The following is a 72,089-nucleotide window of genomic DNA, read 5'->3' on the forward strand; positions in this document are numbered from 1 at the left end:
TTTTACTCAATATGACAGTAATGTTCTTAAAATCCTGAGATAATGCGAAAAAAGCAATAAAAATGTATTCAATCATAATTTCTAAACTAAACAAGCAAAATGTGTAAAAATGCCTGTATTATTGAATCCATGTGAGTTTAACTAGAATCAGTTGTTTTGTGAAGTTTGCAAAAAAAAAAAAAAAAAGGTTTTACTCTTTATGAAAGTAACTGTCACACTCAATTGACAGTTTTTTAATCATAACTCCTAAACTACTCATGCAAAATGGCTAATAATGTTTGAAATAATGGATTCTTGGGAGTTTTCCTCGAAACATATGCTTTCTTAAGCCTTGCAAACACAAAAAGTATTTTTTTTACTCAATATGACAGTAATGTTCTTAAAATCCTGAGATAATGCGAAAAAAGCCATAAAAATGTATTCAATCATAATTTCTAAACTAAACATGCAAAATGTGTAAAAATGGCTGCATTATTGAATCCTTGTGAGTTTTACTAGAATCAGTTGTTTTGTGAAGTTTGCAAAAAAAAAAAAAAAGGTTTTACTCTTTATGAAAGTAAACTGTCACACTCAATATGACAGTTTTTTAATCATAACTACTAAACTACTCATGCAAAATGGCTAATAATGTTTGAAATAATGGATCCTTGGGAGTTTTCCTCGAAACATATGCTTCTTAAGGCTTGCAAACACAAAAAGTATTTTTTTACTCAATATGACAGTAATGTTCTTAAAATTCTGAGATAATGCAAAAAAAGCAATAAATGTATTCCAACATAATTCCTAAACCAACAATGCAAAATGTCTAAACATTTCTGTAATATTATATCCATGTGAGTTTTACTAGAATCAGTTGTTTTAGTAAGGTTTGCAAAAACAAAAATTAGGTTTTACTCTTTAGGAAAGTAAACTGTCACACTCAATATGACAGTTTTTTAATCATAACTCCTACACTACTCATGCAAAATGGCTAATAATGTTTGAAATAATGGATCCTTGGGAGTTTTCCTTGAAACATATGCTTTCTTAAGGCTTGCAAACACAAAAAGTATTTTTTTTACTCAATATGACAGTAATGTTCTTAAAATTCTGAGATAATGCGAAAAAAGCAATAAAAATGTATTTCAACATAATTCCTAAACCAACAATGCAAAATGTCTAAAAATGCCAGTAATATTAAATCCATGTGAGTTTCACTAGAATCAGTTGTTTTAGTAATGTTTGCAAAAGCAAAAATTAGGTTTTACTCTTTATGAAAGTAAACTGTCACACTCAATATGACAATTTTTAAATCATAGCTCCTAAACCACTCATGCAAAATGGCTAATAATGTTTGAAATAATGGATTCTTGGGAGTTTTCCTCGAAACATATGCTTTCTTAAGGCTTGCAAACACAAAAAGTATTTTTTTACTCAATATGACAGTAATGTTCTTAAAATCCTGAGATAATGCGAAAAAAGCAATAAAAATGTATTCAATCATAATTTCTAAACTAAACATGCAAAATGTGTAAAAATGCCTGTAATATTGAAACCATGTGAGTTTTACTAGATTAGGTTGTGTTTGAAATTTTTGCAAATACAAAAATTAGGGGTTTTTTTCACGATGACGATGTACACTCAATATGACAGTAAATTAAACATAACTCCTAAACTACACTTAAAAATTAGCTAATGTTGCCTGAAATAATGCATTCTTGTGAGTTTTACTCGAAACATATGTTTTTTTAAGGCTTGCAAACACAAATTGTAGTTTTTTACTCAATATGACAGTAATGTTCTTAAAATTCTGAGATCATGCGAAAAAAGCAATAAAAATGTATTCCAACATAAATCCTAAACCAACAATGCAAAATGTCTAAAAATGCCTGTAATACTAAATCCATGTAAGTTTTATTAGAATCAGTTGTTTTGTGAAGTTTGCAAAAAAAAAAGAAAAGGTTTTACTCTTTATGAAAGTAAACTGTCACACTCAATATGACAGTTTTTTAATCATAACTACTAAACTACTCATGCAAAATGGCTAATAATGTTTGAAATAATGGATTCTTGGGAGTTTTCCTCGAAACATATGCTTTCTTAAGGCTTGCAAACACAAAAAGTATTTTTTTACTCAATATGACAGTAATGTTCTTAAAATCCTGAGATAATGCGAAAAAAGCAATACAAGTGTATTCAATCATAATTTCTAAACTAAATATGCAAAATTTGTAAAAATGCCTGTAATATTGAATCCATGTGAGTTTTCCTAGAATCGGTTGTGTTTGAAATTTTTACAAATAAAAAAATTAGGGTTTTTTTTCAACATGACAAGTACCCTCAATATGACAGTAAATAAACATAACTCCTAAACTACACATACAAATGAGCTAATATTGCCTGAACTAATGCATTATTGTGAGTTTTACTCGAAACATATGCTTTTTTTAAGGCTTGCAAACACAAAAAGTAGTTTTTTACTCAATATGACAGTAATATTCCTAAAATCCTGAGATAATGCGAAAAAAGCAATACAAATGTATTCCATCATAATTTCTAAACCAAACAGGCAAAATGTCTAAAAATTACTGTAATATTGAATTCATGGGAGTTTTACTAGAATCAGTTGTTTTTGTAAGGCTTGCAAACACAAAAAGTAGTTTTTGACTCAATATGACAGTAATTTTCTTAAAATCCTGAGATAATGCGAAAAAAGCAATAAAAATGTATTCCAACATAATTCCTAAACCAACAATGCAAAATGTCTAAAAATGCCTGTAATATTAAATCCATGTAAGTTTTACTAGAATCAGTTGTTTTTATAAGATTTGCAAATACAAAAATTAAGTTTTACTCACTATGACAGTATACTGTCACACTCAATATGACAGTTATTTAAAAATAACTCCTAACTACACATGCAAAATGGCTAATGATGCCTCAAATAATGCATTCTACAGAGTTTTACTCGAAACATATGCTTTTTCAAATCTTGCAAACACAAAAAGTAGTTTTTTACTCAATATGACAGTAATATTCCTAAAATCCTGAGAAAATGCGAAAAAGGCAATGAAAATATAATCAATCATATTTCCTAAATCAAACATGCAAAATGTGTAAAAATGCCTGTAATATTGAATCCATGTGAGTTTTACTAGAATCGGTTGTGTTTGAAATTTTTGCAAATGAAAAAAATTAGGTTTTTTTCACCATGACAATGTACACTCAATATGACAGTAAATAAACATAACTCCTAAACTACACATAAAAATGAGATAATATTGCCTGAAATAATGCATTATTGTGAGTTTTACTCGAAACATATGCTTTTTTAAGGCTTGCAAACACAAAAAGTAGTTTTTTACTCAATATGACGGTAATATACCTAAAATCCTGAGATAATGCGAAAAAAGCAATACAAATGTATTCCATCATAATTTCTAAACCAAACAGGCAAAATGTCTAAAAATAACTGTAATATTGAATTCATGTGAGTTTTACTAGAATCAGTTGTTTTTGTAAGGTTTGCAAATACAAAAATTAGGTTTTACTCTATATGAGAGTATACTTTTACATTTAATATGACAGTTATTTAAACATAACTCTATCTTTGTGAGTTTTACTAGAAAAAATATATTTTGAATGTTTACAAAAACAAAAGTTTTTTTTTTTTTACTCAATATGATAGTATAACTGTCCTACTAAATCCATCCATTTTCTTCCGCTTATCCGAGGTCGTGTTGCGGGGGCTGCAGCCTAAGCAGAGAAGCCCAGCTCCCAGGCCAACCAGCTGATATAATCTTCCCAATGTGTCCTGTGTCTTCCCCGTGGCTTCCTGCCGTTTGGACTTGCCTTAACGAAAAAAGCAATACTAATGTATTCAAACACAACTCCTAAACAAAACATGTAAAATGTCTAAAATGCCTTTAATATTGAATCTATGTGAGTTTTACAAGAAACAGTTGTTTTTGTAAGGTTTGCAAATACAAAAATTAGGTTTTACACTTAACTTTATAACTCAATATGTGTGGCATTTATACTACCACAGTCAAAATGACAGTTATTTAAACATAACTCCTAAACTACACATGACCATTTTCTAATAATGCATGAAGAAATGTATCTTTGTGAGTTTTACTAGTAACATTTTCTTTTGTAAGGTTTGCAAAGACACGAGTTAGTTTGTTTTTTTACTCACTTTGACAGTACTGTCACACTCAATTTCAGTTATTTAAACATAACTCCTAACCCACACATACAAAATGGCTAATAATGCCTGTAGACATGTATATTTGTGAGTTTTACTGGGAAACAATATTTTGTAAGGTTTGTAAAGACACAAGTTTTTTTTACTCAATATAACAGTATAACTGTCATACTATATATGAAAGTTATATAAACATAACTTCAAAACTACACTTGAACATTTTCTAATAATGCATGAAGAAATGTATATTTGTGAGTTTTACTAAAATGTTCTTTTGTAAGGTTTGCAAAGACACAAGTTAGTTTTTTTTACTCAATATGATAGTATCACTGTCATACTAAATAAGAAAGTTGTATAAACATAATTTCAAAACTACACATGCAATCCGTCTAAAAATGCCTGTAATATTGAATCTATGTGAGTTTCACCAGAATCAGGTATTTTGGTAAGGTTTACAATTACAAAAATTAGGTTTTACTCATAATGACTGCCACATTCAATATGGCAGTTATTTAAACATAACCCCTAAACCACATGCAAAATGGCTTATAATGCCTGGAGATGTATCTTTGTGAGTTTTACTAGAAAACATATAATTTGTAAGGTTTTTAAAGACACAAGTTAGTTTTTTTACTCAATATAATAGTATAACTGTCATACTAAATGTTTCCATTTTCTTCTGCTTATCCGAGGTCGGGTTGCGGGGGCAGCAGCCTAAGCAGAGAAGCCCAGACTTCCCTCTCCCCAGCCACTTCGTCCAGCTCTTCTCGGGAGATCCCGAAGCGTTCCCAGGCCAGCCGGCTGACATAGTCTTCCCAATGTGTCCTGGGGCTTCCCCGTGGCCTCCTGCCGGTCGGACTTGCCCTAACGAAAAAAGCAATTAAAATGTATTCAAACACAACTCCTAAACCAAACATGTGAAATGTCTAAAATGCCTGCAATATTGAATCTATGTGAGTTTTACTAGAATCAGTTGTTTTGTAAGGTTTGCAAATACAAAAATTAGGTTTAACACTTAATGACAGTATAACTGCCACGCTCAATTTGACAGTTATTAAAACATAACTCCTAAACTACACATGAACATTTTCTAAACTACACATGAACATTTTCTAATAATGCATGAAGAAATGTATCTTTTGTGAGTTTTACTAGTAACATTTTCTTTTGTAAGCATTGCAAAGACACAAGTTAGTTTGTTTTACTCACTATGACTTTAATGTCACACTCAATATGACAGTTATTTAAACATAAATCCTAAACCGCACATGCAAAATGGCTAATAATGCCTGTAGAAATGTATCTTTGAGTTTTACTGGGAAAAATATCTTGTAAGGTTTGTAAAGACACAAGTTTTTGTTTTTTTACTCAATATAACAGTATAGCTGTCTTACTAGATATAAATAAATAAATAAATGGGTTGTACTTGTATAGCGCTTTTCTACCTTCAAGGTACTCAAAGTGCTTTGACACTACTTCCACATTTACCCATTCACACACTGATGGAGGGAGCTGCCATGCAAGGCGCTAACCAGCACCCATCAGGAGCAAGAGTCTGTCTTGCTCAGGACACAACGGACATGACGAGGTTGGCACTAGGTGGGGATTGAACCAGGGACCCTCGGGTCGCGCACGGCCATTCTTCCACTGCGCCAAACATTACTCCAAAACCAAACATGTATTATGTCTAAAAATGCCTGTAATATTGTATCTGTGTGAGTTTTACTAGAATCAGTTGTTTTTGTAAGGTTTTCAAATACCAAAATTAGGTTTTATTTACTTTGACAGTTATTTAAACATAACTCCTAACCAACAAATGCAAAATGGCTAATAATGCTTGGAGAAATGTATCTTTGTTTGTTTTACTAGAATGATTATATTTTGTAAAGTTTGCAAAGACACAAGTTAGTTTGTTTTACTCACTATGACTTTACGGTCACACTCCATATGACAGTTATTTAAACATAACTTCTAAACCATACATGCAAAATGGCTAATAATGACTGTTGAAATGTATCTTTGTGAGTTTTACTGGGAAAACAATATTTTGTAAGGTTTGTAAAGACACAAGTTAGTGTTTTTTTAATTAAATATAACAGTATAGCTGTCATACATATGAAAGTTATAGAAACATAACTCCAAAACCAAACATGCATTATGTCTAAAAATGCCTGCAATATTGTATCTGTGTGAGTTTTACTAGAATCAGTTGTTTTTGAAAGGTTTGCAAATACAAAATTTAGGTTTTACTCACTATGACAGTTATTTGAACATAACTCCTAAACAACAAATGCAAAATAGCTTATAATGCTTGGAGAGATGTATCTTTGTTATAGCGAGCCTGCTGACCAACAGCATCTCTGTCTGGGCTGGAGCCTGCAGTGCCTCAGACTGGAAGTATCTCCAGAGAGTGGTGAGGACGGCGGAAAAGATCATCAGGACTCCTCTTCCTCCTATCCAGGAGATCGCAAAAAGTGCTGCCTGACCAGGGCTCAGAAAATTTGCAAAGACTCCTCCCACCCCCACCAAGGACAGTTTTCACTTCTGGACTCTAGAAAGAGGTTCCGCAGCCTCCGAAGCAGAACCTCCAGCTTCTGTAACAGCTTCTTCCCTCAGGTCGTAAGACTCTTGAACGCATCATAATTAAATTATCCCCTCAACCCCCCTCAAAATTAATTAACTCGCTGGAATGAAAAAAACAATATAACATTCACCCATAAACGTGGGCGCATGTGGAAAAAGTGCAATATATTTATCTGCACAGTAATCTATTTATCTATTTATATATATGTATATATATTTATTTATTATATATATATATATATATAGTATTTATATTTTTATTTATCGAAATATGCACCTTATTGCTTTTTTATCCTGCACTACGACATTTCGTTCTTATCTGTGCTGTAAAGTTCAAATTTGAATGACAATAAAAAGAAAGTCTAAGTCTAAGTCTAAGTCTTTACTAGAATAACGATCTTTTGTAAGGTTTGCAAAGACACAAGTTTGGTTTTTTTTTACTCAATGGTAATATACAGTATAACTGTCATACTAAATATGAAAGGTGTATAATCATAACTCCAAAACCAAACATGCAATCCGTCTAAAAATGCATGTAATATTGAATCTATGTGAGTTTTACCAGAATCAGGTATTTTGGTAAGGTTTACAATTACAAAAATTAGGTTTCACTCACAATGTGTCCTGGGTCTTCCCTGCGGCCTCCTGCCCGTCAGACTTGCCCTAATGAAAAAAGCAATAAAAATGTATTCAAACACAACTCTAAACCAAACATGTAAAATGTCTAAAAATGCCTGTAATATTGAATCTATGTGAGTTTTACCAGAATCAGGTATTGTGGTATGGTTAACATTTACAAAAATTAGGTTTTACTCATAATAACAGTATAACTGCCACATTCAATTTGACATTTATTTAAACATAACTCCTAAACCACATGTGCACAATGGCTAATAATGCCTGGAGAAATGTCTCTTTGTGAGTTTACTGGAAAAAAAATATTTTTTAAGGTTTGTACAGATACAAGTTAGTTTTTTTAATTCAATATGACAGTATTACTGTCATACTAAATATGAAAGTTATATAAACATTACTCCAAAACCAAACATGCATTATGTCTACAAATGCCTGTAATATTGTATCCATGTGAGTATTAGTAGAATCATTTGTTTTCATAAGGTTTGCAATTACAAAATATGGGTTTTACTCACTATGACAGTATACTGTCACACTCAATCTGACGGTTATTTAAACATAAGTCCTAAACCACACATGCAAAATAATGCCTTGAGTTATGTATCTTTGTGAGTTTTACTAGAAAAAATATATTTTGTAATGTTTGCAAAGACACAAGTTAGTTTTTTACTTAATATGACAGTATAACTGTCATACTAAATCCATCCATTTTCTTCCTGCTTATCCGAGGTCAGGTTGCGGGGGCAGCAGGCTAAGCAGAGAAGCCCAGACTTTCCTTTCTTCAGCCACTTCGTCCAGCTCTTCTCGGGGGATCCCGAGGCATTTTCAGGCCAGCCAGGAGACATAAATAGATAGATGGATAGATAGTACTTTATTGATTCCTTTAGGAGAGTTCCCTCAGGAAAATTTAAATTCCAGCAGTAGTGTACAAAACTGTAAAAAGTGAAAAGTAAATAATGGGGGTATAAATTGAAACAAAATAGAAACATATTACAATAGAATAAAAATAAAAAGCAACAATGAGAATAAAAATATAACAGTAAAATAAGAATATAACAAGAGAAACTAGGCAGTAGTGACCATGTTTTGAAAAAATATTGCACTCTTATTGATTTGCATCCCCTGTCATCCTAGTAGCCCCCCTCCCCCCAGAGAAGAGTTGTACAGTCTAATGGCGTGTGGGACAAAGGACAGCCGCCTCAGGAAGTACAGCTCTGTCCTTTCCTGTACAAGTGGTCTGTGTTAACAGTCTAGTCCAGCTTATTGTCCACCCACACCCCAAGGTACTTGAATGATAGTCTTCCCAATGTGTCCTGGGTCTTCCCCGTGGCCTCCTGCCGGTCGGCCTTGCCCTAACGAAAATAGCAATAAAAAAATGTATTCAAACACAACTCCTAAACCAAACATGTAAAATGTCTAAAAATGCCTGTAAAATTGAATCTATGTTTTACTAGAATCAGTTGTTTTCATAAGGTTTGCAAATACAAAATTAGGTTTTACACACAATGACAATATAACTGCCACACTCAATATGACAGTTATTTAAACATAACTCCTAAACCACACATGAAAAATGTCTAATAATGCGAAATGTATCTTTGTGATTTTATTAGAAACGTTTTCTTTTGTGAGGTTTGCAAAGACACAAGTTAGTTTTTTTTACTCAATATGACAGTGTAACTGCCACACTCACTATGACAGTTATTTAAACTTAACTCCTAAACTCATACTTGCTAACATTGAGACCTCCGATTTCAAGAGGTGGGGGTGGGGAAGGCGCTTTCAGGGTTGGGGTGGGGGCGTGGTTGGGGGGGTGGTTAAGAGGGGAGGAGTATATTTAGAGCTAGAATTCACCAAGTCAAGTATTTCATATATATATATATATATATATATATATATATATATATATATATATATATATATATATATATATATATATATATATATAAATATATATATATATATATATATATATATATATATATATTTATATATATATGATGTGTGGGGAAAAAAATCACAAGACTACTTCATCTCTACAGGCCTGTTTCATGAGGGGTTCCCTCAATCATCAGGAGATATAAGACATATATATATATATATATATATATATATATATATATATATATATATATATATATATATATATATATATATATATATATATATATATATATATATATATATATATACACATATATATAAATAAAATAAATATTTGAATTTCAGTTTTCATTTATTTACACATATACACACACATAACACTCATCTACTCATTGTTGAGTTAAGGGTTGAATTGTCCATCCTTGTTCTATTCTCTGTCACTATTTTTATAACCATGCTGAACACCCTCTCTGATGATGCATTGCTGTGTGGCACGCACAAAAGTGCTTTCATCAAATGCACGAGAGTCTGGAATTTTCCATCCCTCCCGAGCATGGCCAAAAACCGGTCAATCTTTGCTTCCTGAGGAAGATCTTCACTACCAAGCACTTGGTATTCCACTACTTCTTCCCGGAGGCTATCCAGGTCCAATCGCAGCTGCGGCTTGGAACTTATAAGCGTGTTTCTTCATCTTACTCGTCGTCGGCGTCGCCATGGCTGTATCTTCTGCGTTCTTCTGCTTTGTCTCCTTGTTGTGTGCGCAGTTGTGCACTGCACTCTCTAAAAGCCCTGGATGTTATTGTCACATATGCATGTACAGTAGATGGCAGTATTGCCCTGTTTAAAGAGTGTCACAACATTGCTGTTTACGGCAGACAAACTGCTTTACGGTAGACAAAAACGTGACTGCTGTTGTTTTGTGTTGTTACCGCGCTGGGAGGACGTTAATGAAACTACCTAACAATAAACCCACATAAGAAACCAAGAACTCGCCCTCGATCATTCTACAGTTATAACGTGATTGGGCAGGCATGCTGTTTATATCGTGGGAAAGCAGACGTGAATACAGGCTGTCCTCACTCAGATCAGCCTGAATTTCGGGAGATTTTCGGGAGAAAATTTGTCCCGGGAGGTTTTCGGGAGAGGCGCTGAATTTCGGGAGTCTCCTGGAAAATCCAGGAGTATTGGCAAGTATGCCTAAACTACACATAAAAAATGGCTAATAATGCCTGAAATAAGGCATTCTTGTGAGTTTTACTCGAAACATATGCTTTTTTAAGGCTTGCAAACACAAAAAGTATTTGGTTTCCTCTATATGACAGTAAAGTTCTTAAAATCCTGAGATAATGCGAAATAAGCAAAAACAATGTATTCCATCATAATTCCTACACCAAATAAGCAAAATGTCTAAAAATGCCTGTAATATTGAATCTGTGTGAGTTTTACTAAAATCAGTTGTTTAGGTAAGGTTTACAAATACAAAAATGAGGTTTTACTCTTTATGACAGTTATTTAAACATAACTCCATCCATCCAGCCATCCATTTTCTTCCGCTTATCCGAGGTCGGGTCGCGGGGGCTGCAGCCTAAGCAGGGAAGCCCAGACTTTCCTCTCCCCAGCCACTTCGTCCAGCTCCTCCCGGGGGATCCTGGGGCGTTCTCAGGCCAGCCGGGAGAGATAAGCTTCCCGTTTCCTGGGTCTTCCTGGGCCTCCTACCGGTCGGACGTGCCCGAAACACCTCCCTAGGGAGGCGTTCGGGTGGCATCCTGACCAGATGCCCGAACCACCTCATCTGGCCATGACACAAAGCTCATGACCATAGGTGAGGATGGGAACGTAGATCAACCGGTAAATCGAGAGCTTTGCCTTCCGGCTCAGCTCCTTCTTCACAACAACGGATCAATACAGCGTCCGCATTACTGAAGACGCCGCACCGTTCCGCCTGTCGATCTCATGATCCACTCTTCCCTCACTCGTGAACAAGACTCTGAGGTCCTTGAACTCCTCCACTTGGGGCAAGATCTCCTCCCCAACCCGGAGATGGCACTCCACCCTTTTCCGGGCGAGAACTATGGACTCGGACTTGGAGGTGCTGATTCACATCCCAGTCACTTCACACTCGTCTGCGAACCGATCCAGTGAGGGCTGAAGATCTTGGCCGGATGAAGCCATCAGGACCACATCATCTGCAAATAGCAGAGACCTAATCCTGCAGACACCAAACCGGATCCCCTCAACGCCCTGACTGCGCCTAGAAATTCTGTCCATAAAGGTTATGAACAGAATCGGTGACAAAGGGCAGTCTTGGCGGAGTCCAACCCTCACTGGAAACGGGTCCGACTTACTGCCGGCAATGCGGACCAAGCTCTGACTCTTGCAAAGGGAGCGAACCGCCACAATAAGACAGTCCGTTACCCCATACTCTCTAAGCACTCCCCACAGGACTTCCAGGGGTAAATGGTCGAATGCCTTCTCCAAGTCCATAAAGCACATGTAGACTGGTTGGGCAAACTCCCGGGCACCCTCAAGGACCCTGCCGAGAGTATAAAGCTGGTCCGCAGTTCCACGACCAGGACGTAAACCACACTGTTCCTCCTGAATCCGAGGTTCGACTATCCGGCGTAGCCTCTTCTCCAGTACACATGAATAGACCTTACCGGGAAGACTGAGGAGTGTGATCTCACGATAGTTGAAACAGACCCTCTGGTTCCCCTTCTTAAAGAGAGGAACCACCACCCCGGTCTCCGAATCCAGAAGTACTGCCCCCGATGTCCACGCGATGTTGCAGAGTCTTGTCAACCAAGACAGCCCCACAGCATCCAGAGCCTTAAGGAACTCCGGATGGATCTCATCCACCCCCAGGGCGTTTCCATTGAGGAGCTTTTTAACTACCTTGGCATCCTCAGCCCCAGAAATAGGAGAGCCCACCACAGATTCCCCAGGCACTGCTTCCTCATAGGAAGACATGTTGGTGGGATTAAGGAGGTCTTCGAAGTATTCCCTCCACCGATCAATAACAGCTGCAGTAGAGGTCAGCAGCGCACCATCCTCACCATACACGGTGTTACAGTGCACTGCTGCCCCCCCTTGAGCCGGCGGATGGTGGTCCAGAATCGCTTCGAAGCCGTCTGGAAGTCGTTTTCCATGGCTTCTCCAAACTCCTCCCATGTCCGAGTTTTTGCCTCTGCGACCGCTGAAGCCGCACTTCGCTTGGCCTGTCGGCTGCCTCTGGAGTCCCATGAGCCAAAAGGACCCGATAGGCTCTTTCTTCAGCTTGACGGCATCCCTCACTGCTGGTGTCCACCAGCGGGTTCTAGGATTACCGCCACGACAGGCACCAAACTCCTTGCGGCCGCAGCTCCAATCAGCCGGCTCGACAAGAGAGGCACGGAACAAGGTCCACTCAGACTCAATGTCCAGCGCCTCCCTCGTGACATGTTCAAAGTTCTTCCGGAGGCGTTCCCAGCAAACCCTCACAATGCGTTTGGGCCTGCCAGGTCTGTCAGGCATCCTCCCCCACCATCGCAGCCTACTCACCACCAGGTGGTGATCGGTAGAAAGCTCCGCCCCTCTCTTCACCCGAGTGTCCAAAACATGAGACCGCAAATCCAATGACACAACTACAAAATCGATCATGGAACTGCGGCCTAGGGTGTCCTGGTGCCAAGTGCACATATGGACACCCTTATGTTTGAACTTGGGGTTTGTTATTGACAATCTGTGACGAGCACAAAAGTCCAATAACAAAACACCACTCGGGTTCAGATCCGGGCGGCCATTCTTCCCAATCACGCCTCTCCAGGTTTCACTGTTGTTGCCAAGATGAGCGTTGAAGGCCCCCAGTAGAACGAGGGAATCACCCGGTGGAGCACTTTCCAGTACTCCCTCGAGTGAATCCAAAAAGGGTGGGTACTCTGAGCTGCCGTTTGGCGCGTAAGGCCAAACAACAGTCAGGACCTGTCCCCCCACCCGAAGGCGGAGGAAAGCTACCCACTGGTCCACTGGGTTGAACTCCAACGTGCAGGCTTTGAGCCGGGGGGCAACAAGAATTGCCACCCGAGCCCGTCGCCTCTCAACGCAAGCATTATAACTCCAAAACAACAAATGCTAATAATGCTTGGAAAAATGTATCTTTGTTAGTTTTACTAGAATAATAATCTTTTGTAAGGTTTGCAGACACAAGTTTTTGTTTTTTTACTCAATATGACAGTATAAATGTCATACTAAATATGAAAGTTGTATAAACATATCTCCAAAACCAAACATGCAATCCATCTAAAGATGCCTGTAATATTGAATCTATGAAAAATAGTTTTTTTTACTATTTACAGTTTACTAGTATAACTGTCATACTAAATCCATCCATTTTCTTCCGCTTATCCGAGGTCGGGTTGCGGGGGCAGCAGCCTAAGCAGAGAAGCCCAGACTTCCCTCTCCCCAGCCACTTTGTCCAGCTCTTCTCGGGGGATCCCGAGGCGTTCCCAGGCCAGCCTGAGACATAGTCTTCCCAATGTGTCCTGGGTCTTCCCCGTGGCCTCCTGCCGATCGGACTTGCCCTAACGAAAAAAGCAATAAAAATGTATTCAAACATGTGAAATGTCTAAAAATGCCTGTAATATTGAATCTATGTGAGTTTTACTAGAATCAGTTGTTTTTGTAAGGTTTGCAAATACAAAAATTTGGTTTTACACATAACAGTATAACTGCCACATTCAATATGACAGTTATTTAAACATATTTCCTAAACCACACATGAAAAATGTCTAATAATGCCTGGAAAAAATTATTTTTGTGAGTTTTACTGGAAAAACATAGTTTGTAATGTTTGTAAAGACACAAGTTAGTTTTACTCAAGATGACAGTATAACTGTCATAATACATATGAAAGTTATATAAACATAATTCCAAAACCAAACATGCATTATGTCTAAAAATACCTGTAAAATTGTATCCATGTGAGTTTTACTAGAATCATTTTTTGTGATGAGGGGGCGACTTGTCCGGGGTGTACCCCGCCTTCCGCCCGATTGTAGCTGAGATAAGCTCCAGCGCCCCCTGCCTCCCCAAAAGGGAATAAGCGGTAGGAAATGGATGGATGGGCATTTTTTGTTGTCGTTACTAAATCCATCCATTTTCTTCCGCTTAACCGAGGTCGGGTTGCGGGGGCAGCAGCCTAAACAGAGAAGCCCAGACTTCCCTCTCCCCAGCCACTTCTTCCAGCTCTTCTCGGGGGATCCTGAGGCGTTCCCAGGCCAGCCGGGAGACATAATCTTCCCAATGTGTCCTGGGTCTTCCCCGTGGCCTCCTGCCGGTTGGACTTGCCCTAAACACCTCCCTCGGGAGGCGTTCGGGTGGCATCCTGAGCACATGCCCGAACCACCTCACCTGGCTCCTCTCAATGTGGAGGAGCAGCGCTTTACTCTGAGTTCCTCCCGGATGACAGAGCTTCTTATCCTATCTCTAAGGGAGAGACCCGCCACCCGGCGGAGGAAACTCAATTTGGCCGCTTGTCTTTGATATTGTCTTTTCGGTCATAACCATGACCATGGGTGCAGGATGGGAATGTAGATCGACCGGTAAATATAGAGCTTTTAATTCTGGCTCAGCTCCTTCTTCACCACAATGGATCGATATAGCGTCCTCATTACTGAAGACGCCGCACCGATCCGCCTGTGGATCTCATGATCCACTCTTCCCTCACTCGTGAACAAGACTCCTAGGTACTTGAACTCCTCCACTTGGGGCCATCTAGTATGTGCCATCGCCTCCTCAACCTGGAAATGGCACCCCACCCTTTACCGGGCGAGAACCATGGACTCGGACTTGGAGGTGCTGATTATCATCTCAGTCGCTTCATACTCGGCCATCCAATGAGAGCTGGAGATCCTGGCCAGTTGAAGCCATCAGGACCACATCAACTGCAAAAAGCAGAGACATAATCCTGCAACCACCAAACCGGATCCCCTCAACGCCATGACTGCAATTCTGTCCATAAAAGTTAACAACAGAATCGGTGACAAAGGGCAGCCTTGGCGGACCAAGGCTGCCCTACACTGATCATACAGGGAGCGACCCGCCACAATCAGACAGTCCGATACCCCATACTCTTGTCTTTGAGCCGGGGGGACAACAAGAATTGCCACCCCAGCCTCTCATTGCTTGCAACGCCATAGTGGAAGAGAGTCCAGCCCCTCTCGAGAGAACAGGTTCCTGTGCGTCGAAGTGAGTCCAACTATATCTAGCCGGAACTTCTCCACCTCGCACACCAGCTCAGGCTCCTTCCCTCCCAGCGAGGTGACATTTCACGTCAGAAGAGCTAGCTTATGTAGCCGATGATCGGACCGCCAAGTGCCCTGCCTTCGGCTGCCGCTCAGCTCACACTGCACCCGACCTCTATAACCCAGCCCATGAGTGGTGAGCCCATTGGAGGAGGGAACCACGTTGCTTCATTGAGCTGAGCCAGCCAACAGGCGCTCGCCATCGTGCACCACCTCTGGGCCTGGCTCCACAGGGGAGCCACGGTGACCCGCGTCCGGGCGAGGAAAAATCTAGGACCTCAATTTATGCTTTTCGTAAAGGTCTTTGAGCTGCTCTTTGTCTGATCCCTCACCTAGGACCTATTTGTCTTGGGAGAGCCTGTGAGGGGGCATAGAAGCCCACAGACAGCATAGCTCCTAGGATCAGTGGGCCCCGCAAACTCCTCTACCACGATAAGGTGGCGGCTCAGAAAGGAGGTTATATAAACATAACTCCAAAACCAAACATGCATTATGTCTAAAAATGCCTACAATATTGTATCTGTGTGACTTTTACTAGAATGGGTTGTTTTTGTAAGGTTTGTAAATACAAACATTTGGTTTACTCACTATGGTAAATGGGCTATACTTGTATAGCGCTTTTCTACCTTCAAGGTACACAAAGCGCTTTGACACTATTTTTACATTCATCCATTCACACACACATTCACACACTGACGCCTTCCCCATGTATACTGTCTCTCTCTCTGTATCTGACAGTTATTTAAACATAATTCCAAAACCACACATGCAAAATGGCTAATAAGAGAAATGTATCTTTGTGAGTTTTACTGGAAAAAAATATTTTGTAAGGTTTGCAAAGACACAAGTCTTTTTTTTTTTTTTACTTAATATGACAGTATAACTGTCATACTAAATATGAAAAGTTATAAACCTAACTCCAAAACCAAACCTGCATTATGTCTAAACATGCCTGTAATATTGTATCTTTGTGAATTTTACTAGAATCAGGAGGTTTTAAGGTTTAAAAATACAAAAATTAGGTTTTACTCATAATGACAGTATAACTGCCACACGCAATATGACAGTTATTTAAAAACTCCTAATCTACACAAGCAAAATGGCTATTGATGCCTGAAATAATGCATCCTTAGGAGTTTTCCTCGAAACATATGCTTTTTTAAATCTTGCAAACACAAAAAGTAGTTTTTTACTCAATATGACAGTAATGTTCTTAAAATCCTGAGATAATACGAAAAAAGCAAAAAAAAATGTATTCCAACATAATTCCTAAACCAAACATGCAAAATGTGTAAAAATGCCTGTAATATTGAATCAATGTATGTTTTACTAGAATCAGTTGTGTTTGAAAGGTTTGCAATTAGAAAATTTAGGTTTTTTTCACCATGACAATGTACACTCAATATGACAGTAAATTAAACATAACTCCTAAACTACACATAAAAATGAGCTAATATTGCCTGAAATAATGCATTCTTGTGAGTTTTACTCGAAACATATGCTTTTTTAAGGCTTGCAAACACAAAAAGTAGTTTTTTACTCAATATGACAGTAATGTTCTTAAAATTCTGAGATAATGCGAAAAAAGCAATAAATGTATTCCAACATAATTCCTAAACCAACAATGCAAAATGTCTAAAAATTTCTGTAATATTATATCCATGTGAGTTTTACTAGAATCAGTTGTTTTAGTAAGGTTTGCAAAAACAAAAATTAGGTTTTACTCTTTAGGAAAGTAAACTGTCACACTCAATATGACAGTTTTTTAATCATAACTCCTAAACTACTCATGCAAAATGGCTAATAATGTTTTGAAATAATGGATCCTTGGGAGTTTTCCTTGAAACATATGCTTTCTTAAGGCTTGCAAACACAAAAAGTATTTTTTTTACTCAATGTGACAGTAATGTTCTTAAAATTCTGAGATAATGGGAAAAAAGCAATAAAAATGTATTCCAACATAATTCCTAAACCAATAATGCAAAATGTCTAAAAATGCCAGTAATATTATATCCTTGTGAGTTTCACTAGAATCAGTTGTTTTAGTAAGGTTTGCAAAAGCAAAAATTAGCTTTTACTCTTTATGAAAGTAAACTGTCACACTCAATATGACAATTTTTTAATCATAACTCCTAAACCACTCATGCAAAATGGCTAATGATGTTTGAAATAATGGATCCTTGGGAGTTTTCCTCGAAACATATGCTTTCTTAAGGCTTGCAAACACAAAAAGTATTTTTTTACTCAATATGACAGTAATGTTCTTAAAATCCTGAGATAATGCGAAAAAAGCAATAAAAATGTATTCAATCATAATTTCTAAACTAAACATGCAAAATGTGTAAAAATGCCTGTATTATTGAATCCATGTGAGTTTTACTAGAATCAGTTGTTTTAGTGAAGTTCGCAAAAACAAAAATTAGGCTTTACTCTTTATGAAAGTAAACTGTCACACTCAATATGACAGTTTTTTAATCATAAGTCCTAAACTACTCATGCAAAATGGCTAATAATGTTTGAAATAATGGATTATTGGGAGTTTTCCTCGAAACATATGCTTTCTTAAGGCTTGCAAACACAAAAAGTATTTTTTTTTACTCAATATGACAGTAATGTTCTTAAAATTCTGAGATAATGCGAAAAAAGCAATAAAAATGTATTCCAACATAATTCCTAAACCAACAATGCAAAATGTCTAAAAATGCCAGTAATATTAAATCCATGTGAGTTTCACTAGAATCAGTTGTTTTAGTAAGGTTTGCAAAAGCAAAAATTAGGTTTTACTCTTTATGAAAGTAAACTGTCACACTCAATATGACAATTTTTAAATCATAACTCCTAAACCACTCATGCAAAATGGCTAATAATGTTTAAAATAATGGATCCTTGGGAGTTTTCCTCGAAACATATGCTTTCTTAAGGCTTGCAAACACAAAAAGTATTTTTTACTCAATATGACAGTAATGTTCTTAAAATCCTGAGATAATGCGAAAAAAGCAATAAAAATGTATTCAATCATAATTTCTAAACTAAACATGCAAAATGTGTAAAAATGCCTGTATTATTGAATCCATGTGAGTTTTACTAGAATCAGTTGTTTTAGTGAAGTTTGCAAAAACAAAAATTAGGTTTTACTCTTTATGAAAGTAAACTGTCACACTCAATATGACTGTTTTTAATCATAACTCCTAAACTACTCATGCAAAATGGCTAATAATGTTTGAAATAATGGATTCTTGGGAGTTTTCCTCGAAACATATGCTTTCTTAAGCCTTGCAAACACAAAAAGTATTTTTTTTACTCAATATGACAGTAATGTTCTTAAAATCCTGAGATAATGCGAAAAAAGCCATAAAAATGTATTCAATCATAATTTCTAAACTAAACATGCAAAATGTGTAAAAATGCCTGCATTATTGAATCCTTGTGAGTTTTACTAGAATCAGTTGTTTTGTGAAGTTTGCAAAAAAAAAAAAAGGTTTTACTCTTTATGAAAGTAAACTGTCACACTCAATATGACAGTTTTTTAATCATAACTCCTAAACTACTCATGCAAGATGGCTAATAATGTTTGAAATAATGGATCCTTGGGAGTTTTCCTCGAAACATATGCTTTCTTAAGGCTTGCAAACACAAAAAGTATTTATTTACTCAATATGACAGTAATGTTCTTAAAATCCTGAGATAATGCGAAAAAAGCCATAAAAATGTATTCAATCATAATTTCTTAACTAAACATACAAAATAAGTAAAAATGCCTGTATTATTGAATCCATGTGAGTTTAACTAGAATCAGTGGTTTTAGTAAGGTTTGCAAAAACAAAAATTAGGTTTTACTCTTTATGAAAGTAAACTGTCACACTCAATATGACATTTATTTAATCATAACTCCTAAATTACACATGCAAAATGTCTAATGATGCCTCAAATAATGCATTCTACGGAGTTTTACTCGAAACATATGCTTTTTCAAATCTTGCAAACAAAAAGTAACTTTTTACTCAATATGACGGTAATATTCCTAAAATCCTGAGATAATGCGAAAAAAGCAATGAAAATATAAATCAAACATGCAAAATGTGTAAAAATGCCTGTAAAATTGAATCCATGTGAGTTTTACTAGAATCGGTTGTGTTTGAAATTTTTGCAAATGAAAAAAATTAGGTTTTTTTCACCATGACAATGTACACTCAATATGACAGTAAATAAACATAACTCCTAAACTACACATAAAAATGAGATAATATTGCCTGAAATAATGCATTATTGTGAGTTTTACTCGAAACATATGCTTTTTTAAGGCTTGCAAACACAAAAAGTCGTTTTTTACTCAATATGACAGTAATATTCCTAAAATCCTGAGATAATGCGAAAAAAGCAATAAAAATGTATTCCATCATAATTTCTAAACCAAACAGGCAAAATGTCTAAAAATAACTGTAATATTGAATTCATGTGAGTGTTACTAGAATCAGTTGTTTTTGTAAGGTTTGCAAATACAAAAATTAGGTTTTACTCTATATGAGAGTATACTGTTACATTTAATATGACAGTTATTTAAACATAACTCCTAAACTACAAATGCTAAATGGCTAATGATGCCTGAAATAATGCATCCTTAGGAGTTTTACTCGAAAAATGTGCTTTTTTTAAACCTTGCAAACACAGAAAGTAGTTTTTCCTCAATGTGACAGTAATATTCTTAAAATCCTGAGATAATGCGAAAAAAGCAATAAAAATGTGTTCCATCATAATTTCTAAACCAAACATGCAAAATGTGTAAAAATGCCTGTAATATTGAATCCATGTGAGTTTTACTAGAATTAGTTGTTTTTGTAAGGTTTTACTTACTATGACAGTTATTTAAACTCTATGTATCTTTGTGAGTTTTACTAGAAAAAATATATTTTGAATGTTTACAAAAACAAAAGTTAGTTTTTTTTTTACTCAATATGATAGTATAACTGTCATACTAAATCCATCCATTTTCTTCCGCTTATCCGAGGTCGTGTTGCGGGGGCTGCAGCCTAAGCAGTGAAGCCCAGCTACTTCGTCCAGCTCTGCTCGGGGGATCCCGAGGCGTTCCCAGGCCAGCCAGCTGATATAATCTTCCCAATGTGTCCTGTGTCTTCCCCGTGGCTTCCTGCCGTTTGGACTTGCCTTAACGAAAAAAGCAATACTAATGTATTCAAACACAACTCCTAAACAAAACATGTAAAATGTCTAAAATGCCTTTAATATTGAATCTATGTGAGTTTTACAAGAATCAGTTGTTTTTGTAAGGTTTGCAAATACAAAAATTAGGTTTTACACTTAACTTTATAACTCAATATGTGTGGCATTTATACTACCACACTCAAAATGACAGTTATTTAAACATAACTCCTAACAACACATGACCATTTTCTAATAATGCATGAAGAAATGTATCTTTGTGAGTTTTACTAGTAACATTTTCTTTTGTAAGGTTTGCAAAGACACGAGTTAGTTTTTTTTTTACTCACCTTGACAGTATACTGTCACACTCAATTTCAGTTATTTAAACATAACTCCTAAACCACACATACAAAATGGCTAATAATGCCTGTAGAAATGTATCTTTGTGAGTTTTACTGGGAAACAATATTTTGTAAGGTTTGTAAAGACACAAGTTAGTTTTTTTTTACTCAATATAACAGTATAACTGTCATACTATATATGGAAGTTATATAAACATAACTTCAAAACTACACATGAACATTTTCTAATAATGCATGAAGAAATGTATCTTTGTGAGTTTTACTAAAATGTTCTTTTGTAAGGTTTGCAAAGACACAAGTTAGTTTTTTTTACTCAGTATCACTGTCATACTAAATAAGAAAGTTGTATAAACATAATTTCAAAACTACACATGCAATCCGTCTAAAAATGCCTGTAATATTGAATCTATGTGAGTTTTACCAGAATCAGGTATTTTGGTAAGGTTTACAATTACAAAAATTAGGTTTTACTCATAATGACAGTATAACTGCCACATTCAATATGGCAGTTATTTAAACATAACCCCTAAACCACATGCAAAATGGCTTATAATGCCTGGAGATGTATCTTTGTGAGTTTTACTAGAAAACATATAATTTGTAAGGTTTTTAAAGACACAAGTTAGTTTTTTTTACTCAATATAATAGTATAACTGTCATACTAAATGTATCCATTTTCTTCCGCTTATCCGAGGTCGGGTTGCGGGGGCAGCAGCCTAAGCAGAGAAGCCCAGACTTCCCTCTCCCCAGCCACTTCGTCCAGCTCTTCTCGGGAGATCCCGAAGCGTTCCCAGGCCAGCCGGCTGACATAGTCTTCCCAATGTGTCCTGGGGCTTCCCCGTGGCCTCCTGCCGGTTGAACTTGCCCTAACGAAAAAAAGCAATTAAAATGTATTCAAACACAACTCATAAACCAAACATGTGAAATGTCTAAATTGCCTGCAATATTGAATCTATGTGAGTTTTACTAGAATCAGTTGTTTTGTAAGGTTTGCAAATACAAAAATTAGGTTTAACACTTAATGACAGTATAACTGCCACGCTCAATTTGACAGTTATTAAAACATAACTCCTAAACTACACATGAACATTTTCTAATAATGCATGAAGAAATGTATCTTTTGTGAGTTTTACTAGTAACATTTTCTTTTGTAAGCATTGCAAAGACACAAGTTAGTTTGTTTTACTCACTATGACTTTACTGTCACACTCAATATGACAGTTATTTAAACATAAATCCTAAACCGCACATGCAAAATGGCTAATAATGCCTGTAGAAATGTATCTTTGAGTTTTACTGGGAAAAATATTTTGTAAGGTTTGTAAAGACACAAGTTAGTTGTTTTTTTTTTTTACTCAATATGACAGTATTACTGTAATACTAAATATGAAAGTTATATAAACACAACTCCAAAACCAAACATGCATTATGTCTAAAAAATGACTGTGATATTGTATCTGTGAGTTTTACTAGAATCAATTGTTTTTGTAAGGTTTGCAAATACAAAATTTAGGTTTTACTCACTATGACAGTTATTTAAACATAAATCCTAAACCCATCCATCCATCCATTTTCTACCGCTTATTCCCTTTGGGGTCGCGGGGGGCGCTGGAGCCTATCTCAGCCACAATCGGGCGGAAGGCGGGGTACACCCTGGACAAGTCGCCATCTCATCACAGGGCCAACACAGATAGACAGACAACATTCATACTCACATCCACACCCTAGGGCCAATTTAGTGTTGCCAATCAACTTATCCCCAGGTGCATGTCTTTGGAAGTGGGAGGAAGCCGGAGTACCCGGAGAGAACCCACGCAGTCACGGGGAGAACATGCAAACTCCACACAGAAAGATCCCGAGCCCGGGATTGAACCCAAGACTACTCAGGACCTTCGTATTGTGAGGCAGATGCACTAACCCCTCTGCCACCGTGAAGCCATAAACAACAAATGCAAATAGCTAATAATGTTTGGAGAACTGTATCTTTGTTATAGAGAGCCTGCTGACCAACAGCATCTCTGTCTGGACTGAAGCCTGCAGTGCCTCAGACTGGAAGTCTCTCCAGAGAGTGGTGAGGACGGCGGAAAAGATCTTCAGGAATCCTCTTCCTCCTATCCAGGAGATCGCAAAAAGCGCTGCCTGACCAGGGCTCAGAAAATTTGCAAAGACTCCTCCCACCCCCACCAAGGACTGTTTTCACTGCTGGACTCTAGAAAGAGGTTCCGCAGCCTCCGAAGCAGAACCTCCAGCTTCTTCCCTCAGGCCGTAAGACTCTTGAACGCATTATAATTAAATTATCCCCTCAACTCCCCTCAAAATGGATTAACTCGCTGGAATAAAAAAAAAAAACAATATAACATACACCCATAAACGTGGGCGCATGTGGAAAAAGTGCAATATATTTATCTGCACAGTAATCTATTTATCTATTTATATATATTTATATATATATATATATATATATATATATATATATATATATATATATATATATATATATATATATATATATATATATATATATATATAAATGATAAATGGGTTGTACTTGTATAGCGCTTTTCTACCTTCAAGGTACTCAAAGCGCTTTGACACTACTTCCACATTTACCCATTCACACACACATTCACACACTGATGGAGGGAGCTGCCATGCAAGGCGCTAACCAGCACCCATCAGGAGCAAGGGTGAAGTGTCTTGCTCAGGACACAACAGACATGACGAGGTTGGTACTAGGTGGGGATTGAACCAGGGACCCTCGGGTCGCGCACGGCCACTCTCGCACCGCGCCACGCCGTCCCATATATAGTATTTATATATTTATTTATCGAAATATGCACCTTATTGCTTTTTTATCCTGCACTACGACATTTCGTTCTTATCTGTGCTGTAAAGTTCAAATTTGAATGACAATAAAAAGAAAGTCTAAGTCTAAGTCTAAGTCTTTACTAGAATAACGATCTTTTGTAAGGTTTGCAAAGACACAAGTTAGGGTTTTTTTTTACTCAATGGTAATATACAGTATAACTGTCATACTAAATATGAAAGGTGTATAATCATAACTCCAAAACCAAACATGCAATCCGTCTAAAAATGCATGTAATATTGAATCTATGTGAGTTTTACCAGAATCAGGTATTTTGGTATGGTTTACAATTACAAAAATTAGGTTTCACTCACAATGTGTCCTGGGTCTTCCCCGCGGCCTCCTGCCCGTCGGACTTGCCCTAATGAAAAAAGCAATAAAAATGTATTCAAACACAACTCTAAACCAAACATGTAAAATGTCTAAAAATGCCTGTAATATTGAATCTATTTTACCAGAATCAGGTATTGTGGTATGGTTAACATTTACAAAAATTAGGTTTTACTCATAATAACAGTATAACTGCCACATTCAATTTGACATTTATTTAAACATAACTCCTAAACCACACGTGCACAATGGCTAATAATTCCTGGAGAAATGTCTCTTTGTGAGTTTTACTGGGAAAAAAAACATTTTTTATGGTTTGTACAGATACAAGTTAGTTTTTTTTATTTAATATGACAGTATTACTGTCATACAAAATATGAAAGTTATATAAACATTACTCCAAAACCAAACATGCATTATGTCTAAAAATGCCTGTAATATTGTATCCATGTGAGTTTTAGTAGAATCATTTGTTTTCATAAGGTTTGCAATTACAAAATATGGGTTTTACTCACTATGACAGTATACTGTCACACTCAATCTGACGATTATTTAAACATAAGTCCTAAACCACACATGCAAAATGGCTTATAATGCCTTGAGTTATGTATATTTGTGAGTTTTACTAGAAAAAATATAATTTGTAATGTTTGCAAAGACCCAAGTTAGTTTTTTACTTAATATGACAGTATAACTGTCATACTAAATCCATCCATTTTCTTCCTGCTTATCCGAGGTCAGGTTGCGGGGGCAGCAGCCTAAGCAGAGAAGCCCAGACTTTCCTCTCCCCAGCCACTTTGTCCAGCTCTTCTCGGGGGATCCCGAGGCATTTACAGGCCAGCCAGGAGACATAAATAGATAGATACATAGATAGTACTTTATTGATTCCTTCAGGAGAGTTCCCTCAGGAAAATTTAAATTCCAGCAGTAGTGTACAAAATTGTAAAAAGTGAAAAGTAAATAATGGGGGTATAAATTGAAACAAAATAGAAACATATTACAATAGAATAAAAATAAAAAGCAACAATGAGAATAAAAATATAACAGTAAAATAAGAATATAACAAGAGAAACTAGGCAGTAGTGACCATGTTTTGAAAAAATATTGCACTCTTATTGATTTGCATCCCCTGTCATCCTAGTAGCCCCCCTCCCCCCAGAGAAGAGTTGTACAGTCTAATGGCGTGTGGGACAAAGGACAGCCGCCTCAGGAAGTACAGCTCTGTCCTTTCCTGTACAAGTGGTCTGTGTTAACAGTCAAGTCCAGCTTATTGTCCACCCACACCCCAAGGTACTTGAATGATAGTCTTCCTAATGTGTCCTGGGTCTTCCCCGTGGCCTCCTGCCGGTCGGCCTTGCCCTAACGAAAATAGCAATAAAAAATGTATTCAAACACAACTCCTAAACCAAACATGTAAAATGTCTAAAAATGCCTGTAAAATTGAATCTATGTTTTACTAGAATCAGTTGTTTTTATAAGGTTTGCAAATACAAAATTAGGTTTTACACATAATGACAGTATAACTGCCACACTCAATATGACAGTTATTTAAACATAACTCCTAAACCACACATGAAAAATGTCTAATAATGCGTGAAGAAATGTATCTTTGTGATTTTTATTAGAAACGTTTTCTTTTGTGAGGTTTGCAAAGACACAAGTTAGTTTTTTTTACTCAATATGACAGTGTAGCTGCCACACTCACTATGACAGTTATTTAAACATAACTCCTAAACTCATACTTGCCAACATTGAGACCTCCGATTTCAGGAGGTGGGGGTGGGGAAGGTTTGGTCGGGGGTGGGGTGGGGGCGTGGTTAAGAGGGGAGGAGTATATTTAGAGCTAGAATTCACTAAGTCAAGTATTTCATATATATATATATATATATATATATATATATATATATATATATATATATATATATATATATATATATATATATATATATACACACATATATAAAAAAAAACTTGACTTTCAGTGAATTCTAGCTATATATATATATATATATATATATATATATATATATATATATATATATATATATATATATATATATATATATATATATGAATATATATATATGTATGTGTGGGGAAAAAATCACAAGACTACTTCATCTCTACAGGCCTGTTTCATGAGGGGTTCCCTCAATCATCAGGAGATATAAGACATACATATATATATATATATATATATATATATATATATATATATATATATATATATATATATATATAAATAAAATAAATACTTGAATTTCAGTTTTCATTTATTTACACATATACACACACATAACACTCATCTACTCATTGTTGAGTTAAGGGTTGAATTGTCCATCCTTGTTCTATTCTCTGTCACTATTTTTATAACCATGCTGAACACCCTCTCTGATGATGCATTGCTGTGTGGCACGAACAAAAGTGCTTTCATCAAATGCACGAGAGTCTGGAATTTTCCATCCCTCCCGAGCATGGCCAAAAACCGGTCAATCTTTGCTTCCTGAGGAAGATCTTCACTGCCAAGCACTTGGTATTCCACTACTTCTTCCCGGAGGCTATCTAGGTCCAATCGCAGCTGCGGCTTGGAACTTATAAGCGTGTTTCTTCATCTTACTCGTCGTCGGCGTCGCCATGGCTGTATCTTCCGCGTTCTTCTGCTCCGTCTCCTTGTTGTGTGCGCAGTTGTGCACTGCACTCTCTAAAAGCCCTGGATGTTATTGTCACATATGCATGTACAGTAGATGGCAGTATTGCCCTGTTTAAAGAGTGTCACAACATTGCTGTTTACGGCAGACGAACTGCTTTACGGTAGACGAAAACGTGACTGCTGTTGTTTTGTGTTGTTACCGCGCTGGGAGGACGTGAATGAAACTACCTAACAATAAACCCACATAAGAAACCAAGAACTCGCCCTCGATCATTCTACAGTTATAACGTGATTGGTCAGGCATGCTGTTTATATCGTGGGAAAGCAGACGTGAATACAGGCTGTCCTCACTCAGATCAGCCTGAATTTCGGGAGATTTTCGGGAGAAAATTTGTCCCGGGAGGTTTTCGGGAGAGGCGCTGAATTTCGGGAGTCTCCTGGAAAATCCAGGAGGCTTGGCAAGTATGCCTAAACTACACATAAAAAATGGCTAATAATGCCTGAAATAAGGCATTCTTGTGAGAACATATGCTTTTTTAAGGCTTGCAAACACAAAAAGTATTTGTTTTCCTCAATATGACAGTAAAGTTCTTAAAATCCTGAGATAATGCGAAATAAGCAAAAACAATGTATTCCATCATAATTCCTACACCAAATAAGCAAAATGTCTAAAAAAGCCTGTAATATTGAATCTGTGTGAGTTTTACTAAAATCAGTTGTTTTGGTAAGGTTTACAAATACAAAAATTAGGTTTTACTCTTTATGACTGTTATTTAAACATAACTCCATCCATCCAGCCATCCATTTTCTTCCGCTTATCCGAGGTCGGGTCGCGGGGGCTGCAGCCTAAGCAGGGAAGCCCAGACTTTCCTCTCCCCAGCCACTTCGTCCAGCTCCTCCCGGGGGATCCTGGGGCGTTCCCAGGCCAGCCGGGAGAGATAAGCTTCCCGTTTCCTGGGTCTTCCTGGGCCTCCTACCGGTCGGACGTGCCCGAAACACCTCCCTAGGGAGGCGTTCGGGTGGCATCCTGACCAGATGCCCAAACCACCTCATCTGGCTCCTCTCGAAATGGAGGAGCAATGGCTTTACTTTGAGCTCCTCCCGGATGACAGAGATTCTCACCCTATCTCTAAGGGAGAGCCCCGCCACCCAGCGGAGGAAACTCATTTCGGCCGCTTGTACCCGTGATTTTGTCCTTTTGGCCATGACACAAAGCTCATGACCATAGGTGAGGATGGGAACGTAGATCAACCGGTAAATCGAGAGCTTTGCCTTCCGGCTCAGCTCCTTCTTCACCACAACGGATCAATACAGCGTCCGCATTACTGAAGACGCCGCACCGTTCCGCCTGTCGATCTCACGATCCACTCTTCCCTCACTCGTGAACAAGACTCTGAGGTCCTTGAACTCCTCCACTTGGGGCAAGATCTCCTCCCCAACCCGGAGATGGCACTCCACCCTTTTCCGGGCGAGAACCATGGACTCGGACTTGGAGGTGCTGATTCACATCCCAGTCACTTCACACTCGTCTGCGAACCGATCCAGTGAGGGCTGAAGATCTTGGCCAGATGAAGCCATCAGGACCACATCATCTGCAAATAGCAGAGACCTAATCCTGCAGACACCAAACCGGATCCCCTCAACACCCTGACTGCGCCTAGAAATTCTGTCCATAAAGGTTATGAACAGAATCGGTGACAAAGGGCAGCCTTGGCGGAGTCCAACCCTCACTGGAAACGGGTCCGACTTACTGCCGGCAATGCGGACCAAGCTCTGACTCTTGCAAAGGGAGCGAACCGCCACAATAAGACAGTCCGTTACCCCATACTCTCTAAGCACTCCCCACAGGACTTCCAGGGGTAAATGGTCGAATGCCTTCTCCAAGTCCATAAAGCACATGTAGACTGGTTGGGCAAACTCCCATGCACCCTCAAGGACCCTGCCGAGAGTATAAAGCTGGTCCGCAGTTCCACGACCAGGACGTAAACCACACTGTTCCTCCTGAATCCGAGGTTCGACTATCCGGCGTAGCCTCTTCTCCAGTACACATGAATAGACCTTACCGGGAAGACTGAGGAGTGTGATCTCACGATAGTTGAAACACACCCTCTGGTTCCCCTTCTTAAAGAGAGGAACCACCACCCCGGTCTCCCAATCCAGAAGTACCGCCCCCGATGTCCACGCGATGTTGCAGAGTCTTGTCAACCAAGACAGCCCCACAGCATCCAGAGCCTTAAGGAACTCCGGACGGATCTCATCCACCCCCAGGGTGTTGCTATTGAGGAGCTTTTTAACTACCTTGGCATCCTCAGCCCCAGAAATAGGAGAGCCCACCACAGATTCCCCAGGCACTGCTTCCTCATAGGAAGACATGTTGGTGGGATTAAGGAGGTCTTCGAAGTATTCCCTCCACCGATCAATAACAGCTGCAGTAGAGGTCAGCAGCGCACCATCCTCACCATACACGGTGTTACAGTGCACTGCTGCCCCCCCTTGAGCCGGCGGATGGTGGTCCAGAATCGCTTCGAAGCCGTCTGGAAGTCGTTTTCCATGGCTTCTCCAAACTCCTCCCATGTCCGAGTTTTTGCCTCTGCGACCGCTGAAGCCGCACTTGGCTTGGCCTGTCGGCTGCCTCTGGAGTCCCAAGAGCCAAAAGGACCCGATAGGCTCTTTCTTCAGCTTGACGGCATCCCTCACTGCTGGTGTCCACCAGCGGGTTCTAGGATTACAGCCACGACAGGCACCAAACTCCTTGCGGCCACAGCTCCAATCAGCCGGCTCGACAAGAGAGGCACGGAACATGGTCCACTCAGACTCAATGTCCAGCGCCTCCCTCGTGACATGTTCAAAGTTCTTCCGGAGGCGTTCCCAGCAAACCCTCACAATGCGTTTGGGCCTGCCAGGTCTGTCAGGCATCCTCCCCCACCATCGCAGCCAACTCACCACCAGGTGGTGATCGGTAGAAAGCTCCGCCCCTCTCTTCACCCGAGTGTCCAAAACATGAGACCGCAAATCCGATGACACAACTACAAAATCGATCATGGAACTGCGGCCTAGGGTGTCCTGGTGCCAAGTGCACATATGGACACCCTTATGTTTGAACTTGGTGTTTGTTATTGACAATCTGTGACGAGCACAAAAGTCCAATAACAAAACACCACTCGGGTTCAGATCCGGGTGGCCATTCTTCCCAATCACGCCTCTCCAGGTTTCACTGTTGTTGCCAAGATGAGCGTTGAAGGCCCCCAGTAGAACGAGGGAATCACCCGGTGGAGCAATTTCCAGTACTCCCTCGAGTGAATCCAAAACGGGTGGGTACTCTGAGCTGCCGTTTGGCGCGTAAGGCCAAACAACAGTCAGGACCCTTCCCCCTACCCGAAGGCGGAGGAAAGCTACCCACTGGTCCACTGGGTTGAACTCCAACGTGCAGGCTTTGAGCCGGGGGGCAACAAGAATTGCCACCCGAGCCCGTCGCCTCTCAACGCAAGCATTATAACTCCAAAACAACAAATGCTAATAATGCTTGGAAAAATGTATCTTTGTTAGTTTTACTAGAATAATAATCTTTTGTAAGGTTTGCAGACACAAGTTTTTTTTTTTTAACTCAATATGACAGTATAACTGTCATACTAAATATGAAAGTTGTATAAACATATCTCCAAAACCAAACATGCAATCTATCTAAAGATGCCTGTAATATTGAATCTATGAAAAATAGTTTTTTTACTCAATATGACAGTATAACTGTGATACTAAATCCATCCTTTTTCTTCCGCTTATCCGAGGTCGGGTTGCGGGGTCAGCAGCCTAAGCAGAGAAGCCCCAGCCACTTTGTCCAGCTCTTCTCGGGGGATCCCGAGGCGTTCCCAGCCCAGCCTGAGACATAGTCTTCCCAATGTGTCCTGGGTCTTCCCCGTGGCCTCCTGCCGATCGGACTTGCCCTAACGAAAAAAGCAATAAAAATGTATTCAAACATGTGAAATGTCTAAAAATGCCTGTAATATTGAATCTAAGTGAGTTTTACTAGAATCAGTTGTTTTTGTAAGGTTTGCAAATACAAAATTTGGTTTTACACATAATAACAGTATAACTGCCACATTCAATATGACAGTTATTTAAACATATTTCCTAAACCACACATGAAAAATGTCTAATAATGCCTGGAAAAAATTATTTTTGTGAGTTTTACTGGAAAAACATAGTTTGTAATGTTTGTAAAGACACAAGTTAGTTTTACTCAAGATGACAGTATAACTGTCATAATACATATGAAAGTTATATACACATAATTCCAAAACCAAACATGCATTATGTGTAAAAATACCTGTAAAATTGTATCCATGTGAGTTTTACTAGAATCATTTTTTGTTGTCGTTACTAAATCCATCCATTTTCTTCCGCTTAACCGAGGTCGAGTTGCGGGGGCAGCAGCCTAAACAGAGAAGCCCAGACTTCCCTCTCCCCAGCCACTTCTTCCAGCTCTTCTCGGGGGATCCTGAGGCGTTCCCAGGCCATCCGGGAGACATAATCTTCCCAATGTGTCCTGGGTCTTCCCCGTGGCCTCCTGCCGGTCGGACTTGCCCTAAACACCTCCCTCGGGAGGCGTTCGGGTGGCATCCTGAGCAGATGCCCGAACCACCTCATCTGGCTCCTCTCAATGTGGAGGAGCAGCGCTTTACTCTGAGTTCCTCCCGGATGACAGAGCTTCTTATCCTATCTCTAAGGGAGAGACCCGCCACCCGGCGGAGGAAACTCTTGTCTTTGATCTTGTCTTTTCGGTCATAACCATGACCATAAGTGCAGGATGGGAATGTAGATCGACCGGTAAATTTAAAGCTTTTAATTCTGGCTCAGCTCCTTCTTCACCACAATGGATCGATATAGCGTCCTCATTACTGAAGACGCCGCACCGATCCGCCTGTGGATCTCATGATCCACTCTTCCCTCACTCGTGAACAAGACTCCTAGGTACTTGAACTCCTCCACTTGGGGCCATCTAGTATGTGCCATCGCCTCCTCAACCTGGAAATGGCACCCCACCCTTTACCGGGCGAGAACCATGGACTCGGACTTGGAGGTGCTGATTCTCATCCCAGTCGCTTCATACTCGGCCATCCAATGAGAGCTGGAGATCCTGGCCAGTTGAAGCCATCAGGACCACATCAACTGCAAAAAGCAGAGACCTAATCCTGCAACCACCAAACCGGATCCCCTCAACGCCATGACTGCAATTCTGTCCATAAAAGTTAACAACAGAATCGGTGACAAAGGGCAGCCTTGGCGAACCAAGGCTGCCCTACACTGATCATACAGGGAGCGACCCGCCACAATCAGACAGTCCGATACCCCATACTCTTGTCTTTGAGCCGGGGGGACAACAAGAATTGCCACCCCAGCCTCTCATTGCTTGCAACGCCATAGTGGAAGAGAGTCCAGCCCCTCTCGAGAGAACAGGTTCCTGTGCGTCGAAGTGAGTCCAACTATATCTAGCCGGAACTTCTCCACCTCGCACACCATCTCAGGCTCCTTCCCTCCCAGCGAGGTGACATTTCACGTCAGAAGAGCTAGCTTATGTAGCCGATGATCGGACCGCCAAGTGCCCTGCCTTCGGCTGCCGCTCAGCTCACACTGCACCCGACCTCTATAACCCAGCCCATGAGTGGTGAGCCCATTGGTGGAGGGAACCACGTTGCTTCATTGAGCTGAGCCAGCCAACAGGCGCTCGCCATCGTGCCCCACCTCTGGGCCTGGCTCCACAGGGGAGCCACGGTGACCCGCGTCCGGGCGAGGAAAAATCTAGGACCTCGATTTGTACTTTTCATAAAGGTCTTTGAGCTGCTCTTTGTCTGATCCCTCACCTAGGACCTATTTGTCTTGGGAGAGCCTGTGAGGGGGCATAGAAGCCCACAGACAGCATAGCTCCTAGGATCAGTGGGCCCCGCAAACTCCTCTACCACGATAAGGTGGCGGCTCAGAAAGGAGGTTATATAAACATAACTCCAAAACCAAACATGCATTATGTCTAAAAATGCCTACAATATTGTATCTGTGTGACTTTTACTAGAATGGGTTGTTTTTGTAAGGTTTGTAAATACAAACATTTGGTTTTACTCACTATGGTAAATGGGCTATACTTGTATAGCGCTTTTCTACCTTCAAGGTACACAAAGCGCTTTGACACTATTTTTACATTCATCCATTCACACACACATTCACACACTGATGGCGGAAGCTGGCATGCAAGGCCCTAACCACAACCCATCAGGAGCAAGGGTAAAGTGTCTCCCTCAAGGACACAACGGACGTGACGAGGTTGGTAGAAGGTGGGGATCGAACTAAGAACCCTCAGGTTGCTGGAACTGCCACTCTCCCAACTGCGCCACGCCTTCCCCATGTATCTGTATCTGACAGTTATTTAAACATAATTCCGAAACCACACATGCAAAATGGCTAATAAGAGAAATGTATCTTTGTGAGTTTTACTGGAAAAAAATATTTTGTAAGGTTTGCAAAGACACAAGTCTTTTTTTTTTTACTTAATATGACAGTATAACTGTCATACTAAATATGAAAAGTTATAAACCTAACTCCAAAACCAAACCTGCATTATGTTTAAAAATGCCTGTAATGTTGTATCTTTGTGAATTTTACTAGAATCAGGAGGTTTTAAGGTTTAAAAATACAAAGATTAGGTAACTAACAGCCACACGCAATATGACAGTTATTTAAAAACTCCTAATCCACAAAAGCAAAATGGCTATTTATGCCTGAAATAATGCATCCTTAGGAGTTTTCCTCGAAACATATGCTTTTTTAAATCTTGCAAACACAAAAAGTAGTTTTTTACTCAATATGACAGTAATGTTCTTAAAATCCTGAGATAATACGAAAAAAGCAAAAAAAAAAATGTATTCCATTATAATTCCTAAACCAAACATGCAAAATGTGTAAAAATGCCTGTAATATTGAATCAATGTATGTTTTACTAGAATCAGTTGTGTTTGAAAGGTTTGCAATTAGAAAAAGTGTTTTTTTTTCACCATGACAATGTACACTCAATATGACAGTAAATTAAACATAACTCCTAAACTACACATACAAATGAGCTAATATTGCCTGAAATAATGCATTCTTGTGAGTTTTACTCGAAACATATGCTTTTTTAAGGCTTGCAAACACAAAAAGTAGTTTTTTACTCAATATGACAGTAATGTTCTTAAAATTCTGAGATAATGCGAAAAAAGCAATAAATGTATTCCAACATAATTCCTAAACCAACAATGCGAAATGTCTAAAAATTTCTGTAATATTATATCCATGTGCGTTTTACTAGAATCAGTTGTTTTAGTAAGGTTTGCCAAAACAAAAATTAGGTTTTACTCTTTAGGAAAGTAAACTGTCACACTCAATATGACAGTTTATTAATCATAACTCCTAAACTACTCGTGCAAAATGGCTAATAATGTTTGAAATAATGGATCCTTGGGAGTTTTCCTCGAAACGTATGCTTTCTTAAGGCTTGCAAACACAAAAAGTATTTTTTTACTCAATATGACAGTAATGTTCTTCAATTCCTGAGATAATGCGAAAAAAGCCAAAAAAAAAATCTTCAATCATAATTTCTAAACCAAACATGCAAAATGTGTAAAAATGCCTGTATTATTGAATCCATGTGAGTTTTACTAGAATCAGTTGTTTTAGTAAAGTTTGCAAAAACAAAAATTAAGTTTTACTCTTTATGAAAGTAAACGTCACACTCAACATGACAGTTTTTTAATCATAACTCCTAAACTACTCATGCAAAATGGCTAATAATGTTTGAAATAACGGATCCTTGGGAGTTTTCCTTGAAACATATGCTTTCTTAAGGCTTGCAAACACAAAACGTTTTTTTTTTACTCAATATGACAGTAATGTTCTTAAAATTCTGAGATAATGCGAAAAAAGCAATAAAAATGTATTCCAACATAATTCCTAAACCAACAATGCAAAATGTCTAAAAATGCCAGTAATATTATATCCTTGTGAGTTTCACTAGAATCAGTTGTTTTAGTAAGGTTTGCAAAAGCAAAAATTAGGTTTTACTCTTTATGAAAGTAAACTGTCACACTCAATGTGACAATTTTTTAATCATAACTCCTAAACCACTCATGCAAAATGGCTAATAATGTTTGAAATAATGGATCCTTGGGAGTTTTCCTCGAAACATATGCTTTCTTAAGGCTTGCAAACACAAAAAGTATTTTTTTACTCAAAATGACAGTAAAGTTCTTAAAATCCTGAGATAATGCGAAAAAAGCAATAAAAATGTATTCAATCATAATTTCTAAAGTAAACATGCAAAATGTGTAAAAATGCCTGTATTATTGAATCCATGTGAGTTTTACTAGAATCAGTTGTTTTAGTAAAGTTTGCAAAAACAAAAATTAGGTTTTTCTCTTTATGAAAGTAAACTGTCACACTGAATATGACAGTTTTTTAATCATAACTCCTAAACTACTCATGCAAAATGGCTAATAATGTTTGAAATAATGGAGCCTTGGGAGTTTTCCTCGAAACATATGCTTTCTTAAGGCTTGCAGACACAAATAGTAGTTTTTATTCAATATTACAGTAATGTTCTTAAAATTCTGAGATAATGCGAAAAAAGCAATAAAAATGTATTCCAACATAAATCCTAAACCAACAATGCAAAATGTCTAAAAATGCCTGTAATATTAAATCCATGTGAGTTTTACTAGAATCAGTTGTTTTAGTGAAGTTTGCAAAAACAAAAATTAGGTTTTACTCTTTATGAAAGTAAACTGTCACACTCAATATGACATTTATTTAATCATAACTCCTAAACTACACATGCAAAATGTCTAATGATGCCTCAAATAATGCATTCTACGGAGTTTTACTCGAAACATATGCTTTTTCAAATCTTGCAAACAAAAAGTAGCTTTTTACTCAATATGACGGTAATATTCCTAAAATACTGAGATAATGCGAAAAAAGCAATGAAAATATATTCAATCATATTTCCTAAATCAAACATGCAAAATGTGTAAAAATGCCTGTAATATTGAATCCATGTGAGTTTTACTAGATTAGGTTGTGTTTGAAGTTTTTGCAAATACAAAAATTAGGTTTTTTTCACCATGACGATGTACACTCAATATGACGGTAAGTTAAACATAACTCCTAAACTACACTTAAAAATGAGCTAATGTTGCCTGAAATAATGCATTCTTGTGAGTTTTACTCGAAACATATGCTTTTTTAAGGCTTGCAAACACAAAAAGTAGTTTTTTACTCAATATGACAGTAATGTTCTTAAAATCCTGAGATAATGCGAAAAAAGCAATAAAAATGTATTCCAACATAATTCCTAAACCAACAATGCAAAATGTCTAAAAATGCCTGTAATATTAAATCCATGTGAGTTTTACTAGAATCAGTAGTTTTTATAAGGTTTGCAAATACAAAAAATAAGTTTTACTCACTATGACAGTATACTGTCACACTCAATATGACAGTTATTTAAAAATAACTCCTAACTACACATGCAAAATGGCTAATGATGCCTCAAATAATGCATTCTACAGAGTTTTACTCGAAACATATGCTTTTTCAAATCTTGCAATCACAAAAAGTAATTTTTTACTCAATATGACAGTAATATTCCTAAAATCCTGAGATAATGCGAAAAAAGCAATGAAAATATATTCAATCATATTTCCTAAATCAAACATGCAAAATGTGGGAAAATGCCTGTAATATTGAATCCATGTGAGTTTTACTAGAATCGGTTGTGTTTGAAATTTTTGCAAATAAAAAAATTAGGTTTTTTTTCACCATGACAATGTACCCTCAATATGACAGTAAATAAACATAACTCCTAAACTACACATAAAAATGAGCTAATATTGCCTGAAATAATGCATTATTGTGAGTTTTACTCGAAACATATGCTTTTTTAAGGCTTTCAAACACAAAAAGTAGTTTTTTACTCAATATGACAGTAATATTCCTAAAATCCTGAGATAATGCGACAAAAGCAATACAATGTATTCTATCATAATTTCTAAACCAAACAGGCAAAATGTCTAAAAATAACTGTAATATTGAATGCATGTGAGTTTTACTAGAATCGGTTGTGTTTGAAATTTTTGCAAATAAAAAAATTAGTTTTTTTTTCACCATGACAATGTACACTCAATATGACAGTAAATAAACATAACTCCTAAACTACACATAAAAATGAGCTAATATTGCCTGAAATAATGCATTATTGTGAGTTTTACTCGAAACATATGCTTTTTTTAAGGCTTGCAAACACAAAAAGTAGTTTTTTACTCAATACGACAGTAATATTCCTAAAATCCTGAGATAATGCGAAAAAAGCAATACAAATGTATTCCATCATAATTTCTAAACCAAACAGGCAAAATGTCTAAAAATAACTGTAATATTGAATGCATGTGAATTTTACTAGAATCAGTTGTTTTTGTAAGGTTTGCAAATACAAAAATTTGGTTTTACTCTATATGAGAATATACTGTTATTTAAACATAACTCCTAAACAACAAATGCAAAATGACTAATAATGCCTGGAGATGTATCTTTGAGTTTTACTAAAATGTTCTTTTGTAAGGTTTGCAAAGACACAAGTTAGTTTTTTTTTACTCAATATGATAGTATCACTGTCATACTAAATAAGAAAGTTGTATAAACATAATTTCAAAAATACACATGCAATCCGTCTAAAAATGCCTGTAATATTGAATCTATGTGAGTTTTACCAGAATCAGGTATTTTGGTAAGGTTTACAATTACAAAAATTAGGTTTTACTCATAATGACAGTATAACTGCCACATTCAATATGGCAGTTATTTAAACATAACCCCTAAACCACATGCAAAGTGGCTTATAATGCCTGGAGATGTATCTTTGTGAGTTTTACTAGAAAACATATAATTTGTAAGGTTTTTTAAAGACACAAGTTAGTTTTTTTTACTCAATATAATAGTATAACTGTCATACTAAATGTATCCATTTTCTTCCGCTTATCCGAGGTCGGGTTGCGGGGGCAGCAGCCTAAGCAGAGAAGCCCAGACTTCCTTCTCCCCAGCCACTTCGTCCAGCTCTTCTCGGGGGATCCCGAAGCGTTCCCAGGCCAGCCGGCTGACATAGTCTTCCCAATGTGTCCTGGGGCTTCCCCGTGGCCTCCTGCCGGTCAGACTTGCCCTAACGAAAAAAACAATTAAAATGTATTCAAACACAACTCCTAAACCAAACATGTGAAATGTCTAAAATGCCTGCCTATGTGAGTTTTACTAGAATCAGTTGTTTTTGTAAGGTTTGCAAATACAAAAATTAGGTTTAACACTTAATGACAGTATAACTGCCACACTCAATTTGACAGTTATTAAAACATAACTCCTAAACTACACATGAACATTTTCTAATAATGAATGAAGAAATGTATCTTTTGTGAGTTTTACTAGTAACATTTTCTTTTGTAAGCATTGCAAAGACACAAGTTAGTTTGTTTTACTCACTATGACTTTACTGTCACACTCAATATGACAGTTATTTAAACATAAATCCTAAACCGCACATGCAAAATGGCTAATAATGCCTGTAGAAATGTATCTTTGAGTTTTACTGGGAAAAATATTTTGTAAGGTTTGTAAAGACACAAGTTAGTTTGTTTTTTTTACTCAATATGACAGTATTACTGTAATACTAAATATGAAAGTTATATAAACACAACTCCAAAACCAAACATGCATTATGTCTAAAAATGCCTGTGATATTGTATCTATGAGTTTTACTAGAATCAATTGTTTTTGTAAGGTTTGCAAATAGATTAAATAAATTTAGGTTTTACTCACTATGACAGTTATTTAAACATAAATCCTAAACAACAAATGCAAATAGCTAATAATGCTTGGAGAACTGTATCTTTGTTATAGAGAGCCTGCTGACCAACAGCATCTCTGTCTGGACTGGAGCCTGCAGTGCCTCAGACTGGAAGTCTCTCCAGAGAGTGGTGAGGACGGCGGAAAATATCTTCAGGAATCCTCTTCTTCCTATCCAGGAGATCGCAAAAAGCGCTGCCTGACCAGGGCTCAGAAATTTTGCAAAGACTCCTCCCACCCCCACCAAGGACTGTTTTCACTGCTGGACTCTAAGAGGTTCCGCAGCCTCCGAAGCAGAACCTCCAGCTTCTTCCCTCAGGCCGTAAGACTCTTGAACGCATTATAATTAAATTATCCCCTCAACTCCCCTCAAAATGGATTAACTCGCTGGAATAAAAAAAAAAACAATATAACATACACCCATGGGCGTATGTGGAAAAAGTGCAATATATTTATCTGCACAGTAATCTTTTTATTTATTTATATATATTTAAGTATATTTATTTATTTTATATGTATATTTATATATTATTTATATTTATTTATTTATATATGCACCTTATTGCTTTTGTATCCTGCACTACCATGAGCTTATGTAACGAAATTATGTTATCTATGCTGTAAAGTTCAAATTTGAATGACAATAAAAAGAAAGTCTAAGTCTTTACCAGAATAATGATCTTTTGTAAGGTTTGCAAAGACTCAAGTTAGTTGTTTTTTTTTACTCAATATGACAGTATAACTGTTATACTAAATATGAAAGTTGTAAAAACACAACTCCAAAACCAAACAAGCAATCCGTCTAAAAATGCATGTAATATTCAATCTATGTGAGTTTTACCAGAATCAGGTATTTTGGTAAGGTTTACAATTACAAAAATTAGGTTTTACTCATGACAGTATACCTGCCACATTCAATTTGACATTTATTTAAACATAACTCCTAAACCACACATGCACAATGGCTAATAATACCTGGGGAAATGTCTTTTTGTGAGTTTTACTAGAAAAAATATATTGTGTAAGGTTTGTAAAGACACAAGTTAGTTTTTTTTACTCAATATAACAGTATAGCTGTTATACTATATATAAATAAATAAATAAATAAATGGGTTGTACTTGTATAGCGCTTTTCTACTTTCAAGGTACTCAAAGTGCTTTGACACTACTTCCACATTTACCCATCACACACTGATGGAGGGAGCTGCCATGCAAGGCGCTAAACAGCACCCATCAGGAGCAAGGGTGAAGTGTCTTGCTCAGGACACAACGGACATGACGAGGTTGGTACTAGGTGGGGATTGAACCAGGGACCCTCGGGTCGCGCACGGCCATTCTTCCACTGCGCCAAACATTACTCCAAAACCAAACATGTATTGTGTCTAAAAATGCCTGTAATATTGTATCTGTGTGAATTTTACTAGAATCAGTTGTTTTTGTAAGGTTTTCAAATACCAAAATTAGGTTTTATTTACTTTGACAGTTATTTAAACATAACTCCTAAACAACAAATGCAAAATAGCTATTAATGCTTGGAGAGATGTATCGTTGTTATAGCGAGCCTGCTGACCAACAGCATCTCTGTCTGGACTGGAGCCTGCAGTGCCTCAGACTGGAAGTATCTCCAGAGAGTGGTGAGGACGGCGGAAAAGATCATCAGGACTCCTCTTCCTCCTATCCAGGAGATCGCAAAAAGTGCTGCCTGACCAGGGCTCAGAAAATTTGCAAAGACTCCTCCCACCCCCACCAAGGACAGTTTTCACTGCTGGACTCTAGAAAGATGTTCCGCAGCCTCCGAAGCTTCTGTAGCAGCTTCTTCCCTCAGGCCGTAAGACTCTTGAACGCATCATAATTAAATTATCTCCTCAACTCCCCTCAAAATGAATTAACTCGCTGGAATGAAATAAACAATATAACATGCACCCATAAACGTGGGCGCATGTGGAAAAAGTGCAATATATTTATCTGCACATTAATCTATTTATCTATTTTTTTATATATTTATATATATTTATTTATTATATATATATATATATATGTATATATATATATATATATATTTATATATATATATATATATATATATATATATATATATATATATATATATATATATATATATGTATATATATAGTATGTATATATTATTTATATATATTTATGTATCGAAATATGCACCTTATTGCTTTTTTATCCTGCACTACGACATTTCGGTCTTATCTGTGCTGTAAAGTTCAAATTTGAATGACAATAAAAAGAAAGTCTAAGTCTAAGTCTAAGTCTTTACTAGAATAACGATCTTTTGTAAGGTTTGCAAAGACACAAGTTAGGTTTTTTTTTTACTCAATGGTAATATACAGTATAACTGTCATACTAAATATGAAAGTTGTATAATCAAAACTCCAAAACCAAATATGCAATCCGTCTAAAAATGCATGTAATATTGAATCTATGTGAGTTTTACCAGAATCAGGTATTTTGGTAAGGTTTACAATTACAAACATTAGGTTTCACTCATAATGACAGTATAACTGCCACATTCAATTTGACATCTATTTAAACATAACTCCTAAACCACACATGCACAATGGCTATTAATGCCTGGAGAAATGTCTCTTTGTGAGTTTTACTGGAAAAAAATTTTTTCGTAATGTTTGTACCGACACAAGTTAGTTTTTTTTACTCAATATGACAGTGTTACTGTCATACTAAACATGAAAGTTATATAAACATAACTCCAAAACCAAACATGCATTATCTCTAAAAATGCCTGTAATTTTGTATCCATGTGAGTTTTACTAGAATCAGTTGTTTTTGTAAGGTTTGCAAATACAAAATATGGGTTTTACTCACAGTATACTGTCACACTCAATCTGACAGTTATTTAAACATAACTCCTAAACCACACATGCCAAATGGCTAATAATGCCTGGAGAAATGTCTCTTTGTGAGTTTTTCAGGAAAAAAAATATTTTGTAAGGTTTGTAAAGACACAAGTTAGTTTTTATTACTCAATATGACAGTATTACTGTAATACTAAATATGAAAGTTATATAAACACAACTCCAAAATCAAACATGAATCATGTCTAAAAATGCCTGCAATGTTGCATCCATGTGACTTTTACTAGAATCAGTTGTTTTTGTAAGGTTTTTGCAAATACAAAAATTAGGTTTTACTCACTATGACAGTTATTTAAACATAACTCCTAAACAACAAATGCAAAATGACTAATAATGCTTGGAGAAATGTATCTTTGTTAGATTTACTAGAAAAAATATATTTTGTAAGTTAGTTTTTTTTACTTAATATGACAGTATAACTGTCATACTAAATCCATCCATTTTCTTCCGCTTATCCGAGGTCCGGTTGCAGGGGCAGCAGCCTAAGCAGAGAAGCCCGGACTTCCCTATCCCCAACCACTTCGTCCAGCTCTTCTCGGGGGATCCCGAGGCGTTCGACAGCCCAGCCGGGAGACATAGTCTTCCCAATGTGTCCTGGGTCTTCCCCGCGGCCTCCTGCCCGTCGGACTTGCCCTAATGAAAAAAGCAATACAAATGTATTCAAACACAACTCTAAACCAAACATGTAAGATGTCTAAAAATGCCTGTAAAATTGAATCTATGTTTTACTAGAATCAGTTGTTTTTATAAGGTTTGCAAATACAAAATTAGGTTTTACACATAATGACAGTATAACTGCCACACTCAATATGACAGTTATTTAAACATAACTCCTAAACCACACATGAAAAATGTCTAATAATGCGTGAAGAAATGTATCTTTGTGATTTTTATTAGAAACGTTTTCTTTTGTGAGGTTTGCAAAGACACAAGTTAGTTTTTTTTACTCAATATGACAATTTGACACTCACTATGACAGTTATTTAAACATAACTCCTAAACTCATACTTGCCAACATTGAGACCTCCGATTTCAGGAGGTGGGGGTGGGGAAGGCATGGTCGGGGGTGGGGTGGGGGCGTGGTTGAGGGTGTGGTTAAGAGGGGAGGAGTATATTTAGAGCTAGAATTCACCAAGTCAAGTATTTCATATATATATATATATATATATATATATATATATATATATATATATATATATATATATATATATATATATATATATATATATTTTATATATATATATATATATATATATATATATATATATATATATATATATATATGTGTGGGGAAAAAAATCACAAGACTACTTCATCTCTACAGGCCTGTTTCATGAGGGGTTCCCTCAATCATCAGGAGACATAAGACATATATATATATATATATAAAAAATAAAGACTTGAATTTCAGTTTTCATTTATTTACACATATACACACACATAACACTCATCTACTCATTGTTGAGTTAAGGGTTGAATTGTCCATCCTTGTTCTATTCTCTGTCACTATTTTTATAACCATGCTGAACACCCTCTCTGATGATGCATTGCTGTGTGGCACGCACAAAAGTGCTTTCATCAAATGCACGAGAGACTGGAATTTTCCATCCCTCCCGAGCATGGCCAAAAACCGGTCAATCTTTGCTTCCTGAGGAAGATCTTCACTGCCAAGCACTTGGTATTCCACTACTTCTTCCCGGAGGCTATCCAGGTCCAATCGCAGCTGCGGCTTGGAACTTATAAGCGTGTTTCTTCATCTTACTCATCGTCGGCGTCGCCATGGCTGTATCTTCCGCGTTCTTCTGCTTCGTCTCCTTGTTGTGTGCGCAGTTGTGCACTGCACTCTCTAAAAGCCCTGGATGTTATTGTTACATATGCATGTACAGTAGATGGCAGTATTGCCCTGTTTAAAGAGTGTCACAACATTGCTGTTTACGGCAGACAAACTGCTTTACGGTAGACGAAAACGTGACTGCTGTTGTTTTGTGTTGTTACCGCGCTGGGAGGACGTTAATGAAACTACCTAACAATAAACCCACATAAGAAACCAAGAACTCACCCTCGATCATTCTACAGTTATAACGTGATTGGGCAGGCAGGCTGTGTATATCGTGGGAAAGCAGACGTGAATACAGGCTGTCCTCACTCAGATCAGCCTGAATTTCGGGAGATTTTCGGGAGAAAATTTGTCCCGGGAGGTTTTCGGGAGAGGCGCTGAATTTCAGGAGTCTCCTGGAAAATCCAGGAGGCTTGGCAAGTATGCCTAAACTACACATAAAAAATGGCTAATAATGCCTGAAATAAGGCATTCTTGTGAGTTTTACTCGAAACATATGCTTTTTGTAAGGATTGCAAACACAAAAAGTATTTGTTTTCCTCAATATGACAGTAAAGTTCTTAAAATCCTGAGATAATGCGAAATAAGCAAAAACAATGTATTCCATCATAATTCCTGGGGCGTTCTCAGGCCAGCCGGGAGAGAGAAGCTTCCCGTTTCCTGGGTCTTCCTGGGCCTCCTACCGGTCGGACGTGCCCGAAACACCTCCCAAGGGAGGCGTTCGGGTGGCATCCTGACCAGATGCCCGAACCACCTCATCTGGCTCCTCTCGAAATGGAGGAGCAATGGCTTTACTTTGAGCTCCTCCCGGATGACAGAGCTTCTCACCCTATCTCTAAGGGAGAGCCCCGCCACCCGGCGGAGGATACTCATTTCGGCCGCTTGTACCCGTGATTTTGTCCTTTCGGCCATGACACAAAGCTCATGACCATAGGTGAGGATGGGAACGTAGATCGACCGGTAAATCGAGAGCTTTGCCTTCCGGCTCAGCTCCTTCTTCACCACAACGGATCAATACAGCGTCCTCATTACTGAAGACGCCGCACCGTTCCGCCTGTCGATCTCACGATCCACTCTTCCCTCACTCGTGAACAAGACTCTGAGGTCCTTGAACTCCTCCACTTGGGGCAAGATCTCCTCCCCAACCCGGAGATGGCACTCCACCCTTTTCCGGGCGAGAACCATGGACTCGGACTTGGAGGTGCTGATTCACATCCCAGTCACTTCACACTCGTCTGCGAACCGATCCAGTGAGGGCTGAAGATCTTGGCCAGATGAAACCATCAGGACCACATCATCTGCAAATAGCAGAGACCTAATCCTGCAGACACCAAACCGGATCCCCTCAACGCCCTGACTGCGCCTAGAAATTCTGTCCATAAAGGTTATGAACAGAATCGGTGACAAAGGGCAGCCTTGGCGGAGTCCAACCCTCACTGGAAACGGGTCCGACTTACTGCCGGCAATGCGGACCAAGCTCTGACTCTTGCAAAGGGAGCGAACCGCCACAATAAGACAGTCCGTTACCCCATACTCTCTAAGCACTCTCCACAGGATTTCCAGGGGTAAATGGTCGAATGCCTTCTCCAAGTCCATAAAGCACATGTAGACTGGTTGGGCAAACTCACATGCACCCTCAAGGACCCTGCCGAGAGTATAAAGCTGGTCCGCAGTTCCACGACCAGGACGTAAACCACACTGTTCCTCCTGAATCCGAGGTTCGACTATCCGGCGTAGCCTCTTCTCCAGTACACATGAATAGACCTTACCGGGAAGACTGAGGAGTGTGATCTCACGATAGTTGAAACACACCTTCTGGTTCCCCTTCTTAAAGAGAGGAACCACCACCCCGGTCTCCCAATCCAGAAGTACCGCCCCCGATGTCCACGCGATGTTGCAGAGTCTTGTCAACCAAGACAGCCCCACAGCATCCAGAGCCTTAAGGAACTCCGGACGGATCTCATCCACCCCCAGGGCGTTGCCATTGAGGAGCTTTTTAACTACCTTGGCATCCTCAGCCCCAGAAATAGGAGAGCCCACCACAGATTCCCCAGGCACTGCTTCCTCATAGGAAGACATGTTGGTGGGATTAAGGAGGTCTTCGAAGTATTCCCTCCACCGATCAATAACAGCTGCAGTAGAGGTCAGCAGCGCACCATCCTCACCATACACGGTGTTACAGTGCACTGCTGCCCCCCCTTGAGCCGGCGGATGGTGGTCCAGAATCGCTTCGAAGCCATCTGGAAGTCGTTTTCCATGGCTTCTCCAAACTCCTCCCATGTCCGAGTTTTTGCCTCTGCGACCGCTGAAGCCGCACTTCGCTTGGCCTGTCGGCTGCCTCTGGAGTCCCATGAGCCAAAAGGGCTCTTTCTTCAGCTTGACGGCATCCCTCACTGCTGGTGTCCACCAGCGGGTTCTAGGATTACCGCCACGACAGGCACCAAACTCCTTGCGGCCACAGCTCCAATCAGCCGGCTCGACAAGAGAGGCACGGAACATGGTCCACTCAGACTCAATGTCCAGCGCCTCCCTCGTGACATGTTCAAAGTTCTTCCGGAGGCGTTCCCAGCAAACCCTCACAATGCGTTTGGGCCTGCCAGGTCTGTCAGGCATCCTCCCCCACCATCGCAGCCAACTCACCACCAGGTGGTGATCGGTAGAAAGCTCCGCCCCTCTCTTCACCCGAGTGTCCAAAACATGAGACCGCAAATCCGATGACACAACTACAAAATCGATCATGGAACTGCGGCCTAAGGTGTCCTGGTGCCAAGTGCACATATGGACACCCTTATGTTTGAACTTGGTGTTTGTTATTGACAATCTGTGACGAGCACAAAAGTCCAATAACAAAACACCACTCGGGTTCAGATCCGGGCGGCCATTCTTCCCAATCACGCCTCTCCAGGTTTCACTGTTGTTGCCAAGATGAGCGTTGAAGGCCCCCAGTAGAACGAGGGAATCACCCGGTGGAGCACTTTCCAGTACTCCCTCGAGTGAATCCAAAAAGGGTGGGTACTCTGAGCTGCCGTTTGGCGCGTAAGGCCAAACAACAGTCAGGACCTGTCCCCCCACCCGAAGGCGGAGGAAAGCTACCCACTGGTCCACTGGGTTGAACTCCAATGTGCAGGCTTTGAGCCGGGGGGCAACAAGAATTGCCACCCGAGCCCGTCGCCTCTCAACGCAAGCATTATAACTCCAAAACAACAAATGCTAATAATGCTGGGAAAAATGTATCTTTGTTAGTTTTACTAGAATAATAATCTTTTGTAAGGTTTGCAGACACAAGTTGTTGTTTTTTTACTCAATATGACAGTATAACTGTCATACTAAATATGAAAGTTGTATAAACATATCTCCAAAACCAAACATGCAATCCATCTAAAGATGCCTGTAATATTGAATCTATGAAAAATAGTTTTTTTTACTCAATATGACAGTATAACTGTCATACTAAATCCATCCATTTTCTTCCGCTTATCCGAGGTCGGGTTGCGGGGGCAGCAGCCTAAGCAGAGAAGCCCAGACTTCCCTCTCCCCAGCCACTTTGTCCAGCTCTTCTCGGGGGATCCCGAGGCGTTCCCAGGCCAGCCTGAGACATAGTCTTCCCAATGTGTCCTGGGTCTTCCCCGTGGCCTCCTGCCGATCTGACTTGCCCTAACGAAAAAAGCAATAAAAATTTATTCAAACGTGTGAAATGTCTAAAAATGCCTGTAATATTGAATCTATGTGAGTTTTACTAGAATCAGTTGTTTTTGTAAGGTTTGCAAATACAAAAATTTGGTTTTACACATAACAGTATAACTGCCACATTCAATATGACAGTTATTTAAACATATTTCCTAAACCACACATGAAAAATGTCTAATAATGCCTGGAAAAAATATTTTTGTGAGTTTTACTGGAAAAACATAGTTTGTAATGTTTGTAAAGACACAAGTTAGTTTTACTCAAGATGACAGTATAACTGTCATAATACATATGAAAGTTATATAAACATAATTCCAAAACCAAACATGCATTATGTCTAAAAATACCTGTAAAATTGTATCCATGTGAGTTTTACTAGAATCATTTTTTTGCGATGAGGTGGCGACTTGTCCGGGGTGTACACCGCCTTCCGCCCGATTGTAGCTGAGATAGGCTCCAGCGCCCCCTGCCACCCCAAAAGGGAATAAGCGGTAGAAAATGGATGGATGGGCATTTTTTGTTGTCGTTACTAAATCCATCCAATTTCTTCCGCTTAACGGAGGTCGGGTTGCGGGGGCAGCAGCCAAAACAGAGAAGCCCAGACTTCCCTCTCCCCAGCCACTTCTTCCAGCTCTTCTCGGGGGATCCTGAGGCGTTCCCAGGCCAGCCGGGAGACATAATCTTCCCAATGTGTCCTGGGTCTTCCCCGTGGCCTCCTGCCGGTCGGACTTGCCCTAAACACCTCCCTCGGGAGGCGTTCGGGTGGCATCCTGAGCACATGCCCGAACCACCTCACCTGGCTCCTCTCAATGTGGAGGAGCAGCGCTTTACTCTGAGTTCCTCCCGGATGACAGAGCTTCTTATCCTATCTCTAAGGGAGAGACCCGCCACCCGGCGGAGGAAACTCAATTTGGCCGCTTGTCTTTGATCTTGTCTTTTCGGTCATAACCATGACCATGGGTGCAGGATGGGAATGTAGATCGACCGGTAAATATAGAGCTTTTAATTCTGGCTCAGCTCCTTCTTCACCACAATGGATCGATATAGCGTCCTCATTACTGAAGACGCCGCACCGATCCGCCTGTGGATCTCATGATCCACTCTTCCCTCACTCGTGAACAAGACTCCTAGGTACTTGAACTCCTCCACTTGGGGCCATCTAGTATGTGCCATCGCCTCCTCAACCTGGAAATGGCACCTCACCCTTTACCGGGCGAGAACCATGGACTCGGACTTGGAGGTGCTGATTATCATCCCAGTCGCTTCATACTCGGCCATCCAATGAGAGCTGGAGATCCTGGCCAGTTGAAGCCATCAGGACCACATCAACTGCAAAAAGCAGAGACATAATCCTGCAACCACCAAACCGGATCCCCTCAACGCCATGACTGCAATTCTGTCCATAAAAGTTAACAACAGAATCGGTGACAAAGGGCAGCCTTGGCGGACCAAGGCTGCCCTACACTGATCGGACAGGGAGCGACCCGCCACAATCAGACAGTCCGATACCCCATACTCTTGTCTTTGAGCCGGGGGGACAACAAGAATTGCCACCCCAGCCTCTCATTGCTTGCAACGCCATAGTGGAAGAGAGTCCAGCCCCTCTCGAGAGAACAGGTTCCTGTGCGTCGAAGTGAGTCCAACTATATCTAGCCGGAACTTCTCCACCTCGCACACCAGCTCAGGCTCCTTCCCTCCCAGCGAGGTGACATTTCACTTCAGAAGAGCTAGCTTATGTAGACGATGATCGGACCGCCAAGTGCCCTGCCTTCGGCTGCCGCTCAGCTCACACTGCACCCGACCTCTATAACCCAGCCCATGAGTGGTGAGCCCATTGGAGGAGGGAACCACGTTGCTTCATTGAGCTGAGCCAGCCAACAGGCGCTCGCCATCGTGCCCCACCTCTGGGCCTGGCTCCACAGGGGAGCCACGGTGACCCGCGTCCGGGCGAGGAAAAATCTAGGACCTCGATTTGTGCTTTTCGTAAAGGTCTTTGAGCTGCTCTTTGTCTGATCCCTCACCTAGGACCTATTTGTCTTGGGAGAGCCTGTGAGGGGGCATAGAAGCCCACAGACAGCATAGCTCCTAGGATCAGTGGGCCCCGCAAACTCCTCTATCACGATAAGGTGGCGGCTCAGAAAGGAGGTTATATAAACATAACTCCAAAACCAAACATGCATTATGTCTAAAAATGCCTACAATATTGTATCTGTGTGACTTTTACTAGAATGGGTTGTTTTTGTAAGGTTTGTAAATACAAACATTTGGTTTTACTCACTATGGTAAATGGGCTATACTTGTCTAGCGCTTTTCTACCTTCAAGGTACACAAAGCGCTTTGACACTATTTTTACATTTATCCATTCACACACACATTCACACACTGATGGTGGAAGCTGGCATGCAAGGCCCTAACCACAACCCATCAGGAGCAAGGGTAAAGTGTCTCCCTCAAGGACACAACGGACGTAACAAGGTTGATAGAAGGTGGGGATCGAAATAAGAACCCTCAGGTTGCTGGAACGGCCACTCTCCCAACTGTGCCACGCCTTCCCCATGTATACTGTCTCTTTCTCTGTATCTGACAGTTATTTAAACATAATTCCGAAACCACACATGCAAAATGGCTAATAAGAGAAATGTATCTTTGTGAGTTTTACTGGAAAAAAATATTTTGTAAGGTTTGCAAAGACACAAGCCTTTTTTTTTTTTTACTAATATGACAGTATAACTGTCATACTAAATATGAAAAGTTATAAACCTAACTCCAAAACCAAACCTGCATTATGTCTAAACATGCCTGTAATATTGTATCTTTGTGAATTTTACTAGAATCAGGAGGTTTTAAGGTTTAAAAATACAAAAATTAGGTTTTACTCATAATGACGGTATAACTGCCACACGCAATATGACAGTTATTTAAAAACTCCTAATCCACACAAGCAAAATGGCTATTGATGCCTGAAATAATGCATCCTTAGGAGTTTTCCTCGAAACATATGCTTTTTTAAGGCTTGCAAACACAAAAAGTAGTTTTTTACTCAATATGACAGTAATGTTCTTAAAATTCTGAGATAATGCGAAAAAAGCAATAAATGTATTCCAACATAATTCCTAAACCAACAATGCAAAATGTCTAAAAATTTCTGTAATATTATATCCATGTGAGTTTTACTAGAATCAGTTGTTTTAGTAAGGTTTGCAAAAACAAAAATTAGGTTTTACTCTTTAGGAAAGTAAACTGTCACACTCAATATGACAGTTTTTTAATCATAACTCCTAAACTACTCATACAAAATGGCTAATAATGTTTGAAATAATGGATCCTTGGGAGTTTTCCTTGAAACATATGCTTTCTTAAGGCTTGCAAACACAAAAAGTATTTTTTTTACTCAATATGACAGTAATGTTCTTAAAATTCTGAGATAATGCGAAAAGAGCAATAAAAATGTATTCCAACATAATTCTTAAACCAATAATGCAAAATGTCTAAAAATGCCAGTAATATTATATCCTTGTGAGTTTCACTAGAATCAGTTGTTTTAGTAAGGTTTGCAAAAGCAAAAATTTGCTTTTACTCTTTATGAAAGTAAACTGTCACACTCAATATGACAATTTTTTAATCATAACTCCTAAACCACTCATGCAAAATGGCTAATGATGTTTGAAATAATGGATCCTTGGGAGTTTTCCTCGAAACATATGCTTTCTTAAGGCTTGCAAACACAAAAAGTATTTTTTTACTCAATATGACAGTAATGTTCTTAAAATCCTGAGATAATGCGAAAAAAGCAATAAAAATGTATTCAATCATAATTTCTAAACTAAACATGCAAAATGTGTAAAAATGCCTGTATTATTGAATCCATGTGAGTTTTACTAGAATCAGTTGTTTTAGTGAAGTTCGCAAAAACAAAAATTAGGTTTTACTCTTTATGAAAGTAAACTGTCACACTCAATATGACAGTTTTTTAATCATAACTCCTAAACTACGCATGCAAAATGGCTAATAATGTTTGAAATAATGGATTATTGGGAGTTTTCCTCGAAACATATGCTTTCTTAAGGCTTGCAAACACAAAAAGTATTTTTTTTTACTCAATATGACAGTAATGTTTTTAAAATTCTGAGATAATGCGAAAAAAGCAATAAAAATGTATTCCAACATAATTCCTAAACCAACAATGCAAAATGTCTAAAAATGCCAGTAATATTAAATCCATGTGAGTTTCACTAGAATCAGTTGTTTTAGTAAGGTTTGCAAAAGCAAAAATTAGGTTTTACTCTTTATAAAAGTAAACTGTCACACTCAATATGACAATTTTTAAATCATAACTCCTAAACCACTCATGCAAAATGGCTAATAATGTTTGAAATAATGGATCCTTGGGAGTTTTCCTCGAAACATATGCTTTCTTAAGGCTTGCAAACACAAAAAGTATTTTTTACTCAATATGACAGTAATGTTCTTAAAATCCTGAGATAATGCGAAAAAAGCAATAAAAATGTATTCAATCATAATTTCTAAACTAAACATGCAAAATGTGTAAAAAAGCCGGTATTATTGAATCCATGTGAGTTTTACTAGAATCAGTTGTTTTAGTGAAGTTTGCAAAAACAAAAATTAGGTTTTACTCTTTATGAAAATAAACTGTCACACTCAATATGACTGTTTTTAATCATAACTCCTAAACTACTCTGGCAAAATGGCTAATAAAGTTTGAAATAATGGATTCTTGGGAGTTTTCCTCGAAACATATGCTTTCTTAAGCCTTGCAAACACAAAAAGTATTTTTTTTACTCAATATGACAGTAATGTTCTTAAAATCCTGAGATAATGCGAAAAAAGCCATGAAAATGTGTTCAATCATAATTTCTAAACTAAACATGCAAAATGTGTAAAAATGCCTGCATTATTGAATCCTTGTGAGTTTTACTAGAATCAGTTGTTTTGTGAAGTTTGCAAAAAAAAAAGGTTTTACTCTTTATGAAAGTAAACTGTCACACTCAATATGACAGTTTTTTAATCATAACTCCTAAACTACTCATACAAAATTGCTAATAATGTTTGAAATAATGGATCCTTGGGAGTTTTCCTCGAAACATATGCTTTCTTAAGGCTTGCAAACACAAAAAGTAGTTTTTTACTCAATATGACAGTAATGTTCTTAAAATTCTGAGATAATGCAAAAAAAAGCAATAAATGTATTCCAACATAATTCCTAAACCAACAATGCAAAATGTCTAAAAATGTCTGTAATATTATATCCATGTAAGTTTTACTAGAATCAGTTGTTTTAGTAAGGTTTGCAAAAACAAAAATTAGGTTTTACTCTTTAGGAAAGTAAACTGTCACACTCAATATGACAGTTTTTTAATCATAACTCCTAAACTACTCATGCAAAATGGCTAATAATGTTTGAAATAATGGATCCTTGGGAGTTTTCCTCGAAACATATGCTTTCTTAAGGCTTGCAAACACAAAAAGTATTTTTTTTACTCAATATGACAGTAATGTTCTTAAAATCCTGAGATAATGCGAAAAAAGCCATAAAAATGTATTCAATCATAATTTCTAAACTAAACATGCAAAATGTGTAAAAATGCCTGCATTATTGAATCCTTGTGAGTTTTACTAGAATCAGTTGTTTTGTGAAGTTTGCAAAAAAAAAAAGGTTTTACTCTTTATGAAAGTAAACTGTCACACTCAATATGACTGTTTTTAATCATAACTCCTAAACTACTCATGCAAAATGGCTAATAATGTTTGAAATAATGGATCCTTGGGAGTTTTCCTCGAAACATATGCTTTCTTAAGGCTTGCAAACACAAAAAGTTTTTTTTTACTCAATATGACAGTAATGTTCTTAAAATCCTGAGATAATGCGAAAAAAGCAATAAAAATGTATTCAATCATAATTTCTAAACTAAACATGCAAAAAGTGTAAAAATGCCTGTATTATTGAATCCATGTGAGTTTTACTAGAATCAGTTGTTTTAGTGAAGTTCGCAAAAACAAAAATTAGGTTTTACTCTTTATGAAAGTAAACGTCACACTCAATATGACAGTTTTTTTAATCATAACTCCTAAACTACTCATGCAAAATGGCTAATAATGTTTGAAATAATGGATTATTGGGAGTTTTCCTCGAAACATATGCTTTCTTAAGGCTTGCAAACACAAAAAGTATTTTTTTTTACTCAATATGACAGTAATGTTCTTAAAATTCTGAGATAATGCGAAAAAAGCAATAAAAATGTATTCCAACATAATTCCTAAACCAACAATGCAAAATGTCTAAAAATGCCAGTAATATTAAATCCATGTGAGTTTCACTAGAATCAGTTGTTTTAGTAAGGTTTGCAAAAGCAAAAATTAGGTTTTACTCTTTATGAAAGTAAACTGTCACACTCAATTGACAATTTTTAAATCATAACTCCTAAACCACTCATGCAAAATGGCTAATAATGTTTGAAATAATGGATTCTTGGGAGTTTTCCTCGAAACATTAGCTTTCTTAAGGCTTGCAAACACAAAAAGTATTTTTTTACTCAATATGACAGTAATGTTCTTAAAATCCTGAGATAATGCGAAAAAAGCAATAAAAATGTATTCAATCATAATTTCTAAACTAAACATGCAAAATGTGTAAAAATGCCTGTAATATTGAATCCATGTGAGTTTTACTAGATTAGGTTGTGTTTGAAATTTTTGCAAATACAAAAATTAGGTTTTTTTCACCATGACAATGTACACTCAATATGACAGCAAATTAAACATAACTCCTAAACTACACTTAAAAATGAGCTAATATTGCCTGAAATAATGCATCCTTGTGAGTTTTACTCGAAACATATGTTTTTTAAGGCTTGCAAACACAAAAAGTAGTTTTTTACTCAATATGACAGTAATGTTCTTAAAATTCTGAGATAATGCAAAAAAAAGCAATAAATGTATTCCAACATAATTCCTAAACCAACAATGCAAAATGTCTAAAAATGTCTGTAATATTATATCCATGTAAGTTTTACTAGAATCAGTTGTTTTAGTAAGGTTTGCAAAAACAAAAATTAGGTTTTACTCTTTAGGAAAGTAAACTGTCACACTCAATATGACAGTTTTTTAATCATAACTCCTAAACTACTCATGCAAAATGGCTAATAATGTTTGAAATAATGGATCCTTGGGAGTTTTCCTCGAAACATATGCTTTCTTAAGGCTTGCAAACACAAAAAGTATTTTTTTTACTCAATATGACAGTAATGTTCTTAAAATCCTGAGATAATGCGAAAAAAGCCATAAAAATGTATTCAATCATAATTTCTAAACTAAACATGCAAAATGTGTAAAAATGCCTGCATTATTGAATCCTTGTGAGTTTTACTAGAATCAGTTGTTTTGTGAAGTTTGCAAAAAAAAAAAGGTTTTACTCTTTATGAAAGTAAACTGTCACACTCAATATGACTGTTTTTAATCATAACTCCTAAACTACTCATGCAAAATGGCTAATAATGTTTGAAATAATGGATCCTTGGGAGTTTTCCTCGAAACATATGCTTTCTTAAGGCTTGCAAACACAAAAAGTTTTTTTTTACTCAATATGACAGTAATGTTCTTAAAATCCTGAGATAATGCGAAAAAAGCAATAAAAATGTATTCAATCATAATTTCTAAACTAAACATGCAAAAAGTGTAAAAATGCCTGTATTATTGAATCCATGTGAGTTTTACTAGAATCAGTTGTTTTAGTGAAGTTCGCAAAAACAAAAATTAGGTTTTACTCTTTATGAAAGTAAACGTCACACTCAATATGACAGTTTTTTTAATCATAACTCCTAAACTACTCATGCAAAATGGCTAATAATGTTTGAAATAATGGATTATTGGGAGTTTTCCTCGAAACATATGCTTTCTTAAGGCTTGCAAACACAAAAAGTATTTTTTTTTACTCAATATGACAGTAATGTTCTTAAAATTCTGAGATAATGCGAAAAAAGCAATAAAAATGTATTCCAACATAATTCCTAAACCAACAATGCAAAATGTCTAAAAATGCCAGTAATATTAAATCCATGTGAGTTTCACTAGAATCAGTTGTTTTAGTAAGGTTTGCAAAAGCAAAAATTAGGTTTTACTCTTTATGAAAGTAAACTGTCACACTCAATTGACAATTTTTAAATCATAACTCCTAAACCACTCATGCAAAATGGCTAATAATGTTTGAAATAATGGATTCTTGGGAGTTTTCCTCGAAACATTAGCTTTCTTAAGGCTTGCAAACACAAAAAGTATTTTTTTACTCAATATGACAGTAATGTTCTTAAAATCCTGAGATAATGCGAAAAAAGCAATAAAAATGTATTCAATCATAATTTCTAAACTAAACATGCAAAATGTGTAAAAATGCCTGTAATATTGAATCCATGTGAGTTTTACTAGATTAGGTTGTGTTTGAAATTTTTGCAAATACAAAAATTAGGTTTTTTTCACCATGACAATGTACACTCAATATGACAGCAAATTAAACATAACTCCTAAACTACACTTAAAAATGAGCTAATATTGCCTGAAATAATGCATCCTTGTGAGTTTTACTCGAAACATATGTTTTTTAAGGCTTGCAAACACAAAATGTAGTTTTTTACTCAATATGACAGTAATGTTCTTAAAATCCTGAGATAATGCGAAAAAAGCCATAAAAATGTATTTAATCATAATTTCTAAACTAAACATGCAAAATGTGTAAAAATGCCTGTATTATTGTATCCATGTGAGTTTTACTAGAATCAGTTGTTTTAGTGAAGTTTGCAAAAACAAAAATTAGGTTTTACTCTTTATGAAAGTAAACTGTCACACTCAATATGACAGTTTTTTAATCATAACTCCTAAACTACTCATGCAAAATGGCTAATAATGTTTGAAATAATGGATTCTTGGGAGTTTTCCTCGAAACATATGCTTTCTTAAGCCTTGCAAACACAAGAAGTATTTTTTTTACTCAATATGACAGTAATGTTCTTAAAATCCTGAGATAATGCGAAAAAAGCCATAAAAATGTATTCAATCATAATTTCTAAACTAAACATGCAAAATGTGTAAAAATGCCTGCATTATTGAATCCTTGTGAGTTTTACTAGAATCAGTTGTTTTGTGAAGTTTGCAAATACAAAAATTAGGTTTTACTCTATATGAGAGTATACTGTTACATTTAATATGACAGTTATTTAAACATAACTCCTAAACTACAAATGCTAAATGGCTAATGATGCCTGAAATAATGCATCCTTAGGAGTTTTACTCGAAAAATGTGCTTTTTTTAAACCTTGCAAACACAGAAAGTAGTTTTTACTCAATGAGACAGTAATATTCTTAAAATCCTGAGATAATGCGAAAAAAGCAATAAAAATGTGTTCCATCATAATTTCTAAACCAAACATGCAAAATGTGTAAAAATGCCTGTAATATTGAATCCATGTGAGTTTTACTAGAATCAGTTGTTTTTGTAAGGTTTTACTTACTATAACAGTTATTTAAACTCTATGTATCTTTGTGAGTTTTACTAGAAAAAATATATTTTGAATGTTTACAAAAACAAAAGTTAGTTTTTTTTTTACTCAATATGATAGTATAACTGTCATACTAAATCCATCCATTTTCTTCCGCTTATCCGAGGTCGTGTTGCGGGGGCTGCAGCCTAAGCAGTGAAGCCCAGCTACTTCGTCCAGCTCTGCTCGGGGGATCCCGAGGCGTTCCCAGGCCAGCCAGCTGATATAATCTTCCCAATGTGTCCTGTGTCTTCCCCGTGGCTTCCTGCCGTTTGGACTTGCCTTAACGAAAAAAGCAATACTAATGTATTCAAACACAACTCCTAAACAAAACATGTAAAATGTCTAAAATGCCTTTAATATTGAATCTATGTGAGTTTTACAAGAATCAGTTGTTTTTGTAAGGTTTGCAAATACAAAAATTAGGTTTTAAACTTAACTTTATAACTCAATATGTGTGGCAGTTATACTACCACACTCAAAATGACAGTTATTTAAACATAACTCCTAACTACACATGACCATTTTCTAATAATGCATGAAGAAATGTATCTTTGTGAGTTTCACTAGTAACATTTTCTTTTGTAAGGTTTGCAAAGACACGAGTTAGTTTTTTTTTTACTCAATATGATAGTATAACTGTCATACTAAATCCATCCATTTTCTTCCGCTTATCCGAGGTCGTGTTGCGGGGGCTGCAGCCTAAGCAGTGAAGCCCAGCTACTTCGTCCAGCTCTGCTCGGGGGATCCCGAGGCGTTCCCAGGCCAGCCAGCTGATATAATCTTCCCAATGTGTCCTGTGTCTTCCCCGTGGCTTCCTGCCGTTTGGACTTGCCTTAACGAAAAAAGCAATACTAATGTATTCAAACACAACTCCTAAACAAAACATGTAAAATGTCTAAAATGCCTTTAATATTGAATCTATGTGAGTTTTACAAGAATCAGTTGTTTTTGTAAGGTTTGCAAATACAAAAATTAGGTTTTACACTTAACTTTATAACTCAATATGTGTGGCAGTTATACTACCACACTCAAAATGACAGTTATTTAAACATAACTCCTAACTACACATGACCATTTTCTAATAATGCATGAAGAAATGTATCTTTGTGAGTTTCACTAGTAACATTTTCTTTTGTAAGGTTTGCAAAGACACGAGTTAGTTTTTTTTTTACTCACCTTGACAGTATACTGTCACACTCAATTTCAGTTATTTAAACATAACTCCTAAACCACACATACAAAATGGCTAATAATGCCTGTAGAAATGTATCTTTGTGAGTTTTACTGGGAAACAATATTTTGTAAGGTTTGTAAAGACACAAGTTAGTTTTTTTTTACTCAATATAACAGTATAACTGTCATACTATATATGGAAGTTATATAAACATAACTTCAAAACTACACATGAACATTTTCTAATAATGCATGAAGAAATGTATCTTTGTGAGTTTTACTAAAATGTTCTTTTGTAAGGATTGCAAAGACGCAAGTTAGTTTTTTTTACTCGATATGATAGTATCACTGTCATACTAAATAAGAAAGTTGTATAAACATAATTTCAAAACTACACATGCAATCCATCTAAAAATGCCTGTAATATTGAATCTATGTGAGTTTTACCAGAATCAGGTATTTTGGTAAGGTTTACAATTACAAAAATTAGGTTTTACTCATAATGACAGTATAACTGCCACATTCAATATGGCAGTTATTTAAACATAACCCCTAAACCACATGCAAAATGGCTTATAATGCCTGGAGATGTATCTTTGTGAGTTTTACTAGAAAACATATAATTTGTAAGGTTTTTAAAGACACAAGTTAGTTTTTTTTACTCAATATAATGGTATACTGTCATACTAAATGTATCCATTTTCTTCCGCTTATCCGAGGTCGGGTTGCGGGGGCAGCAGCCTTAGCAGAGAAGCCCAGACTTCCCTCTCCCCAGCCACTTCGTCCAGCTCTTCTCGGGAGATCCCGAAGCGTTCCGAGGCCAGCCGGCTGACATAGTCTTCCCAATGTGTCCTGGGGCTTCCCCGTGGCCTCCTGCCGGTTGAACTTGCCCTAACGAAAAAAAGCAATTAAAATGTATTCAAACACAACTCATAAACCAAACATGTGAAATGTCTAAAATGCCTGCAATATTGAATCTATGTGAGTTTTACTAGAATCAGTTGTTTTGTAAGGTTTGCAAATACAAAAATTAGGTTTAACACTTAATGACAGTATAACTGCCACGCTCAATTTGACAGTTATTAAAACATAACTCCTAAACTACACATGAACATTTTCTAATAATGCATGAAGAAATGTATCTTTTGTGAGTTTTACTAGTAACATTTTCTTTTGTAAGCATTGCAAAGACACAAGTTAGTTTGTTTTACTCACTATGACTTTACTGTCACACTCAATATGACAGTTATTTAAACATAAATCCTAAACCGCACATGCAAAATGGCTAATAATGCCTGTAGAAATGTATCTTTGAGTTTTACTGGGAAAAATATTTTGTAAGGTTTGTAAAGACACAAGTTAGTTGTTTTTTTTTTTACTCAATATGACAGTATTACTGTAATACTAAATATGAAAGTTATATAAACATAACTCCAAAACCAAACATGCATTATGTCTAAAAAATGACTGTGATATTGTATCTGTGAGTTTTACTAGAATCAATTGTTTTTGTAAGGTTTGCAAATACAAAATTTAGGTTTTACTCACTATGACAGTTATTTAAACATAAATCCTAAACCCATCCATCCATCCATTTTCTACCGCTTATTCCCTTTGGGGTCGCGGGGGGCGCTGGAGCCTATCTCAGCTACAATCGGGCGGAAGGCGGGGTACACCCTGGACAAGTCGCCATCTCATCACAGGGCCAACACAGATAGACAGACAACATTCACACTCACATCCACACCCTAGGGCCAATTTAGTGTTGCCAATCAACTTATCCCCAGGTGCATGTCTTTGGAAGTGGGAGGAAGCCGGAGTACCCGGAGAGAACCCACGCAGTCACGGGGAGAACATGCAAACTCCACACAGAAAGATCCCGAGCCCGGGATTGAACCCAAGACTACTCAGGACCTTCGTATTGTGAGGCAGATGCACTAACCCCTCTGCCACCGTGAAGCCATAAACAACAAATGCAAATAGCTAATAATGTTTGGAGAACTGTATCTTTGTTATAGAGAGCCTGCTGACCAACAGCATCTCTGTCTGGACTGAAGCCTGCAGTGCCTCAGACTGGAAGTCTCTCCAGAGAGTGGTGAGGACGGCGGAAAAGATCTTCAGGAATCCTCTTCCTCCTATCCAGGAGATCGCAAAAAGCGCTGCCTGACCAGGGCTCAGAAAATTTGCAAAGACTCCTCCCACCCCCACCAAGGACTGTTTTCACTGCTGGACTCTAGAAAGAGGTTCCGCAGCCTCCGAAGCAGAACCTCCAGCTTCTTCCCTCAGGCCGTAAGACTCTTGAACGCATTATAATTAAATTATCCCCTCAACTCCCCTCAAAATGGATTAACTCGCTGGAATAAAAAAAAAAACCCAATATAACATACACCTATAAACGTGGGCGCATGTGGAAAAAGTGCAATATATTTATCTGCACAGTAATCTATTTATCTATTTATATATATTTATTTATTATATATATATATATATATATATATATATATATATATATATAAATGATAAATGGGTTGTACTTGTATAGTGCTTTTCTACCTTCAAGGTACTCAAAGCGCTTTGACACTACTTCCACATTTACCCATTCACACACAAATTCACACACTGCCATGCAAGGCGCTAACCAGCACCCATCAGGAGCAAGGGTGAAGTGTCTTGCTCAGGACACAACAGACATGACGAGGTTGGTACTAGGTGGGGATTGAACCAGGGACCCTCGGGTCGCGCACGGCCACTCTTGCACCGCGCCACGCCGTCCCATATATAGTATTTATATATTTATTTATCGAAATATGCACCTTATTGCTTTTTTATCCTGCACTACGACATTTCGTTCTTATCTGTGCTGTAAAGTTCAAATTTGAATGACAATAAAAAGAAAGTCTAAGTCTAAGTCTAAGTCTTTACTAGAATAACGATCTTTTGTAAGGTTTGCAAAGACACAAGTTAGGGTTTTTTTTACTCAATGGTAATATACAGTATAACTGTCATACTAAATATGAAAGGTGTATAATCATAACTCCAAAACCAAACATGCAATCCGTCTAAAAATGCATGTAATATTGAATCTATGTGAGTTTTACCAGAATCAGGTATTTTGGTAAGGTTTACAATTACAAAAATTAGGTTTCACTCACAATGTGTCCTGGGTCTTCCCCGCGGCCTCCTGCCCGTCGGACTTGCCCTAATGAAAAAAGCAATAAAAATGTATTCAAACACAACTCTAAACCAAACATGTAAAATGTCTAAAAATGCCTGTAATATTGAATCTATTTTACCAGAATCAGGTATTGTGGTATGGTTAACATTTACAAAAATTAGGTTTTACTCATAATAACAGTATAACTGCCACATTCAATTTGACATTTATTTAAACATAACTCCTAAACCACACGTGCACAATGGCTAATAATTCCTGGAGAAATGTCTCTTTGTGAGTTTTACTGGGAAAAAAAAAATATTTTTTATGGTTTGTACAGATACAAGTTAGTTTTTTTTATTCAATATGACAGTATTACTGTCATACAAAATATGAAAGTGATAATGCGACAAAAGCAATACAATGTATTCTATCATAATTTCTAAACCAAACAGGCAAAATGTCTAAAAATAACTGTAATATTGAATGCATGTGAGTTTTACTAGAATCGGTTGTGTTTGAAATTTTTGCAAATAAAAAAATTAGTTTTTTTTTCACCATGACAATGTACACTCAATATGACAGTAAATAAACATAACTCCTAAACTACACATAAAAATGAGCTAATATTGCCTGAAATAATGCATTATTGTGAGTTTTACTCGAAACATATGCTTTTTTTAAGGCTTGCAAACACAAAAAGTAGTTTTTTACTCAATACGACAGTAATATTCCTAAAATCCTGAGATAATGCGAAAAAAGCAATACAAATGTATTCCATCATAATTTCTAAACCAAACAGGCAAAATGTCTAAAAATAACTGTAATATTGAATGCATGTGAATTTTACTAGAATCAGTTGTTTTTGTAAGGTTTGCAAATACAAAAATGTGGTTTTACTCTATATGAGAGTATACTGTTATTTAAACATAACTCCTAAACAACAAATGCAAAATGACTAATAATGCCTGGAGATGTATCTTTGAGTTTTACTAAAATGTTCTTTTGTAAGGTTTGCAAAGACACAAGTTAGTTTTTTTTACTCAATATGATAGTATCACTGTCATACTAAATAAGAAAGTTGTATAAACATAATTTCAAAAACACACATGCAATCCGTCTAAAAATGCCTGTAATATTGAATCTATGTGAGTTTTACCAGAATCAGGTATTTTGGTAAGGTTTACAATTACAAAAATTAGGTTTTACTCATAATGACAGTATAACTGCCACATTCAATATGGCAGTTATTTAAACATAACCCCTAAACCACATGCAAAGTGGCTTATAATGCCTGGAGATGTATCTTTGTGAGTTTTACTAGAAAACATATAATTTGTAAGGTTTTTTAAAGACACAAGTTAGTTTTTTTTACTCAATATAATAGTATAACTGTCATACTAAATGTATCCATTTTCTTCCGCTTATCCGAGGTCGGGTTGCGGGGGCAGCAGCCTAAGCAGAGAAGCCCAGACTTCCTTCTCCCCAGCCACTTCGTCCAGCTCTTCTCGGGGGATCCCGAAGCGTTCCCAGGCCAGCCGGCTGACATAGTCTTCCCAATGTGTCCTGGGGCTTCCCCGTGGCCTCCTGCCGGTCGGACTTGCCCTAACGAAAAAAAACAATTAAAATGTATTCAAACACAACTCCTAAACCAAACATGTGAAATGTCTAAAATGCCTGCAATATTGAATCTATGTGAGTTTTACTAGAATCAGTTGTTTTTGTAAGGTTTGCAAATACAAAAATTAGGTTTAACACTTAATGACAGTATAACTGCCACACTCAATTTGACAGTTATTAAAACATAACTCCTAAACTACACATGAACATTTTCTAATAATGCATGAAGAAATTTATCTTTTGTGAGTTTTACTAGTAACATTTTCTTTTGTAAGCATTGCAAAGACACAAGTTAGTTTGTTTTACTCACTATGACTTTACTGTCACACTCAATATGACAGTTATTTAAACATAAATCCTAAACCGCACATGCAAAATGGCTAATAATGCCTGTAGAAATGTATCTTTGAGTTTTACTGGGAAAAATATTTTGTAAGGTTTGTAAAGACACAAGGTAGTTTTTTTTTTACTCAATATGACAGTATTACTGTAATACTAAATATGAAAGTTATATAAACACAACTCCAAAACCAAACATGCATTATGTCTAAAAATGCCTGTGATATTGTATCTATGAGTTTTACTAGAATCAATTGTTTTTGTAAGGTTTGCAAATAGATTAAATAAATTTAGGTTTTACTCACTATGACAGTTATTTAAACATAAATCCTAAACAACAAATGCAAATAGCTAATAATGCTTGGAGAACTGTATCTTTGTTATAGAGAGCCTGCTGACCAACAGCATCTCTGTCTGGACTGGAGCCTGCAGTGCCTCAGACTGGAAGTCTCTCCAGAGACTGGAAAAAAAAAAAAAAATTGTAAGGTTTGTAAAGACAAAAAGTTAGTTTTTTTTACTCAATAAGACAGTATTACTGTCATACTGAATGTAACATTTACCGTAGTATGACAGTTATACTGTCATATTGAATTAAAAAAAACTAACGTGCGTCTTTGCAAAACTTACAAAAGATCATTTTTCTATTAAAACTAACAAAAGATACATGTCTCCAGGCGTGGCGCAGTGGAAGAGTGGCCGTGCGCAACCCAAGGGTCCCTGGTTCAATCCCCACCTAGTACCAACCTCGTCATGTCCGTTGTGTCCTGAGCAAGACACTTCACCCTTGCTCCTGATGGGTGCTGGTTAGCGCCTTGCATGGCAGCTCCCTCCATCAGTGTGTGAATGTGTGTGTGAATGGGTAAATGTGGAAGTAGTGTCAAAGCGCTTTGAGTACCTTGAAGGTAGAAAAGCGCTATACAAGTACAACCCATTTATCATTTATCATTATTAGACATGTTGCATGTTTGGTGTAGGAATTATGTTGAAAAACACTTGTATTGCTTTTTTTGCATTATCTCAGGATTTTAAGAACATTACTGTCATATTGAGTAAAAAACTACTTTTAATGTTTGCAAGCCTTAAAAAAGCATATGTTTCGAGTAAAACTCACAAGGATGCATTGTTTTAGGCTTTATTAGCCTTTTTGCATGTGTGGTTAGGAAGTTATGTTTAAATAACTGTCAAATTGAATGTAGCAGTTATACTGTCATTAGAGTAAAACTTAATTTTTGTATTTGTAAACCTTACCAAATTACCTGATTCTGGTAAAACTCACAATGATACAATATTTTAGGCATTGTTAGACATAATGGATGTTTACTTTTGGAGTTATGTTTATATAACTTTCATATTTAGTATGACAGTTATACTGTCATACTGAAATAAAAAAACTAACTTGCATCGTTGCAAACCTTACAAAATATAATTTTTCTAGTAAAACTAACAAAGATGCATGTCTCCAGGCATTATTAGACGAGCCGATCAGTTTACGTTCGCGCGCAGGTGTAGCTAGGCGCGCTCCCGTATCATCTGCTGGTGCGCTGCCCGGTAATTAGACAGCTGTGTCAAATCAAGGAGTACAAAAGACGCCAGCGCAGAGTGGAGAAAGGTTTAGTTCATTACAGTTAACCCAGAGTTGTGCCAAGAGTGTACCAAAACCCAAAGCTGAACGGACAGCCGGTAAGATTGCACTTTAATTCTCTTTGTAGGTGTGGCGCACTTGTTGCGCTGGTGAGATGGGGCGGTGCGGGGGAGTTGTGTGCATGTAGCGTGCTTAGTCTGGAGTAGTGATGGGTTGATGAGGTGTCATGAAGCGTTTTGACACATTGCAAAACTGTATTGATACTGTGTCGATACTGTGTCACTAAATACTGACATCTGCTGGACATTAAAAATCCCTACAGGCAACCTATGGACCGACTCAACTGACACTGATTTTATGCCCTAGTATAGGGGTCACCAACCTTTTTGAAACCAAAAACTACTTCTTGGGTACTGATTAATGCGAAGGGCTACCAGTTTGATACACACTTAAATAAATAAATATATTGTCATTTGTAAGTTACACGTAAGTGTGATTTAAACAAGAATAGCTAAATAAATAAATTTATATATATAAAAAAATGGGTATTTCTGTCTGTCATTCCATCATACATTTGTTTTCCTTTTACAGAAGGTTTTTTGTAGAGAATAAATGATGAAAAAAACACTTAATTGAACGGTTTAAAAGAGGAGAAAACACGAAAAAAATTAAAATAAAATTTTGAAACATAGTGTATCTTCAATTTCTACTCTTTAAAATTCAAAATTCAACCGACAAAAAGAAGAGAAAAACTAGCTAATTTGAATCTTTTTGAAAAAATTAAAAAAATAATTTATGGAACATCATTAGTAATTTTTCCTGATTAAGATACATTTTAGAATTTTGATGACATGTTTTAAATTGGTTAAAATCCAATCTGCACTTTGTTAGAATATTTAACACATTAGACCAAGCTATATTTCTAACAAAGACAAATCAGTATTTCTTCTAGATTTTCCAGAACAAAAATTTTAAAAGAAATTCAAAATACTTTGAAATAAGATTTAAATTTGATTCTACAGATTTTCTAGATTTGCCAGAATAATTGTTTTGAATTTTAATCATAGTAAGTTTGAAGAAATATTTCACAAATATTCTTTGTCGAAAAACCAGAAGCTAAAATATTTATTATAATAATAAAAAATTGTTTTACTTGAACATTGATTTAAATTGTCAGGAAAGAAGAGGAAGAAATTTAAAAGGTAAAAAGGTATATTTGTTTAAAAATCCTAAAATCATTTTTAAGGTTGTATTTTTTCTCTAAAATTGTATTTCTAAAAGTAATAAGAAGCAAAGTAAAAAATAAATGAATTTATTTAAACAAGTGAAGACCCATCCAGCCATCCATTTTCTACCGCTTATTCCAAGTGAAGACCAAGTCTTTAAAATATTTTCTTGGATTTTCAAATTCTATTTGAGTTTTGTCTCTTTTAGAATTAAAAATGTCGAGCAAAGCGAGACCAGCTTGCTAGTAAATAAATACAATTTAAAAAATAGAGGCAGCTCACTGGTAAGTGCTGCTCTTTGAGCTATTTTTAGAACAGGCCAGCGGGCGACTGATCTGGTCCTTACGGGCTCCCGGTGACCGCGGGCACCGCGTTGGTGACCCCTGCCCTAGTATATACAATAATAATATAAACCAAGTCATTGTATTTCATTTAGGATTATTTCATATCTTCATTTAAATAAAAATATATTTTTATCTTTTTTAGATACAGTAAATAAATAACGTGAACATGTATCATAACATGGAAATCGAAGAGAACGTGTTGTGGATGATTGTGGACTGGGAATTTTTTTAATTAAATTTTTTTACACATTTTTATTTAAAAAAAAAAAAAAGTTTTTCCGACGTATTACATTTTAAACGATTTCTCTTAGTTATTATTTCTCCGGCTGTAGAAAAGACACGCTCACAGGGCACAGAGGAGGCGTCAGTGCGACACAGTATCGGTCACGTGACCAAAACAGCTCATGATCGGTCACGTGACTTTCTAAAAGCGGTACGCGGTGTTTTGTCCTTAAAGGTTTTTCACCTACCAAAGGCTACTAAAGAAGCTAAAGAAACTAAAGTCTACTAAAGTCTACTAAAGTCTACTAAAGTCTGCTAAAAACAATAAAGAAGAAAAAAAGAAGGTGTTTCTTTGTTGGAAAAACTGTTGCAAACCAAAGGAAAATAAAAGGAAAAAAAATAACTACATCTGTTTTTTTGAGTGAAATCCAGAAGCCACATTCCCTTCAAGTGTGGGATAAGCACAGTGAAAAAAGCAAAACACTTGACAATGTTATATAAACATAACTCCAAAACCAAAGTTGCATTATGTCTAAAAATGCCTGTAATATTGTGTCTTTGAGTTTTACCAGAATCGGGTATTTTGGTAAGGTTTACAAATACAAAAATCCGGTTTTACTCACTATGACAGTACTGCCACATTCAATCTGACAGTTATTTAAACATAACTCCTATACCCCACATGCAAAATAGCCAATAATGCCTGGATAAATGTATCTGAGTTTTACTGGGGGAAAGAAAAATAAAAAAATTAAGGTTTGAAAAGACACAAGTTGGTTTTTTTCACTCAATATGACAGTATAACTGTCATACTAAATGCAAAAGTTATATAAACATAACTCCAAAACCAAACATGCATTATATCTAAAAATGCCTGTAATATTGAATCTGTGAGTTTTACTAGAATCAGGTATTTTGGTAAGGTTTACAAATACAAAAATTAGGTTTTACTCATGACAGTATAACTGCCACTTTAAAAATGACAGTTATTTAAACATAACTCCTAAACCAAACATGTTCAATGGCTAATAATGACTGGATGAATGTATCTTAGTGAGTTTTACTGGAAACAAATAATTTGTAAGGTTTATAAAGACACAAGTTAGTTTTTTTTTAGTCAATATGATGGTTTAACTTTTATACTAAATCCAAATGTTATATAAACATAATTCCAAAACCAAACATGCATTATGTCTAAAAATGCCTGTAATATTGTATATGTGAGTTTTACCAGAATCAGCTATTTTGGTAAGGTTTACAAATACAAAAATTAGGTTTTACTCATAATGACAGTATAACTGCCACACGCAATATGACAGTTATGTAAACCTAACTCCTAAACCACACATGCAAAATGGCTATTAATGCCTGGAGAAATGTATGTTTGAGTTTCACTGGAAAAAAAATATATTTTGTAAGGTTTGTAAAGACACAAGTTACTTTTTTTTTATTCAATAGGACATAGTATAACTGTCATACTAAATGTGAAAGTTATATAAACATAACTCCAAAACCAAACATGCATTATGTCTAAAAATGCCTGTAATATTGTATCCATGTGAGTTTTACTAGAATCAGTTTTTCTTGTAAGGTTTGCAAATACAAAATATTGGTTTTACTCACTGACAGTATACTGTCACATTCAATCAGACAGTTATTTAAACATAACTCCTAAACCACACATGCAAAATGGCTAATAATGCCTGGAGAAATGTATTTGTGGAGGGGTGTGGTCCAAGCGTTGCCTGTGGGCGGGGCATGTGCAGGAGCCGGCTGTGAAGCAGAAGACAGGTGAGTGGATGTTTCAGCTGGAACGAGTTATCTAATCACCTGTCTCTTTATTAGCAGCGTTGGTGACCGCAGAAGGGGAGCTGAAAAGCTAGAGGGTAGCTGGAAGGCGAGAGAGAAGGGAAGGAGAAAGACTTGTTGAACTGAAAGAGGAAAAATACTTTTGAACTGGAAAGAAAAATAAAAACATTGTAACTTTGGTAACGCCTGGCCAAAGTTTGTCGGTCCTGGAGAGAACCCTGTGACACAGAGTTGTCACATTTGGCGCCCAATAAAGCAAGGACCGAGAAAGAAATGTCAGCCCCAATCCCCCTGGAAGCACTCGGAAGAGTGTTGGCGGAGATGTCACCGGCCAGCCAGCAGCAGATGGAGACGGGCCGCCAGCAGACCCAGATCTTGCAGGTGCTGGTGAGCCAGGCGAGAGGAGGCTTGAAAAACAGCCGCCATGCTGCGGATGACGGAAGGCGAAGACCCACTGGTGTTCCTCGACCTCTTCGAGGCCACGGCAACAGCGTGCGAATGGCCAGAGACCGAGTGGGGGGTGAAGCTGCTGCCGCTCCTGGCGGGGGAGGCGCAACGGGCGGCACATAGTCTCCCAGCCGAAGTCCGGGTGCACTTCCCCAACCTCCGTCGCGCAATATTAGACCGGGTCGGGAGTCAACCGGAGGACCACCGACGCCGGTTCCGCGCAATGCGACTGGGTCCCGAGGATCGCCCGTTTGCACTGGCGCAGCAGCTTCAAGACGTGGCCACCCGGTGGCTCGAACCACAGCTAGAAGAGAGCCGGATGTTCGAGCGTATCCTCCTGGAGCAGTTCCTCAACGCCATCCCCTCCAGGACGGCAGCATGGGTGCGGTACCACCGTCCGCGGGACCTGATGGCCGCAGTTGTCCTGGCCGAGGACCACCTGGCGGTCCACCGGGAGCTGAAGACGCCCGAAAAACCCACCCCTGCGCCACGGGCAGAAAGAACAGCCCGTCCCAGCCCCGCGGAGACGACTTGCGCAACCGGAGGGGGCGACCTGGACCCACGAGCAGGTTCCTGGCCCTGACATGGCCACCTCGTACCACACCCATTCCAGCCAACAGCAGTATCAAGGGGGGGTTTGAGGGGTTATAACATTCCCTATGCTCCTTCGTTGCAGGGCGCCGGCGCTGCTGAAAGGGGGCTACCCCCGCAGACGGCACCTCGAACACCAGGGCCGGTGTGCTGGGGGTGCGGACATCCTGGTCACGTGAGGCGAGATTGCTCCCTGATGGAGGTGGGACAGGTGATGCGGGTTGTCGGTCCCCCAGCGCCCGCCCCCGATCCAGGGGAGATGTACTGTGTCCCGGTAAGGGTACAAGGGAGTACATATCGGGCAATGGTGGATTCGGGCTGTAGACAGTCCATGATCCACCAAAACCTGGTTCGACACGGGGGCAAATAAGGTGTATTCATGGGGATGTGCACACGTATCCCATTTTTTTTGTCCCTGATACCAAATTTGGTAAAAAAGTATAGTGTCAAGGTTGCGGTAAGCACGCATCTTACGCATCCCGTAATATTAGGGACAAATTGGCCGGGATTTCATTTCCGAGTGACGCAATGTGTGGGGATGCGTTCACGGGGTGTAGGAAAGGGGAGTATCCGCGCGTTTCTTTGTGGCGACGCGGGTTCATCCGACACTGCCGAGTGGGAACCGGCGTGGGCTTCGCGGGAAGGTCCCCCGGGGCCCCATTGGCACCTTACGGAGGATTTTCCCCTCGAGCAGTCCCGTGATGAAACCTTGCGTGCGGCCTGGGACCAGGTGGATTACATCAACGGTCAGCTGGTGCGCCCGGGAAAAGCACGGATATACCCCCACTTTTCGATTATTAGGTACAGGTTATATACCGAGTGACCCGTGACACTCAAACTGGAGAAGAATCCACCCAGTTGTCTGTGCCAAAACGCCACCGGCAAATGGTGGCGTATTTTAACCCCATGTCTGGCCACATGGGCTACGATAAAACATTCAATCGGGTCATGGTCCGATTCTATTGGCCGGGCATTCGGGCAGACGTGCGCCACTGGTGCGCTGCCTGCCCGGACTGCCAGCTGGTGAATCCAGCGGCCATCCGGAAGGCGCCCTTGCGCCCATTGCCGCTTATGGAGGTCCCATTCGAGAGAATTGGAATGGACCTCATCGGACCATTTCACCCGAGCACACGGGGATACCGCTTTGTGCTAGTCCTGGTGGATTACGCAACACGCTATCCCGAAGCAGTGCCTCTGCACTCTATCTCCGCCAAGAGCATGGCGCAAGCGCTGTTCAGGTCATCTCCCGAGTCGGAATCCCGAAAGAGATTCTGACTGTCCAGGGCACGTCCTTTATGTCGCGCACAATAAAGGAACTATACGGATTATTGGGAATTAAAGCGATCCGCACCAGTGCGTACCACCCACATACAGACGGGCTGGTAGAGCGGTTAAACAAGACGCTGAAAACCATGATCCGTAAGGTCACGCACAAGGACAAACCAAATTGGGATAAATGGCTGGAGCCCCTAATATTTGCGATGCGGGAGGTACCTCAGGCCTCCATCGGCTTTACGCCCTTTGACTTATTATACGGCAGGAGGCCGCGCGGAGTGCTGGACATAATTAAGGAAAGCTGGGAGGAGGGGCCAAGCTCCAGCAAAAACGAAATCCAGTATGTCATGGACATGCAAGCAAAACTCCACACGGTGGGGCACTTGTCACGCGAGAATTTGCTCCGTGCCCAGGAACGTCAGCAGCGCACGTATAACAGGGGGACTCGGCTAAGAAAATTTTCACCGGGAGAAAAAGTGCTTGTATTGCTCCCAACTTCCAGCTCCAAATTACTTGAGCGCTGGCAAGGTCCTATTGAGGTCACACAGCAAGTGGGTGATGTGGACTACGAAGTTCGGCGCTCGGACCAGGGCGGAGGCCCCCAAATTTACCATCTAAACCTACTGAAGGCGTGGAGGGAGGCAGAGCCTGTTTCCATGGTGACGGTAGTGAGGGAAGAGGAGGAGTTGGGGCCAGCCAACCCGGCGAAGTGCGCAGTTGGCCGGAGGGAGGTACAGTATCTGGGGTACCACTTGTTGGAGGGGGGAGACAGGTGCGGCCACAGATGAACAAGACAGCGGCTATCGCAGCCTGTCCACCTCCCAAGACAAAAAAAGAGGTGAGGCGGCTTTTGGGGCTGGCGGGCTTCTACCGCCGGTTCATTCCCCGGTTTTTGGACCTGACCAGCCCACTGACTGACCTCACCCGGAAAGTGGCTCCAGAACTGGTCCAGTGGTCGGAGCAGTGCCAGCGGGTGTTTGAGAAGGTAAAGAAAGCCCTCTTCGAGGAGCCGGTACTGTGCATGCCTAACTTTGCCATTCCCTTCTGTCTGCAGGCAGACGCGTCGGGCAGGGGGCTGGGGGCGGTACTGTCCCAGCGAGTGGGGGGCGTCAACCGCCCCGTCCTGTACATCAGCCGAAAACTCTCGGACCGGAAGGCGAGGTACAGCACGGTAGAGAGGGAGTGCCTCGCCATCCGGTGGGCAGTCAGGGCCCTTCGGTACTACCTGTTGGGGCGCGCCTTCAGCCTCTGCTCGGACCACAAACCGCTCCAATGGCTCCGCCGCATGAAGGATGACAATGCGAGGATCACCCGGCGGTACCTCGCGTTGCAACCCTACAACTTCCAGGTGGTCCACAGACCGGGGGCCCAGATGGCCGTGGCAAACTCCTCCCGTAGAGGGCCGCGAGAGGAAGTCGGCGCGGCGGGACGGCTGCCGGCCTGAGACTGGCGGTGGAGGCATGTTTGAGGGGGCGTGGTCCACGCGTCGC

The sequence above is a fragment of the Nerophis lumbriciformis genome, linkage group LG28 (assembly GCF_033978685.3).
Source record: "Nerophis lumbriciformis linkage group LG28, RoL_Nlum_v2.1, whole genome shotgun sequence".
Lineage (NCBI taxonomy): Eukaryota > Metazoa > Chordata > Actinopteri > Syngnathiformes > Syngnathidae > Nerophis > Nerophis lumbriciformis.